The 72,089-nt window shown below is 36.6% G+C and overlaps 2 protein-coding genes across 12 annotated transcripts; both read left to right on the top strand.

Annotated features, from left to right (window-relative positions):
- Nucleotides 1-22,131: 22,131 nt before the first annotated feature.
- On the top strand, nt 22,132-42,343 carry HMGXB4 (HMG-box containing 4). Of its 8 annotated transcripts, XM_087934865.1 has the most exons (11): nt 22,132-22,306; nt 24,641-24,734; nt 25,851-25,922; nt 28,955-29,607; nt 29,875-29,942; nt 30,325-30,406; nt 31,842-31,906; nt 32,119-32,224; nt 33,365-33,534; nt 37,407-37,529; nt 37,983-42,343. In XM_087934865.1, the coding sequence occupies exons 4-11, from the start codon at nt 29,046-29,048 to the stop codon at nt 38,025-38,027; spliced, it is 1,221 nt and encodes a 406-aa protein (XP_087790991.1). In that variant the 5' UTR covers nt 22,132-22,306; nt 24,641-24,734; nt 25,851-25,922; nt 28,955-29,045; the 3' UTR covers nt 38,028-42,343. The 8 variants fall into 8 exon arrangements, with proteins under 8 accessions (XP_087790991.1, XP_087790992.1, XP_087790986.1 ...); XM_087934866.1 differs by lacking the exon at nt 24,641-24,734; XM_087934860.1 differs by having other exon boundaries at nt 28,955-29,942.
- A 631-nt stretch (nt 42,344-42,974) lies between these two features.
- On the top strand, nt 42,975-71,788 carry TOM1 (target of myb1 membrane trafficking protein). Of its 4 annotated transcripts, none has more exons than XM_087934858.1 (16): nt 43,373-43,654; nt 52,227-52,311; nt 52,960-53,038; nt 54,592-54,741; nt 55,472-55,606; nt 56,755-56,901; nt 57,765-57,881; nt 58,107-58,240; nt 58,342-58,375; nt 59,615-59,723; nt 60,104-60,224; nt 66,046-66,121; nt 67,292-67,354; nt 69,588-69,647; nt 70,124-70,163; nt 70,688-71,788. In XM_087934858.1, exons 1-16 carry the CDS (start codon nt 43,603-43,605, stop codon nt 70,837-70,839), a joined length of 1,554 nt encoding a protein of 517 aa, XP_087790984.1. In that variant the 5' UTR covers nt 43,373-43,602; the 3' UTR covers nt 70,840-71,788. The 4 variants fall into 4 exon arrangements, with proteins under 4 accessions (XP_087790985.1, XP_026551268.1, XP_087790984.1 ...); XM_026695474.2 differs by having other exon boundaries at nt 59,609-59,723; XM_087934859.1 differs by lacking the exon at nt 67,292-67,354 and having other exon boundaries at nt 42,975-43,654.
- The last annotated feature ends 301 nt before the right edge of the window (nt 71,789-72,089 follow it).

Raw genomic sequence — 72,089 nt, 5'->3', positions numbered from 1 at the left:
AAACAGAAATAGTTCTCTTCCTCATATTCTTATTTCTATTGCATTAATCTTTACATCTGTGCTTAATAGAGATTTGCACCACTGAACAGCTTACCAACTGCTTATTTTTACATTCATGAGTGAACACAGAAAATGCCTCTGTCCATGGATTAAAGTGTTATGTCACTCCCTTCTTTCAGACACCTCGATACAGTCTACTTTAAATGATAAACAATTGTGGGGTTTTAGTCTAAGCGTGTTTCTGTTTTTAAATAACAATGCAAAAATAACCCAGTGGAGATCGTGTAGGGGAGCATTAAGCAACATTTGACTCAAATTAAAAAGTTTGAATTTGATTTTCATAGTCTCTCTCTTAGTCTACAATTCAAGGTGAATTTTTAGGGGTTTGTCATAGGATAAGAATCTAAATAAGAAGGCAGAGACAGAATTAATATTTCTCCAGAATTTTGACAAATATAACTAATAAACAAAAACATCAGTCAAAGTCCATCATAAATGCTCACAAATGCCTTTGTTTCCCATTTATTTTCCTTGCAGTGTTAAAAGTGCACAGCTCTATGTCATGGTTATCCTCAAAGTATATGTCAGGATGCAATAGTCCATCATACAAAATATTTTAATTATGTAAAAGCTGCTATGAGTCCAAAGCAGCTGTTTAGTTTATGTTGCTTGTTTTTTCTCTATATGATTTGATTTGGTTAGCCTACTTTCCTTCTTTTACACAATGCAAACTATGGAATTTGCTTCCATGAGAGGTGGGAGATTTACATAGCTTTAAAAATGATCTGGACATGTAATAGCCTGAGTTAACAATAATTATTAATCTTGTTGGCTTTATACTCAGGAATCATCAGCCACATTTAAATATCAGCTATTCAGGAGCAAAAATGGAAAGCAGATATCACCCTTCTGTTCATGTTTATTAATTTCTGAATATATCTGTTTAACGCAGAGTACTCAACTTCTATAATATGTGGCGCTGCTTAAGGAATACACAATTGTGACAGCATGACTGAGTCTATAATACAGATACCAATTTGCTAAAATACATGCAGGAAGTGTAGAGCTTCCAAAAACTACATGGGAGGAAATTCTTAGGTTTTCAGAATGTACGCTTCACAGATTCCTCATCTCACCCATCTTCGCCACCAGAAAAGCTGAGATACTGAGAGGATATAGTGAAGGATAGGACCACCCATCTCTGTTGCTTGGATTCTTGGAGAAGAACTAGGCTTGAAATGAGATTCATATTCATGAATAAAATAAATCAAGCTTTGGGACTGAGGTTGAGCAATAACATAAATAACGAGAGGTAACTCCCCATTCTGCCATCTGAGCAAATTCATTCTCCTCTCAGTTTTATGCAGAGGTTTTATAAACGGTTTCTTTTTTTATGTGGCAGTAAAACTGAAGAAAGGGTAATGTTTCACAACCCAGTAATCTCTGTGACCACTTGGAGAAGAGTGAAAGAGGAACAAAGAAAGGTGAAGTGATCAAACTAAGCATCCTACAGGAGGCAAAATAAATCAGAGTCATGTCTCTCTTGACACTGTTCAGTTGACATTCCAGTCCATGCTATCATTTGCTAGGTAACTAAAAACTACCATTATGGGGTAAATTAAAAATACAGAATTTTTCTTTCATCTTTCCCCCTAAAAATATAGGTGGTCCAGTTATGACCAGTAATTTATCAACCATTTGAAATTACAACAGCTTCAAAAAAAAGGTGCTTTTTGGCCCATAAAGCATTTCTGCTGTTGTAGTACATCATGCCTATATACACACACCATGATGGACTACATTACAGGTGCTTGACAACCAACTTGCATTTACAACCAGTTGCCAAGTGCACCATGAAAATGCAATCTGCCAGCTTCCTCAGAAAGTCAATGGGGAGGATGGCAGGGAAGGTTGCAAATGGAAGGGACAGTGGGGAGCTGAAACCCTTCAGCAGGCTGCAAGGACAGAGCTGAAATCATCAGAAGGTAAGTAGAAATCCTTCTGAAGGCTGCAAATTCCATTTCTGTCACGAACTGAAGGATCTGCCCTTGTGGGCATCTTGCATAATGTCCCCTTCACTCAATGATCAAGTTTTGAGTCTCAATTGTGGTAGTAATTGAGGGCTATCTGTTCTTCCCAGACAATGTTCCAATGTGAATTTCCACAATACTGTTTTTATCTTGTCTTTACTGTGAGCATGGGGAGAGGCTGGTGGGAAGAGTGAGAGAGGATATTTTTAAAATCCAAAAGTGGGCTATAAATAACTTAATAAATAAATATTTTGAAGCAGGTCTCTGCTGAATATAAAGAAGCTGAATGTCTCTTAAAAGATTAAAAGGCAGTAGATATGAATGCATTAAAGGAAAAAATATCCATCATCCTCATCCCAAAACAGAACCAGATAAGGAAACTGACCCATTGCATAATATAGATTGCTTTTCAGTTTTTCTGCAAAAGGAGGGTAGGTAAAAGTCATGAAGTAGTTTTCAGGAAGGTCACCAGAACAGGCAGATTGAATTTGTGTAAGATAAAGAACTGTTTAACTACAAGAGTGAACAGTTCTAAGGAGTCATGGCTAAGGCACTTGAAAAGATCAAACATTTTCTGCAAAACAGATTGCTTCTCCCTATGTACTCAGCCAGACTGACAGTGCAATGGCCACTAGGTTGCAAATCAATAAAACTATAAAACTATATTTGTGGAATAGTATTAAGTTATGGAAATCCTTGCCTTTAAGAGGTCATTTAAGCAAAACTTTTATTGAAGAAGGCGGTTAATATTATAGGTTTTTTTAGTAACACTTTTACTGCAAAAGCATAAGAATAATTAAAAGGAACTTTTGAGGTCATCAAATGATTGCTTTTGAGGTTAAATAACCCATTAATTTAGCAGGCCTACTATGGATTGGTCGTCTGATTGCTTCCTATACTTCTTCTCTTTTAATAGCCTCATTCAAAGATCATTTTCCAGAGCCTAATCTCTTTCTGAAACAGTAAGAAATTTGGTTGTTGATTTCAGTGGAAAAAATCTCACCCTCAATGAATTAAAGTATAGCCCTTCAGCTAAGAAACGAGAACTAATATTAGTCACTATTTTCTAAATTTTCAGTTGTGCAAGGCAAGTTATAGGAACAATGAAGCTGCAGTCCTTAGAAACTCATCCTACAAATTTAGAAGATGTATCCACAATGGAAAACCACTTCTGAAAAAAACCTTGCAGGGGACCTGCCAAGCAGTCACCAGGAATCAAAAACTGACTTGAAGGCACACACACACACAAAATCCACAATGCACAACAAAGCAGGATATTTTCTTTTGTTTGTACTAGTGTAGCACTCCAAGGGGACAAAAATCCAGATATAATCATTCTTTTGTATCCCTTAATAAATGAGTACGGTACTAATATTTTAAAGCAGAGGTGGATGACATGACACATTTATGACCTGTAAGAGGTGGATGACATGACACATTTATGACCTGTAAAGAAATATGATTCAAGTACTAATGTTTTACAGGCTTCCCAAATTTAATCAAGGTTAAGTTTCTCTTCGGTATACTATACCGGCAATATTCTTTTTAAAAGATATGGCATTGAAGAGTGGTTTTGATGCTTGTTAAACTGGTATCTGGGCTGACTGGAGATTTTTTATTAGCTAAAGTGAAGGACAAAATTAAATTTCTTGTACAGATTCTGGTTGAATCTTACTTCAGTACAGACAAAATAAAAATCTCCCAGCAAAAGAGCTTAGAGATCAGGACTGGTCACAAGGAAAAGAAAGCTCTCCCCTTTAGCACAAAGAGACAGTTAGAGTCTTAAGATTAGGATCTCCATTGCTGTGACCTCCAGCTTCATTACCACTCTCTAATGATGGGGTTGTCCCAGTGGTGGGATTCAATTTTTTTTAAGCAAATTTTATTGATTTTAAAAACAAACAAACAAAACAAAACATCATTAGACATTGAAAACATAAAACCTCTTTCCATTATAAATCTTTACAAGGCAGGTAACACATTATTTTATATCACATAGTTGCAATTTATCCCGTTTCCATGTAGACACGTAAATTCCCTTTAACAAATTTCACATTATTTCTCTTTACTCTTATTCAATCACATTTCTTTTCTAATTTATCTGCTATTCAATCATCACATTTATATTTTCCTCTGGCTTGTTTACAATTGTTCTCATCTGGTCTTCCTCTGAGATTTTATTAATTCCCAATTAAACACACACACATAAAACACAAAAACATAAAACTTTCTTTTAGAAAGTAACTTGTCCCCAGATTACCTCTTTTTGTATGGACTTCAATTAAATTCATGCTCTTCTTATATACCATTACCTATCTTGTTTACCATTCTATATCTGCTATATAACTCCTCTCCACTTTTCCCTCTTCTTAATTCTATTTTATATATTTCATCTTGCTTTAAGACAATATTTTTATATCTTTTGTCCATTTTTCCATTTACATTTATCTCATTCCCAATATGAAAAAGGATAATTTCCCCTGAAATCACTAATCAGAGTATGATGCCTTTCTATCATTCCCTTAAATTGAAGTTTGAAATAACACCTAAATCCCAATCTGATTCTGCTTAGTACATTCTACTATTTCAAAAACAAATACTATAATAATAAGTCTATAATAATCAACATATTAGTCCATTAAACTCTATATTTAAACTAATATTTTAAACATTCCCTTTAATATTTTATTAAAACTTAAAATCATTCATTATTAAACATTTTAACATTGTACCTTAATATTTTAATCTTTTATTAAATCTTAAAGAGTTCTAATTATCTACTTGTAATACAAATACAACTGTTACAATACTATCATGTGTACTTTGCAGAATCCCTTTAAAAAAAAAAAAAACCCATACATTACCCTTTGTCCCTAAAAAAAATTTTCTTTTTCCCATCTTGTTTTATACCTTTGTAACTTTTTTTCCCCTTTTCCCTTTCTTTCTTGGCCCACCTAGACTTTTTACCCACTCCTCTCCAAACCTGTGCCTTCTTGGCTTCCCCTTTCTGTTGCATTCCTCTTTCCTTTTGCTTTCTGGCATTATATTGTTTTTGCATCTTATTTTTCTCTTTCATAAATATTTTTTTATTTCTTAAGTCCTTCCTTTTCACTCCTCTCTTTCTCCTTTCTTTCTTAATCACACCATTTAGTTCATTAAAAATGGCTTCTTCTTCCTCCACTTCTTCCAACTGTTGTTTAATTTGCTGACACATAGAAAGCACCATATCTAGAAAACAAAGGGCTTCTCCCATAACGTCCTTGCCTTCTTTCCTTATTTTTAAATATTGTTTTTTTAGTTCATCGAGAGATAGAGCCATTATAAACTTTTTCTTCTTTTTCTGTATCCTCTTCTTGTTATTAAGCCAATCAAATATTTCCAAACTTAAAACAATTCCCGAAAGTCCCAAAATCCCAAAGTCATCAAACAGTCCAGGCAAAGCACAAACTTCTTCCTTTTACAGTTTCTCTTCCAGGGGTAGAGTCAATTAGGGAAAAAAACACCCAATCTGTGTTTTAAATCTTTTTTGCAGTTAGCTTCTAATCTCTTTATCTTCAAAGCATCTCCTCCAACAAAGTCTTAAAATAATTTTTTTTCCAAGCCTCTCCCTTCCCACTTGTAACAAAGGGCTTTAAGTTTTACCTTCTATTAGAAAGCAGATTTTCCATGTCCATTTGTTAGTTCCATAAGGGAGGGAGAGTAACTTTCCCTTTTCAACACTTTCCTTCAGCACTGAAAACCTCTATTGGGAACATTGTAGCGTCCAAAAAAAAAAATAGTAATTTTCCAGGTATTAGATATGTCCTTAGGGTCCCGGTTCAGCCAAGAAAAAAATTTCATTTTAAAACTTCCTTCTTTTTCCTCCTACGCATTCTTAATTCAGTTGCCGGCTTCTTCATGGTGGCCATTTAGACCGCCGCTCCACCGCCTTGAGAAAAGGGGGTTATTGCCAGCTGGGGAGGGGGTCTGTGATACCCCTCAACCCCTGTCCGGATCCCCCCTATCTTCAGCTACCCAACAGGGCAGCCTTATCCTCCAGATCCGTCAGGATCGGAGGCACCAAGACGGCTAGCACAGCAGGGATCACGGAGAAACGCAAATCCCTGCTGTCACCGAAGCCTGGCAAACCGGAAGAGCCGGGATTCAAATTTTTTTACTACTGGTTCTCTGGGCTTGGCTTGGTGGGCGTGGCAGGGGAGGATACTGTAAAATCTCCAGTCAGAGGTGGTATTTGCCAGTTCTCTGAACTACTCAAAATTTCTGCTACCAGTTCTCCAGAACTGGTCAGAACCTGCTGAATACCAGCTCTGGGTTGTCCTTCCATCTTGTTTGTTTTGATACAAGTTTCTGTGACTGCACATTTATGGCTGATATTTTTGACATGCCTATGAGAATATGCAGCATTGTTTATCAAATTCTAAGTGACCCTGTTCCAATTATCCTTAACTTTATAAAGCTTTGATAGCTTTAGCAAAATCCATAACTGATTACCAGCAGTCATTCTATCCCAACACTGTTATGCAAGAACTTTTAGAGCAAATGGGAAATCTTGCATTTGCAGAGGATCTACTTTAAAAAAGCAGACATCCTGAAAGGAAGCAGCGCAATCAACTTCTGTACTGCTGCCAAGAAAATTACATGGATACGTTTGTAAATGAAGCTGCCAGAACTTCTGTTTGATTTGAATTAGACTTTTTATTATAGCAAGTCACACTGAAGACTAGAAAGTATCTCTATTTGTTATTTCTTATACAAAAACTCCAACACAGAAAAATGAGTACAGATTTAGAACTTATGCTCATTTTTTGAACCAAAAGCTTACTTATTTCAAATATGCATGCACACCTTCCAAAATAAAATTATAGTTGATTGGGTGGGATTTTAGTTCCAGAAGAATCAAAGCAGGAGGCCTGTATGAAATGTTCATTCTATGTGAGATATCTAAAGGACTACTATTACTATACATTTTTATATCATTCCAGAAAGCTGGAGCAATTCCACCTGTCACTTTTCTTTTTCAGACTTCTTGGTACTGTTCCACTGGAATATTATTGCTTCATCCACTTTACATGGGAACCATCTGCTCTTATGGAAGAAGGAATAGCAGAACCTAGGAGTGAAATGAAAAGGGGATGAGCCTAGGATTTCTACGTAGCCACAAGCAACGTCAAATCTCCCTTGAGTGCTGTTGACTCTTATCTAATTCTAACCAAGTGCTGATTATTGAAAAAATTCCTGTGCATAGGCTTTTAGCAATAAATCAGATTAATTTAACCTTCAAGTGTGGACCTAGTCTTTCAGACCTGACAGTTTTTCTGAAATCAACTTATATTTTGAGAATCAGACCTTCTAAGGTCACTTCATTCTGATATTTTTCTATGGGTTGCAGAAACTGCAATCTTCTTAAGCCAACCCTTCTGTCTCCATGACCTGCTTTGAGTCTCATGTACTTATTCTTTTACATATAACTATTCACACATATTCACCTGAGACTGTATGTTGCTATACAATATTATATAATGATTAGCATCAGATGGAGATGGATGGAGGAATGGATGGATGGCATATTTAATAAATATAAATGTTATAGACCTACAGATGTTTTCAGGAAGCCCATCAGAAAGCTATCTCTAGTCCTCAAAAGGAAGCTCTTATTTCCTCTCTTCTTCCCTCCTCCATCCCTCCATTTTTCCAATAATAATTTGTTTATGCAGGTGGAGAGAAATTACCTCTTCAAGTGTCCACAAGGGAATGAATATAATTATATATAAATTATCCCTACATATAACACATCAGGTATTATTTTCTCTGTCATTTCAAGTTCAATACATATTGCAATACATTTATGAATGAGTACTGATACCGATGATGTACCCTTGCCAGTATAACATACCATTACACTCTGAGATAATGGTATTGTGGAATGCTTCTGAAAATACAGTATAAATTAACAGGAAGAATGACTAAATAAAGCAAGAGGTCCTGGGTTGGTTTTGTTGCTCCATTTTTCACAGTAATATCAGGGTAACACAATACATGGCTTGTAATCATCACACTGAATTCCAGTGCTTCCTTTTTTCTATCAGCTTTAATGATGGAAGACAGTGGTAAAGAAATACAAGTGTATGATAACATTATATCATAAATCGTGTTCTGCAGGTCTGTACTTGATTTTTCAAGACAGACAAAAAGAAACAGCTCTCCGGATGTTGTTACTATCTGATTCTACTGTACAGTAGCCTTATATTGGTTGTCCCTAACTTGTTGACTTTGAGCAAGGGAAGAAAGAAAATATCTTGAAAAATTTTGTAAGTATAAAATGAAAGTCTTCAGCTTGAGGTAGCATTAGCATATTTTCTACAAAACACTGGATAGTATAGCACAGTGATATGTAATTTTGTTGAAATGCATGTTTTAAAACAAGTCAAATTAAATGCAAGGGGCATTTCATTTTTTCAGAATAAAAAAATTAGGTTAGTCACTGACTGTTCACTCAATCACTGTAAATTTACTGTAAATACCATGAGAAATTCATCCTGAACATTAGTTATGCTTTATGCATGTCATTTTAAAAATCTTCACTGCTTCTTCAAAATGCAAGATGTGAAAAGACCTCTAAAATGCTGAATGGAATAAATTAAATTCCTTGCAGAAACATATTTGGTGATCTACTTTCAGACTTGAGATCTCGTAGCTCCAGCTTTGCATGATACCCAGATCTTTTTTTATGTACATCTCAGAAAGATATAGCAGTTATATTGTTAGTGCAATAGTAGTTTATATGGGAGGTGAAATTAACAACAGGCTGCAGGCTAGTGCTTCTGTTTTCTTAGATATTCTCCAGAATATATTATAGGCAAAATCATATCCTCTCCTCCACAACAGACATTTTATGGATCACACGACTCAATTATCTTTCTATCTATAAATGAATTTAGATGAGTTGTTGGAATGTGATGAAGTTCACTAAAATGTATTTAGCCTGAATATTAGTTTGCTGTTCAAATTACTTTATCAGAAATCTATTATACACATTACCATTTTTATTTTCAGAGCAGCTAAGGTGATTTCTTTTCTTCCTGTTCTAAGCCAACATAGTTACAATCTACTTTTATAGAATAAATTGCTATAAATTAAGTTAGCAGCAGCATAACAGAGAGGTAATAGATCTCTGTCTCTATAGTAGCAACTGACAAGTTTATGCAAACTCAACTTGTCATATCTATTTTTGAGTTTATTCTGATGCTGATGAGGCTCCATTAATTTTCTCTCTCACTCACTATTTCCTCTTTTTATTCTAAAGCCTCTGGGACAGGAAATTTTTATGATGACAGATTCCTTTTGATGAATTTAGATGATAGCTCTAAAGGCTAAGCTATACAGCATATTAGGCAGGCTTATTTATTTGAACAATAAAACTTTACTTAATTATAACATAACAAAAATTTGATGGCACTCAGTGCATTTAGATCCATACCGGCTTGCTAATTTAATTTTCAAGTAATATACAATGGAAATAAAATGTTGGTTAAAGACATAAGTCTGTATGAACATTGCTATTTTCAAGCCATTAGTGAAACTTTTCAAATACGGATCTGCATGTTAAATATGGTTGAACAGAAGTTATGGTACACAGTCTAGATGTTAGAAAAAGCTTAAATTCAATTCATTAGAAAAGTATGATTGTTGGGATCCTACAATTTAGAGTTTGAGCTGAAAATATTTTTTTAAAAAAACTTTTAAAACATTTTACTTTAACAGGAAAAATGAAAAAATAGAGGAAATATGGACCTCCATTTTATAGGTTTTGCCACAGTGTCCAGAATGTCCAATCACTGGTAGCCATACTAGCTGGAAATTGTAGAAGAAGTAACCCTAATATACTTGGACATCAATAAATTGTGAAACATGAACCTAAGACACGAGTGTCAAACTCGATCGCGTTACATGGTTTATCACAACATTTTTTTGCATTTACAGAGCTGGGGTGGGTGTGGCCTGCACATGACACATCTGGCCTGCAGGCTGCCAGTTTAACACCCCTGATCTAAGAGAAGCTACCTCAGATGATTTCATATGACCTTGTGATCCCCAGTCTCTTTCAGTCAGGCATATATGAAGCAGGGTAATAAACTGCAGCACAATATGAGCTACCACATACTATTAGGATTATTCATTGTTGAATGGCATATAGGTTCTCAATTCATACACTAGGATATCTGAAAACATCTCTTTCCAATCTAAAGCCTTGCATAGCCCTGATAATAACCACAATCCTTCACAACCCTGCTAATAAAGCTTTTAATTTTAGTGCTGGCATTATTAAGTACAGTAGTGATTAGCCAAAGGACTAATTGGAAGGCAGTTGCACATTAACTCTAAGGGCCATATCTGATTATGTTCTATTCTGGGGAGAGTGAAGAGCAATAATTAGATAGTCCCAGGTTTAAGCATGATAGTCAGCACAAGGAATAAGCAAGAGAGGAAGCCAAGTTTGAGCAACAGCTGTAGCCATAGCATGATCAGGAGACGGACTTAAAGCATGTGCAGCAAATAGTTAAGTCAACAACTGTGTGGTTCTCTCTGAACACAGAATGACAAGAAAGGTATAAACTTTTAGTTGTTTGTTCAGTGAGATGTATGGCTGTTAATGCTCCACCTAGTCCAATCTACGATTGCCTGGCACATGACTAAGCATAACTGGTCCAAAGAAAAACAGATTTGCACACTCAGGCTTGTGCCATTCAACTTCCTAGCCTTCTGCACAACAGCACAGTTGTTTTATCTTGGGTTTAGGTTCTATGAAAACAGATGGAAAAGATTCTCATTTCAGCTGTCTATCAGAGTGTGAATCTCCAGATTTTCCAACCATGATTTTTAGGTATTCAGCCTCAAAATTTCCCCCTTTTCCTCTGAATTCAAGCCATTCTTTGTTAAAAAAAATAACCTTTTTACACAACTAAAGGGCCCTCTGTAACAATATTTTTCCCAAGTAGCTATGAAATACTGTGTTTTAAAAGAAAACATCTTCAAAAGAAGACATCTTAAAACTCTTTGCTGCCATCTGGTGCTCATCTGGATTTTTGTAGCCCAGTATGATATGTGTAACCCAGAGAGAGACATATGTATGTATGTATGTATGTATGTATGTATGTATGTATGTATGTATACACACCAACACCGACACAGTCAAACACAGATACACACACAATAAAAAGAACAGTTAATATATATGGGATGTAGGGATGTCAGGTAATAATATCCTATAACTTAATAAAATGATTAATCTTGAAGGTATTAAGAAGCATTTTATTTTATTTTAACAATAAAATATTATTGTTTAGATCAGATGCCCCTCTGGTAGTCAGCACCATCATTAATTTTCTTTAAATCCTATCATAAAGATTTACATCCTGGATAATAAAAATGCTGAATATTTCCAATAAATTGTCCAGAAGGGAACCAAGTAATATTGAATGGTATCATTATGTTAAGTTATAGCCCAGCTAAAGATTGCACATACCATTATTAGCATTTTCTGTCTCTTTGATATAATTGCTTCAGTTTTCTACTACAGAATCTGAAAAGTTGCTTGAAGAAAACATTTGAAGGAGAAAAACCAATCTCACAGAGACAGAGATATATGTTACATGCACCATTCTAAAGCAAAGCTGGTTTATTTTACTGCAATCTTTCAAATTTAATGCAGTACTTTAGCATTTAGAAGCCTGATCATGCTTTGCTATGATTATATGTTAGAACAACTATGGCATACTGCCATTTAGTAATTTTAATCAGAATTTCAAGCTAAAAGACAAAAAATGGAAAGCTTGGTTAATAGCACCACCAAGGGGACATCTATAGAAATAGAAATTAGAAATAGAAATAGAAATGCTTACCCTTCAACAGTGAAAAGTAGCACAAGCATAGCACTTAATTGTTTTGGGGGAGGAGGGGGGGCAGAAACAGAAGTTTTGTGGGATTTGTAATATTTTCACTTATTTACAAATCTATATATGGGAAGAGATACTTTTGGATGTCCGAATGATTAACTTTTCATTTTTGTTCCATTCTTTGTCTAAACTGAAGTCTCTGTCTTTATACATATACAGTTAGCAAATTTCTGGCCTGCCAAATTCACTGTGTGGCTGTTTGCTGAGACTCAACAATCAGCAATAATTCTGAATGAGCAAAATGATGCCAGAATTAAGGCCCAGAGTTCCCTAGCCAGGAATTTTGGGGAATCATCAATGCCTCTTTGGCTAAAAAGATGTTTGTTCACGTTTCTGGTACTGATAAGCTGATTATCATTTTTCAGAGATCTTATTTAAGGATGAGCTTTTACTCTGGTGTTTGTTAGACAAGTAAGAATCAGAAACTTTTACCAACTGATTGCACATTCAGATCAAGTATTTCTAGTGACATCAATCACATCATTTTTAATTGGGGCAGTAGGAGAAATATTGCTCTAACAAGTATTTCCTAGCTATTTTGAGGACTATTGATTAAGAACTAGTCCATCAACCTAAGTAAAGGTACTTGCTGAACTCTGTCAATTGCTTTTAAAACTGTTTGTGGTCATCCTAAATCCAGTCATACATTATTAATTTTAAAGACAAATTTACAAGAATGCTAAAATGGCATCAACACATCAGTAATTATAAGTAAGTAATTAGCAACATTATATTCATTTACCAGCCCCTGGGGAAATGACCTTTAATTACCACCATTATCCTCATGTTATTAATGTGCTTTATAACTTGTTCAGTAGTGTCCTCTTTCACTTTGAAATGTGAATCTTTCTAAATTGGAGTGGTAAATAAATCCCAGTGCGTGTGCGCGCGCACACACACACACACACACACACACACTGACCCATCAGGTAACTAAGACCTAGTTTTCTTAAAAAGACAAAACTGAGTATCATTCAAGTATCATACTTATGTAGATATTTTAAAAGGAGGCTAAGAGTTCATTATTGTAAACATTTTAAAAAGGATTTTCCCAATCATGAGTTTAAAATTTTAGTAAATGCAATGCCATGGAAGTAAATACAAAGTGATGCACATTCAAGCAAAAGAGTCAGTTTTTATATATAGTATACACTACACTAATAAAGTCTAAACTACAAATGATGGTCAAGAAAAGATCAAGAGTTATGATGTCTCAATGAAAATGTCAAACCTATTTGTAGCTGCTATATACAAAATTGATATTTGACTGCTATACATCAGCAGTAGAAGGAATGAAAATAAAGCTGTAAATTTAATCATGGCTTCAGAGGAACTCTGTGATCACACTAAAGAGTATTGCCCATAATTCAGTTTGCCATATCTCACAAAGAGTATTGCGGAATTGGACAAAGTATTAAAAGGGTAATCAAAATTACTCTGTCTGAAAGCTACAAATTTGGGACTTTCTAATTTAGGAGATTGCCAAGACGGGATATAATACGTGATATGTAATCATACCCTCTCTCACACACACAATATTAGATCTTGCTGAGGCCCTTCTGTTCTAGTTTCAATTAAACTAGCTGCCATCAGATGCAGCAGGAGAGTCCATTTATTATTAGCTATTATTAGTTTACTTTACTGGCATTGCACCTCGTACAATGAAATCAAACACCATCTTCAGTGCACATCATAACCATGACCATGAAAATAAACACAAACACATATCCTTCACCTCCACACACTGAACCGAAACCCCCCAACACTGCACCAATACTGCACTATACAGCAGAAATCAAAAGAGCTATTGTTTAGATAGTTGGAAGAGTTTCAACAACATAGTTATTTGTCTCAATGGTTCTATCTCACTCCAGAATCTAAGGCAACCTGGTTAAGTACCAACTACTAGGGAAAAATAGCTTAAAACAACTATCACCTACTTATGAGCTTTGTAAACAAGTACAATTTCATGTAACAACATCATATGAACAAGAATATATGGAATATAAATTGTTTCTTCTGTTTTCTCCAAGTTTTCTTAGTTTTCTATCCCTATTTCCTTATGAGATCATAGTGGTATCTCAAGAAAGTCCAAAATTGTAGGCCTTGGAAATTAATATAAAATACTTTTATTATGGAAGAGCATTAAAGTGTCTATTTAGTCCATGTCCACAAAGTAAAAAATCATTTGCCCTCAGGAAGTCTTGAACCAGAGTTTGAGAATTCCCACATCAATTTCAGTGTTTTAGAAATTACGGTTTTTCTACATTTATGTTGGTAGTTTAAAAACTCACAATCACCACCCCCAACATAGTTTTATACTTACGTTTTCTTGCTACACGTGTGTATGGAGTATAATATTTTACCTTCCAAATTATCTGAGGAGCAGATGCTACCTTATGACCCAAGGTTTCCTAGGTTTTCAAAGATTTTCTTTTTAATTTAGATATTTACCATTCTATCCAATAGTTGAAATGTTATGCAGTTTGGACAATTGTTTTCCTAACTACGGAATTATGTATACATGTATAATTCCATGGAGGGGGGAGAATAAAGGAACACTGTGTAGAGCACCTTGAGTTTCTGAAGAAAAAGTTAATGTGGATTTAATATTTTATGGTATTATTCCATCAATTTTAGACTATAAACTAGATAGCATTTGTATTCCTATATGTATAAGCAACACCCTCTGTGGCTACCATCTCATTTGATTATTAACTATCCGACTTAATTATACAGGGTTATGAAATAACTAATACTGTACATGGAGGTATTTCTTTTCTTCTTTCTTATATCATGGATCTTTGATTCTAAACTGGGTGGCCATAATATGCAGCTCTCCAAAACCTGGTTTGTTTTCTGTGTGATTAATGAAGTTACTATGTGATCAAGATTTTAATGTAATAAAATTTGGCCAGTCCTATCTTAAGCTGTTATTTTAATCCCATCTTCCCCAGGCACCCTATCAATATATTAGGACTACAACTCCTAGAATGTCTATCCCCTTAAGAGCTAGAAAATATAAGGAGAGTCCTAACAGATCTGAAGAATTCAGGACAAAGAAAAGCCATTTTAAACTGCAAACTGGATAATTTGAGAGAGAAATGGTACATGTAAAGGCAGGACAACAAATCAGTATGACATGAGAAAGGCAAGGAACTGGCTATTGAAGCCAATATTATCCAAGAGGTCTGTTCACGTTCTTCTATGGACAAATAAAAACTTCTGGTAATAGACTGTTTCAATTAGTGGTTGGAACTGTAATAGAAAACATGCCTCTAAATCACATAGATCTCTAAGTAGTAATAATTTTTTTCTTCTTTTTGTATATTTTTTTTGTATGTGGAACAAATAATAAATCAAAATAAAGAAACATCATGGTAATTTTATATTGCTGAGATAAAGTAGCAGGTACTGTCCTATCTTAGCATAAAAAGTAATGAAGTTATGAAGGTAACATATGTTGTAACAGAATGTTTTTCTTTCTTCATCTTCCTCCTCATCTTTTCTGTTCCCATGTTCAATTTCCTTCTTGAACCTAATTTATCTGTAATTTTCGCTACAAATATAGCTGAATTTCATGTGAAAAATGTTTTCAAATTTATTTACATTTATTACTGCAATATATGCATGCCAACAGCTGTTCGTTCTTGCTAATTTTACCAAAGCAATTTATGAGGGTGGTTAAGCATTGATCATTTACAAATCTATTAGTCATCATAATTTTTCCTTTGAGTTTCTTCAAGTAGAAACAATTAAGGAACAAAAAAACCCTCAGAAACAAGTTAGAAAGAACTAAAATAGGCTCAGTAGGAGATCTCCAAAGAAAATAAAAGTACAATTATTGTGGACTGAATAAGAAATTAATGCAACTTTTGCCATTAAAATAGGTATATTTCTCATGGTACGGAATGGAAAATGCTTTATAGTGTTATGTACATTTCAGTTAAATTAAATGGCACTTACATCTGATAATAATACCAGTATATGACCAGAGAGCTAACTTGTATTAAATCCAAATACTGTTTTCAATTGGACTAGATATCAGGTATGGAAATCCCATTCTTTCATCTGTTGAAACAACTGCTCTCAAATTCTCCAGGAGGAATTGGGCTATTGGTGGAACACACCAATTTGTTTTGTAAGCAACTAAGCCCCCTATGTTTATAGAAGACATATAACTATATGACAGAAAGTCTAAAGCAAGGATGTCAAACTCAAGGCCCACGGGCCGGATCCAGCCTGCAGGGTGTTTAAATGTGGCCCACAGGGCCAGCCTGGAAATATTGTGACCAGCCCACGGTACCTCTGGTGACTAAAACGGGCCGTATGTGTGGGCCCTGCGCCTGGTTTTCATCCTCCATGGCCTCCTGCAGCACTCTGCCAGCAGAAACCAGGCCAAAAACCGGGCCAAAAAACAGGCTGAAACAGGCCCAAAACAGGCTGAAAAATGCCCAAAAAAACAGTCCCAAAATGGGCCACACAGCCTGTTTTTGGCCAGCAGACCGCTGCAGGAGGCCATGGAGGGCAAAAATGATGGGGGTCACATGCAGACCCCCCCTGCCGTGCCCCATTTTGGCTATCAGGGTATTGCAGGAGGCATCTGTCCTTCCCCCCATGGCCATCCTGTCCCCACCTCCACAACCATCAGCCTGCAGAGGAAAACTACAATGCTGATCCAGCCCTTGAAGAAATCAAGTTTGACATCCCTGGCCTAAAGTATGCTTTAGATAAAATCTGTATATATCCTCTTTATGCCAATTCCATTTCCAGGGAAGTCCAAGTACACATAATTGATTTGAGTCTACAGATTAGCTACTGGAAGCTGTTGCTAGATAGAAGAATTCAAAGAAACTTTCTATTTTCTGGAAAATTTTAGGGCCCAGTATTCTAATTAGAAAAAGAGCTAACATCAATTTTATGAAAGAAAATTAAACTCATTTGAATTCAATAAGGAGCCCTGTTTTCAAGTTTAATCAGTCCATTGTTAACATTTATTGACAATATTAAACATCAAAGACAACAATAATAAATGCAAAATAATAATAATTTCCTTGGTAGCAGCCATATAAATAGCACTTCACAAAGAACTGATGTTATAGTCCTCTATCATCATGTGCTTTCAATTTTTAAGCAAACAAAAAAACTGGAGCAAGAGAACAGGAAATAGAACTAAACAGGACTATGTCATGTCTGGCTTAACAACAGAACAGCTTTTTTGCAATTTGGCATTTTCCAGATGCTTTGGGATTGGGAATTGCAATCCCACAACTGGATGATGCCAGACTAAAATAGAATGCAATTGTTCCAAATGCTTCATGAAAATAAATGATATTGAGCTGTACAGCAATTTGACTTTGAAGATAGCACATTTTTAAATAGCTTTCAGGGGAAATTCATTATGTGAATTCTGTATGCTTTTGGACAGGATATGGCAGCTTAAAGCAAAAGCAGTGAGTGGAGTTTTAATTAAAATACAAAACTATCAAGGAACCCAGACATTTTAAGAATGAAATGAGGTCTTTTCAACCATGTATGGAATGCAACATAGTTCCACTTCTAAATCATTGGTAAAATAACTGACCTTCAAAGGGACTACATTTATGCTTCCCATGAAATGAAACAAACACTAATCTTCCATCCTCATTTTCTAATCATACTTCTATTTTTGTCTTGACAGCTTGTTTATTAATAGACTATTAAAAAATCTTCAGCTTCTGATGCTAAAATTGCCTCCAGTGTGTTGATCTTCTTGAAGGTTTACATACAGAGTTGAGCAGTATTAGATTTGCTTATATAAAAAGTTCAAACCGGGCTTTAAAAACCAAACTCCACCAATCACTCATGTCATATCAACATCTTGCAGAAATATATAAAAGTCTGAATTAATTAGCAGTAATTAGCAACATCCTTAGAGTAATGCAACATAAGCCAAATGATGTCATTAAAACCTGATTGAATGTTATGTTCTAATTAAATGTTCTCTGAAATAAATTCTGAAATATCTTCTAATATAGTGTATAAGTAAATTTCATTATATATGCATACAGTTAAGTGATTATATACTTCAGGAGTGTCAAACTCACGTCGTCACAGCAGTGTCACATGACATATTGGGACTTTTCCCCCCTTAGTTAAACCAGGTGTGGGCGTGGCCAGCCAGTGACACATCCAGCCCAGAGGCTGGAAGTTTGACAACACTTATATACTTGGTAAGTTTTAGGATTTGCACTATACCTTTTCTTAATGGCTCCCTCGCTGTGGACCATCATTCCACAGATTAAGATTAATCCCCACCTTATTACTTTTCTGAAAGGCTCTGAAGACATGATTCCATCAGTGGGCTTGGGGACTTCCAATTATGGAGCCAATCAAGTGGCTTGTTTGACTGTGGTTGTCACTGCCATGGGAGGGGAGATCAAAGTTCAGGGTTTTTATTGCTATGTATCATCTGGCATACCATGTGTGAGCTGGGCAGCTATATAAATTTGTTTAATAAATAAATGAATCCTCTTATGTCCTGTGATCTTGAGCTTTAAGTTTAGATTTTGCTGGTTTTTAGTGCCTGGTGCAACAGTGTTATGCTTTTGTACTATTGTAGTTCACGTATTCCTACCTTTTGTTAAGGAACTCGGGTTACTTTAGACAGTACTCTTTCCCCCTGTTTTCCTGTTCAGTCCTGTGTGATTGGTTGGGCTGAGTAGAGAATACTATTGATATTAGCAGCCACATTTTTAGATCATTGTAGTCCAGCTATGATGACCCAGGGTGTGACATGAAAACAACACAACCAAAGAACAGGTTTATCTCCCTTTTATTGCGCCAACTGTGCCCCCAAACATTCCCACATTCACTACACCACATTCCACATTCCTGGAACAAAGCTCTCACAGCAACCTTCAGAAACCTCTGGCTGCGAGTAGTCCAGTAAGCAAAGTTAGCCATACAGCAACCAGGGCCAGCAGTCTAGTAAGTCAGGTTAGCCAAACAGTAACCAGAGCAAGAAATTCAGCAAAGCAGGCAAACCAGGCAAGCCCCACAAGACACAGCACAGCAATCTCTAGGTGTTGGCAAATGCACACAAGGCTCCACACATTCAATGTTTGTTCCCGACAAATGCCCCTTCCACCAGCACCTCCTTACATCTCAGTCCCCAGGTGTGCCTTGTGGTGTCCTCTCTCATAGCCAGCTCAATCTGCGTTGATCTTGCTGTCTCTCTTCCCTCCTTGCTCTCAGATCAGGAGGGAGCAGTCCTTGCTCTTCACCTGAGCTCTCCCTCTCTGTAGGCCTTACTAATTCAGAAAAGCCTTGCCTGGATGGACGAGTTTCCTCCAAGGCCAACAGAGCCGCCCTCTCAATTTGTCAGCTCTTGTTCCAGCTCATTTTCCCCCTCAGATTCAGACTCTGATGGGGGCATGACACCAGCAATGAACAACACACTTCTTCAGATGGCCTTGTGCCTGGGAGTAACACAAACTGACCCCAAAAATGCTATTATTTAAGAATTTACTCAATAGATAGATTGGAAAATCAGACTATGTGCTACCTGCCACCTAACCTATAGTAAAACTGGCTAATGGGATCACTTAAATTTCAATTGCTAACACTAGAAGCATTAAATTCCTAAAGTGTTTTTTATTTTGATTTCCAAGCAACTGTAATATCATTTTTATCTGAAGAGCCATCTCTTTCCCCGATGGGACAAGCCTGCCCTACTCACATCAGAGGCCTGCTATGGATCCCATCTGCTAGGAATTGGAACAGGCAGGATAGAGAAGAGCCTTTTTGGGTGTGGCCCATCTCTGTGGAACATTCTACCACTAGAGCGGAGAACAAACCTCACCGTTTTGGTGTTCCAGAATATCAAAACATGGCTTTGCCATGTGGCCTGTGACCACAAGGACACTCACTACCAGTGGTGGCTGATGAGGTAAGACCTCATCCCCAACACATCTGGCTCTTAGCTCTCTTAGTTTCAGTTACAGCACAATTTTTGGTACTTTAATCTGGGTAACTTTACTATATTGTTTTAATTAATATACTGCATCTTCTATAAGGACACAGACTCAATTTGTAATACCTTACCTAATAAAATATCTGGAAAATACTGATCTTTTTTATGTACAACTACTATCAGATGAGTAAAGGTGGTTTCTTTGAATGTGACTAAATTTTGCTATGTAAAATTACATACAAACTTACAAACTTTAACTGCCCACTGATAATCCACCACCAACCACAATATTAACTGCAATTTATTCTGTATGCCTTTTATTTTTATTTTTTACTATTATTGTTGTTTTTAATGCTTTTGTTTGGGGTATTGGTCCATGACCATAATAAAGACTGTTGTAATAAATAAATACACTATTGTGAAATAATTCCCATAGCCAAATTTGCTGAGCTAACATGGACTGCCACTCTACCTACTCTGGCAACTCTAGAATCAAAAGCAATGAAGACATTTCAAATTTGAAATAAAGCATGTCGCACATATCTCTACACCTAACAGTGTAATTCCTCCTCTCACCACAAAACAAGCACCTCCTGAATCATTTAAAGCAGGGGTCCCCAACCACCGGTCCCCAGACCGGTACTGGTCCGTGGAACAATTTCTACCGGGCTGCCGGTTTGCTGGGCGCCGCCATCTTGTTTTGATGAAAAAGTGCTTCCGGTGAGCTTTTCCGGGTAGAAAGCGGCGTTTGGGTGCTGAAAGAATCCTCGTGCCTTAGTTTCATCGAGGGGGGGGCAGCTTCGAACAAAACTAAGGCGTGAGGATTCTTTCAGCACGCATGGTAAGGAAAGCCGAGCAACCGTCCTGAAGCCATCGCGAAGCCCATCAACACAGGTACAAAGGAGGAGTTGAAGGTGGCGGGGAGAAGTGGGAGACGGCTGGCTGGCCGGTCGCTCGGCTCGCCTTGCCATGCGTGCTGATGCTGGTACCAGGCCGCGGATGATTTTGTGATGCCAGTACCGGGCCGTGGATGATTTTATGATGCCGGTACCGGGCCGTGGCACAAAAAAGGTTGGGGGCCACTGATTTAAAGAACTCTCAATCAGATCTTAGATGCACTCGTGCCTTTTTTAATGCAATTATTTCACCCTGCCATTTTTCCAATTTCAAACAGCTTTGAAAAGAGGCAATTTACAGTCTACTGAAGAACAGGCTAAGAGAAGCTCTTAAGCGAACTAATCCTTAAATCATGCCTTTAAAGCTAAGAGATAGGAAATCTTTCTAAAGAAAACACAAACTGTCTTAAAGAAGAAATGAGAACATCTTTCTCCCGTCCTGGCCACTTTTTACAGAGGCACAATTGAAGAGTGTTTTAACAAAGTGCATGATTTTCAGACAGAAAGTCCATACAGCATGTGTGTGGTAAGGACAGCCGAGAAGCTCGCTTCCTGTTAAGAGACCCCACACATCTACTTTACGGTCTGTTTCTGTTGCTCCCCTCTGGGAGGAGGTTTCCAAGTATGTCTAGCAGGACCACCAGATTTTGTAACAGCTTTGTTCCCTATGCCATCCATCTGGTAAAGTCGCAGGATAGTTTTTCTCACTGGTGTACATGTATACATCCAAATTAGACTGTGCCGTTTCTCTGTGTCATCTATGTGGGTATGTGCATACTATTTATTATTTATTTATGCATTTATTTATTCATTTGTCACGGGTATGCAGTGTATGCAACGAACTTTCATTTTAACGCATGACGATTAGTGTACGTTTAAAGCGACAATGAAGTTATTTTAAGTCTAAATTTGATTTGTGAAACATATATGACTATCGTTTGAAATGTCTGTCGTTCAGCAGGACTAGGAACACCGCGGGGGGGGCAGAGACTTGAAGAACGTGGAAGAACGTGGAAAGGCTTTGGTATCCGTGCTTGAAGTCGAACAGTGTCCACTTCCATCCCCAGCAGGGAAAAACACCCTGCTTTCCCACCCTTAGCCTGAATTCCAGCAGCCCCATTACGGACAACCGCCGCTGCCACTCGGCCCGCCTGATTTCAGCCGTTACCAAAACACACAAGAGACACACTTCGAAAGTCCGCATCGTCTCCCGTTGAAATCTCGCGCGATGTCTAGGACGCCGCCCCTTGCGGGATCTCGCGCCTCCCCTCCTTCTCGCGAGGGGCGGGACTCTGATCACTGTCAGAGCGGCCTCCCGGAGGCTGCGGGGTCCCGGCGGCGCCTCTGCGGGCCGGCGCGGGCTTCCTTGTTCTCGGCGCCAGCCTCTTGCCGCGGTTGGAGGGAGAAGACGCTTCCTGCCGGCTCCTTACGAGCCGTGCCTGGCTGTCTGCGCGAGACCTGATCTCTCTGACTGTAAGCACAACCGGGAGAAAAAGAGGCGCGCGTGTTGGCTCGGATGAGAGCGCGGGGCTGTTGGGCCACCTTCATTCCGTTAAACAAGCCTGTGGCTGAAGGCCAGTGGCGCCGAATGAACAGCGGGCTGCAGGAGAGATTTGTGGCGGGAGCTGTTATGACTTACCGCTTGATGGAGGGTGGTCCTGAACCTTCGGCATTTGTCTTCCAAAGCGTTATAATATAGCGCTTTCGGGAATAGAGGCTGTCTGACTGTTGAGCTTTGTGTTTCCCAGGTATACCGTGTTACTTGGAAACGAGGGAAAGTTTTTCTGTCGCGGGGAGCGCATCAGTTGTAATTTGGCTTCGTTTGGTTGTTCTTTAGAAGTGGAGGTTGAAACTTGTTTATATAGAAACAACAAATTTTTAAAAACAATTCTGGAGCTAATATTTTCTTACCTTATTGTAATGCTCAAAAACAATTTAAAAACCCTTTGAAGTGTGCTCTGGGCGAAACTCGTGCAGATGTCATTCTGAAAGGGCAGAAGGGAAGGCTTCAGTAACAAAGGTAACAGCAGCTGCCCTTCGCACCTGAATTGTTATTCTTGAGCCAAGATGATGAACCTCTGAACAACCGGGGTCACAAGAAGCTAGAAATGCTGCAGAGGCCCAGGGAAAGTTTTCCTTTTTCCTATCTTCTTTCTTTTTATTTATTAGAATATACAATACAAAGGTAAATGAAAATAATGGGAAAGTAAGGGAGAGAAAAGACAAGAGAGGAAAATGTAGGGGGGAAATGAAGAAAGGCATTGACGTCTGACTTTTTAGCACAGTAGAATAACATAGTCTCAACTTTTTATTTTTACATAGTAGTATATACTAACCATTTCTACAACAACAAACTTACCTCATCAGCAAAACCCAAAGTCACTGTTTCATTCCCCGCCCCCTCTCTGTAATAAAGCCCAAAAGCGGTTTCCAAGTGGATTATTCTATTTATGTCTTGACATAGTCAAAAACTATCTTGGTGGCAATTCTATTTGATATTCTCATTCTATATAGCCTTTACTTAAAATACACGGAATTAAATACAGCTCTCTGTTTGAAAGGCCATATTGTGAAAGCCATTTCAAGAAAATTTGGAACATAGCATCCAACTACTTGAAATGAATAGTAGCTATCATCTTTTCTGCCTAATGATAAAGACATTGGATACATGAATTCCTTGTTAAAATTATATCCTTTCTCTGTGCTTTGATCTCTTTGAAAGATAAAGATAATAAGTTGTAGATAGTAGTATCTCTTCATTCTTCTTTTCATTCTTTCAAATATTTAGTCCCTTTCTACATTATGATTCCCACTTTATAGGAGGGTTATTCTTATTCTCTATTTCTTATACCTTATCCTGTAGTTGGGAACAGGAAGGACATGGCAACACATTCCCAGATCCCTGCAGGAGAGCCATGGCTTATGATGACTCCAAGATAAAAAAAAAGCTAGGATTGTTTCATAATCTAAGCAATGTTGCAAAAAGTATACTAGATTACCCATGTCTAGGGGAAAAAATCCAGTGCCTTGCATGGATTGGGTGTTTTTCATATCCTTTCCCCTTATTCTCAAATTTGAGGGAATCAGGACTGGAACAAGAATGTCACAAAGAATAGTGTAGAATGTTGACAGGGTAGAATTTTGTCTTAATTCTATCAGCTCCAAAGAATAATAATTCAATTTAGAGATTGAATGCATAACTTCTGCATGGCAGAATACTAATATCTATGTCCTTGATTATATGAGCAGCCTTTTCAATTCTTATCATAGGGAAGGAATTGAGTAAAGAAAACATACTTACAACTTAGAGCCACTGATGTTTAAGTGTGAATGGGTGTCTTCCTCTCTTGTATGCTTTCTTTTCTGCACCATTTATTTGGAGCCATAATGTGGTATCTTATAATGAAATTATAAGATTGAATTACTTTCTTGGGTAATAACTAAATAGATGATGTGGGATTAGCAACTAGCAGAACCACAAAATAAAATAAACATTTCTGTAAGGATCTACTTCCAGAAAAGAAAAAGACAGCTGCTAAAGTCAGGGGGAATACAGAAAATAGAGGTGAGAGAACTGAGAGAGAATGAGACATTTTTTTACTCTGATTTTGTTAAAGTGCTAACAGTTGAATTAGGAGTGAATTGACAGGAGTTTATTGTTCAGTGCCATTTTTTCATTAACTGAAATACAAGTTTCAGTATCTAAAAGAATAATTATGAATGTTTATTGTTATTACCATTGCTACTAATATTACTATTTCATTTTATATTCCATTTTTCTGCCCATGGGAAATCCATTCTGAAAAGTGGCAAGAATGGGGACCAGGTGTAGCTCCTGAGGGACTATCCATGGATTGAGAACAAGAGAAACTACCGTGATCCAGCAAAAAGACCTTGAAAAGTAAAGGCAACTTCAAGAGAGTTTCTTTTGCATTTTGTAGCAAAAGTTCTATTGGATAGGATAGTTCTAAGACTTTGGATGTTAAAACAAGAGTGTTAACCTGTTTTACAGAATAATTGGCAATAAGTGCTGAACTTTTTAACACAAGTATGTGTTAAACATCCAGTATCATGCATGCTCTGCTTCCTTTTTCACTAATTGAAATTTCCAGAATATTCAAAAATTCTAGAATACATAAGCATCATGTAAAATACATTGCTGTGATCAGTTTGGGATGTAGCCCAGACCTGTATAAATGTATGTATTTATTATTAAATGATGTTGGACCCAATTAGATGTAACTTTCACCAGTATGAATGTTAAAAACGGCTGAAAAGCACTCCCAGCTATTGCAGACCTATTCTTTGAAGTAGTGTTTTACTATCCAGAATAAGGTAAACCCCAATCCTGATCCAGGTTTCCTGTAGCCCAGCAGCACTTTTCACATGTTTGAATTTAATTTCAGCTTTTTAACTTTGACCATTGTTGAAGTTAAGTAAACGTCTAAGAACTCAAGAAGTTCTTATTGTTATTATGTAAAATACTGTGAAATACCTGAAAAAATGACAATAACAATAAAAATACTTTTGCTGAATTCATCCATTCAGTGAAGCATTCTGTTTCCAAAGCTGGTTAGTGGGATTTGAATTATAAACAGATCATTATGAAGGTCATAATTTCTGTTCCCTTCCTCTATTGTTCAGATATGCTACTTTAAATATAAAAGATTTAATGTAAGCATATGGGGAGGGGAGGAATAGGGAATAATTTCTGGGAAAGGTTCAGTTTTTCTTTAAAACAATAATTCATTTTTTCATGATTTTTGGTTTTCTAATGGGAAAGCACATTTTTTTTAAAAAAAATGTATCCAGCTTTCTCTTGAGGGATAATTTTTCAAATCAGAATGGTTCCAATCTACTTCCATTTTGTAATCACAAGATACCATGTGATAAAATGAAGTACGCTAAGTATATACAGCTTCCAGTATTAACTATATCAGAATCAAGATCTCTGATTCTGTTTTTCTCAAACAGATATCTAATTTTATTACTTAAATGAAAACTCTTTTCTTTGCAGGAGAGCAACTTCTTGCTGGGGACAGAGTCAGATAAAAGAGGAAGTACTCTTCTAACAAAAATTGTTATAGAGGTTGGTTGGCAATAAAACTCAGGATATGATGAAGGAAAACATTTACACCTCTAAATACCTAATCATACTTTAGAAAATATTAAAATGTATGATTATATTTCTTGAAGACAGCATAAGGGATAGGGCCATTTTGTTCTACACGCGTCATCTAAAACCTGATAGAAGATTAAATTTAAAAGAATTCACATGATATCTTTCTTCAGTTATCAAAATAATTATAAAATTGTGATGGTAGTAATTTGGCATTAATTAAAAATATAGACAGCCAAAAGATGATCTAGGCAATAAAAGAACATTTCAATAACAGAATGGGAAAGATACAGACGAGAAACAGTATTCCTGATAATTGAAGTCAAACTGTTTGGAAAAATATAGGAAATTTGTGGACGTTAAAAATAACAAGAAATAATACCATTCAAAGAAAAATGTATATAATAACTAATATTTAACTCAAATCTTCCCAGTCTTGCACAGTTCACAATCCTTAGTGCCTCAGTAATTTTTACACAGCTAAAAGAAATAGCCAAGTTCTGTTTATTAAATCATTAGGTTGAAACAACATATTATATCCTAACTATTTAGTAATCAATTGACAAAAATAATTAACATAAATTGAAAGAAAATATATGTTTACTTCATTCTTAAATAACCATGCTTACTAATAGATTTTGTTCCATTCTTGGGCACTGCACAGTTTCTTAAAGTTTGGTATCAGATTGGACACCATCATCCTCATTTGCTGCTCCACATTGATTTTTGTATGTTATTTGCTTTTTATCACAGCCACCACCAGAAACCCAGCTTTGCAAATGAACATCACAAAAATATAAAATATTCCATGGCATCACTGTGACTCCAAGAAATTACAACCATCATAAATATATGCTGGTTGCCAAGCAACCAAATTTGATCACATGATTATGAGAATGTTATTTCTCATGATCTGATGATCATAACCTGAAAACTACCTGTACTTTCACTAGCTAAATTTACAGGATTTTCCAAGCATCCCAAGCACTGTTCTTCAGGATTTCAAGCTACTGGATGTGACTTTCTGTTCAGCTGAATTAATCAACATGTGTTCTTTCTGGTCACTTTCTCACTTTTTGGTCATTTCCCCCTTCTTCAGCTAATTCCTTGCTATTGGTAAAGTTTATATGTATGATAGCAGGCTTTCTTGTTCCCTCTTCCATGTTCTGACAAAGTTGTTAACAGGAAAGCCGTTAACAAGAAAGGAGGTTGTGACATCTCTAATGCTGGGTAGAGTTTGAATTTCCAACCTGGGTCAGGATAGATAAAAGCACTTATTGTTGCTATCATGTGGCTCTTGTAAGCTTGTATATCTGACCACAACAATTTCATCCCTATCTATGTTGTCTATCAAGCAATCTATAATAATGATATTTTGTTATGAATTTCTGTACAGATATACATTTTCTTTATGTACAGTGCAATACAACCTCTCTTTTTATTGTTACAATAAAATGATTTAATAAGATACAACTAGAGCTATGTGTCCATCATGTGTCACTAAGTTCAGTAACGCCTATGAAATATTTGATATCTTGTATGAAGTGTTTCAGGTAATATAATTGATCCATACATGAATCACCTTCCACATGTTAGACCTCTGCTACGTTGGTTCTGCAAAGAATCGCCAATCACCACTTCTTCCTTATTTGGTTTCTTTGACCTATTGGGTCCTGAATCTCTTCCACCTTATTCCAAGAAATCAGAGTTAGCATGCTTTATTAGGGTAACCATGAATTGTCTTCTAGAACAAAACCAGCTGCCAAATTCTCTTGCTTTTAGGGGCATCACATTTTTCTGCTTGTCTTTCCCTTCTCTTTTGTTCACTTTTCTGTTTCTCTCCTGAGGAGTTTCATCTGTCTTGTCCAGGAACTTCTCACATTTCCAGGTGTGGTAAAACCATGCTCCAGTGTAGCACTCAGTAATTAACTACAATCAACAGTGCAATCAAAAATTCAGCAATCAATAGATGTTAGGAACCAGTAGTAATCATTGAGCAACCTTCTCAACCTTCTTGCTCTCTTATCTCTTTTCTCTCAAATGGCTTCTAAAAATACCTAAATTGGTTTCTAGTCTATCTGATTAATGTTGCATTAATTTAATCACAATTTATGATGTCAGCCTTTAAAAGTAATCAGGTGGATCAAAATATTGCTACTAGTGTAATTTGTATTGGACATCATGAGTATATTAAGAGTATTCCATCATGTTCACCAAGTGCCATTATATTTTTGAGTCTACATCAAAGTATTGCTTTTGATCTCTAAAAACTTTCTGGTTCTTGATATTTGAAGAGCTTACACACACACACACACACACCTTAATCAAGATCCAAACATATTTATCTAAGAAAGGCAAAAGCGCAGATGAACATTCTCTTAGGAGTTCCATGAGGAAGAAGTGTCAAAACAGTAAAGATGGCAGGTGTGATTGTACAATTGAAGCCCTGCTCCTTTTTTAATGGTTGTAATGTCTATTTAAAACAGTGCAGGGGTCTAATATTACCTATCTTGAGGGTATTCAGTTAGTTGTGGAAATCCCTGTTGCAAAAAGTCGGCCAGGTACCTGTTTAATATATTTCTGGCCCTAGACAAAAACTTCTCAGTTGTTTTAGATATTTTATGTTTTAGTTTTTGCTTCTTCAACCCTTTCCTCTGACTTTTGATTTCTTACTCTAAATACTGTTTTCTGTTCCCTACATAATATAATTTTGGATATTGATAATATATTATATTTTGCAATTTTCCTTTCTTGCAAATCCAGGAAGTGAGGTATAAGATGTTCAATAAATTGTTGCATTATTTATAGAATTCACTAAAAGAGAATATAATATTGTGAATATAAAATTAATAATATCTGGGGCCAAATCCTGGGTAAGAACAGCAACTGAAGTTTTCCATCTGGATAGCTGAATAATCTGATGTTAGTTTGTAAATAAAGATACAGTTGATTTTGACATCCTGTGCATGTACTTATTTTTACCTCTTTTCTCTGTATTCTAGACTTTTGTCCTTTTGAACTTTCCCTGCCTTTGGACTCATCATGAAAGAATAGAAAAAAAAATATTTTTTTCCATTCTCTGCTAACATTGCCATGGATTTGCTTAAAGCCATCAACACTCCTTTAGCCACCAGCTCCAAATCATCTAAAAGGACTTTGGAAAAATCATCTCATTCTTCATTCAGTGCTCCCAGTTATTTGGAGGGTAAGAAGGAACATCACAAGAAGAAGCTGAGTGGAAGCAGCGATCCATCCTTGGATGATGGTACTTCCCACAAGTCCAAAAAAATAAAACAACCATATGTTAACACTGAAATGCTGACCTTACGTGAGCCTGATGGCTTAAAAATGAAGCTAATCCTCTCACCAAAAGAGAAAGGGGGTACCATAACAGAAGATCCCTTTCCACATTCTGGAGCTACAAAAAAGACCTCTAAGAAATCTGTTCGGGATGAACAAAGCTCACAGCCCTCAAGCCATGATACACACAGCTTCTTGAAATCCCGTAAGAAGCACAAGCCACCTACAGATCCCCATCACCTTTCTCCTGCTGAGGGATTCAGCTCAGACACATCCCTCTTCCCTGAAGGCCAAAGCAGTGATTTTGAGCTTTCAAACTTGGAACCACAAATGGAATCTGGATCATCATCTGGAGGTGAGTTGGAAGCTGGTGAACTAGTCATTGATGATTCATATCGGGAGATAAAAAAGAAAAAGAAATCAAAGAAGAGTAAAAAGAAGAAAGACAAGGAGAAACACAAGGAGAAAAAACACTCTAAATTGAAGAAGAGTTCTGGACTCTCTTCATCACCAGCAGCAGTGGAAATAACACCACAACTGCCTGTTTCTCCAGCTAGCATCCAGTTTGTTCTACATGCCCCTCCTCCTTCTCCCTCACCACTACCACCTGTTTTCTGTACAGATAGCCTGAATGAGAAGAAGAAGAAGAAAGAAGAAAAAGAGAAGATTGAGAAAATAGAAAAAGAAAAGGTAAAACTGCATAGCAAGTGAGTACTATAAGTTATGATTGATTCTTGTAATAACGAATTCAAAATGTTTTTTGTAACTCCAGATTTGAAGCCATAATCTATTAAATCTAGAGTTTTTGTGTTGGAAAATGTTTTAGGTTCTGTCTTTTTTCATTATCATTATGAACTTAAGGCATTAAGAAATACTGCATTTTCCCCTCCAACTATAAAACTATGGTTTGCTTTAAAAAATATACTACATAACAAAAACTTCAGCTCAGATACTAATGTATAAAGATGTGAACTATGAGATGGTTTTTCAGGTATTTCAGTAAGCATTAGAAACAAATTGAAACTAGTACATACTGTAAAATATTACCTCCCTCCCCCTTTTTTCTAATTAGCCAAAGAAGAAAAATATGTCTGCCTACCAAGTATTCTGTAAGGAATATCGTGTGAACATTGTGGCTGAGCATCCAGGAATAGGTAAAATAACAGCCCTGTAAGGGTTGAGTTTTTGTTGTTTGCTTAAAATTCAACCTCTCTTATATTTTCTTTAATTTATTTGCATAAAGGTTAAAATACTCATTTGAGCAGTAAGTGAGGAGATTATGCCCATGCTTATAGAGGCACATTTTTAAAATATGCACTTTCAGGAAGAGATACTTTCTCATAAATCTCACAATGAGAAAGTACATTTTTAGTGATACCATCTGCATTTCATATTCAAACATAAAAAGACATTTTAGCTGGTTGCCGAAAAATACAAAACTCATCATTACATGAATCGTCCTGATGGGAAGATTCCAGATTCGAGATGTCACCTCTAAATTTCCAATTAGTCTTTTCCTCGCTATTAATAACATTAGAACCCAGAGAAGAATATTTGATACTTACTGTAATAACTTGTCTGGCTATCTTTAAATTAGAATTATAAAGAATCAATTTTAAAGATATTTCCCAATTCTATTCTAGTACTTGTGGTTTAAAACAGTTGCAGTTTGTTGTAAGGGCAGGCCCACATAAAACATACTACAATAATTTATATTTTGGCATAAAACAGGGCAAACTGCTTTTAAATTCTCAAGACAACATGGCCAATCGTAATTTGGGTTCCCTTTGTCTTGCTACACAGTTTTTGAATTAAGCAAGTTGTCAGACAGTGTAGCTAGGTGCAAATGTTGAAACCATCTTTAATATTTTTACAATGTAGGGAACTTTTTGCATAAGGAAAAAAATAAAAGTAAATATTAAGTTTTTATACAAGACAATTCAGTACTCACTACCTCTTAGTTCAGGTAAGTACATGTACTGTAGGATTACTATTTATCATTGTAAAATAATTACTTCAGCAGATGCTCTTTTAATACTTAGTAAAACTAAATAGTTTGGTTAAAGTATAAATTGATTTCCTCTCGGCTCAGTTAAATGCTGATGACTTTTATATCATAAATTTAAAACATGGTTGCCATTGTAGCTATAATCAAATATGTTAGTAATTACATTTGCAGTACAAAAGACAAGCATACTAATTTTTGTTAAATATCTAAATAAATTAATAGTACATTCACACTTATCAGTAAGAATTTGTTTTACTGATCCCCTAATAAAATCAGGATAACTAAATATCTATTATTTTGTTCTTTTAGATGCACCAGTTCCTTTCATACAATTTTTTTTTAGAAGTGCTTGCAGTCTTATGGTAGTAATTTCTATAGCCGAAATATATAAAATCATTCATTTTGGGATGCTGTTGCTTTCTACATTTAATATAAAATCTGACATTGTTACATGTGTTGTCAATATGTCTTATAATGGATTTGGTGATTAACTAAATGTTAATCTGAATCAGATTCCCTATTAAAATTAGAAACTAACTGCTCTTATTCTGAACTGTTCACCTTCTCTGATTTCTTGCTAGATTTTGGTGAGCTGAGCAAAAAGCTAGCAGAGGTTTGGAAACAGCTTCCAGAGAAAGATAAGCTGGTAAATATTTGAGAAGAAATTTAAAAAAGAAATCTGAGTTGGGCTTACGCCCGGGATGATGCCACCATGGTGCTTGCATTAATTTACTCCCCAGGGTAGTTTATGTAAAGCAGTCCCCATCACATTTAATAATTATGAAATGCTTGGGATCTAAGTGTTGTATTCTAAACAATGCAGTTTTCATTTCGGTTTTGTTTTCCCTATTTCTCTAGGTTTGGAAGCAGAAGGCTCAATATTTGCAACATAAGCAGAATAAAGCAGAAGCGACAACAGTGAAGAGGAAAGCAATGTCATCAGAAGGTTCCCCAAAATTGAAAGGTAGTTTCCACATTCCATTACATGCATATGTTTTCGTCTCAAGATAATTCTTATCATTATAACTAAATATATTGGGATATTTTCCTATTTTATCAAACTGTTCCAAGATTCCACACATGAATTTTATCATTAACAGATGATAAGATGATCTGGTGAGAAATTGGCAGATACTGGCTTTGGTTTTCTCCCAGAGCTCAGAATTCAAATATGAAATTCTGAGAAGTATCAGAAAAGCTGCTTTAGGCCAGGATTGCTATTAGTCAGACTATCTAGATAGAATAAGTCTACATAGATTAGAACAATGAATTAAATACCAAAACATCATAGGCACCAAAAATGTAAATTTGTTTCATTTTTTGATAATTGTGTATTAAACTGATTTGACTTTTAGATAATTACCAGCTGCCTTTTTGAAATAAAGCAATAGCTGGAAAAGTATGAGAGATCTAGGAAAGCATTGGTTGAGGAGTTGAGTGAGAAGAGCACAGTCCAAACAGTATATTCAAAGAGACTCCACTTAAATTAATTCATCGTGACCAAAGTTGAGAATTTACTTTTGCTGTTGTCGATTTTATTTTAATCCAGACTTAATGATATTTTCTTGAACTCTGTATTATTCTTGCTTTTATCACCTAAGTAGAGTTTGAACTAAGGACAAAAGATTCTTATTCAGTCGAAACCTTTAACTCCCTGAATTGAACAATTAATACAAAATATTCACAATGTGAAATAGGCACAAATATGAAAAGAAGGAACTTTGGTGGAGCAGTGATTGGAGAGCCGTCTTTCCCAATCTGATGCTGTCCATGTATGTTAGTCTTGATGCCCCACAACTACCTGGAAATTGTGAAAATTCAAATACAACATAACAGAAGATTAACAGTTTAGGGAAAGCTTTGGACAGAGTCAACGAAGCATGAGTTATTTGATTTGTGAGGGAATTTGATAATAATTATTAAACCTCTATGTTTATCTATCTATGTTTAACCTCTATGGATCTCTGGGCAGCTTTTCCAGCTCTTCTTTTTCCAAAAGGCATGAATTAGACATGTTCATGTTTATGAGATATTTTCCTGTTTTAAATTTTTTGTATATTGTATAAGGTGTACAATTTTAAAACTATTTTATTGTCTTTTTCAGCTTCTCTAACAAGCGTGCCTTCACCCCATAAAAAATCCCCAACTAGCACGATGGTGTTATCCTCTTCACCAGTGAAGTTTCCTGAGACAGATCCCATTGATGTAGCTGCACATCTGCAATTACTGGGAGAGTCTCTGAGTCTTATTGGCCACAGACTGCAGGAGACTGAAGTAAGTACAATAGCTATCATGCAGTTTCATTCCAGTTTAATATTTGTAGCAAATAAAGAATACAAGATCTTTTATTAGGCAATAGTGAGTGGAAACACATTTTAAGTCTACAACAAACAGATATTTTGAAGCAGTTCAGATAGGCATCTCCCTAATTCAGGCTTATAACGAGGAAGAAGCACAATCGGACTTGCATGATGTTATTATTATAGCCAATCTTAATAAAAGTAGTATTACCCTTCCTGTGTAGTTGATTTCTTGGTCTAGTCTACCTAGTAGGGTTGACAATATTGTTCTTCAGTCAGATCACATGGGGCCTTCAGTTCTAGTTTTCAGCATCCTAAGATTATTTTGCAGATGTCTACTTTTGGTAATGAGTTTTCATTTTAAAAAACAAACCATTGAAATAAATCTAACTCACCTACAAAAATTGGAGTTGAAAATTCCAGCTCCAAATCCTGTAGTAAATAGTTACGGTTAATGGCAATCGCAATCCTGAAAAAATCTGGAGTATGCTATATTGTAGAAGATTGTACTGTAATCTGCAAAATTCAGTAGATTATATATTGATAAACATATTCCATATATTTATTGTATTTACCTCTTAAACATAAAGGAAGAGAGCAGTGCCAAGAAATAACAATTCTGTATTTTATTCAGTTTTCTACATTTTGACATCTCTTTTTAGTGAACAGCATGATTACAGGTTCCACATATACATGCAAATATGACCATAATTGCATATTCAATTTTTGTATTTAATTTCTAGTCTTAATAATATTTTTATGCATTTTCTATTTTATTATATTATTCAAAGTGCTTTTTTCATAATTTAATTCACATATATTAACTTCATAGTTATTGAACTGTAATACTTTTAATTGTCACATTTGTATAATCCTCTTAAGTTCTAATTAGTAACACTTCTTTAAATTGTTTTTCCCCCTTTAATATCAATTTAAGTGCGCCACCTCAAAGTTACATATTCATTAATTATTACCCCTTTTAAATCACATTGAATATTTAGCATTTTATTACCTACAACTTTAAAATTACTAATCCCCTCTAAAATTACATAACATATAAATCAGATTCTGCATGGTTTCCCCTTCTTAATTCCATAAAATTTATCTACAATTTCAGAGAAGAAAAAGGACATATTTACTCATTTAATCCTAAACCCTAATGCCATTTCATTTCAGCTCTCCTCCTATATCATTTCATTTATTTCAATCTATTTATTACACATATTAATTATTCCATTCATATTTAAACCCAAAGAAATAAAAATGAAAATCAGCATTCCAATCCTCAAAATATTTCAATATATTTGATAAACATATTCCATATATTTATTGTATTTACCTCTTAAACATAAAGGAAGAGAGCAATGCCAAAAAATAACAATTCTATTATCCATCTTATATGTCCCCATTTCACAACTGCAAATTTATCTATATTATTCCCCAGCACCTTGCAGAATCCCCTCTTCCAGTATCATTCAACCATTATCTCTGTGTAAGAAATTTAGCCCCATTTTTTAAAGTTCCCATATTCCTTTGTTCCCAAATCCTGTTTCTTTTCCCTTCTTTCCCCTAACATTTCCCCCTTCGTTATTTCACTCCAGTTTTTGATCCCCTCTCTATTTTTAGCTACCTTCCACCCTTCGAATTTCTACTAATTCTTTTCCCCTTTTATTCTTTTCCGGATATTTCCCTCTTTATTCAATTTCCCAAACCTCCAATATTTATTCCCAATTCTTTTTCTCTTTACTTCTGGATTCCTTTGTTCTCGATAGTGATTAAAGATGGCCTCTTCTGAAATTTGCTGCACCTCTTCTTCTGTACTTCTTCTTAGTTGTTCATACTCTGCAATCGCCTCTTCAAAAAATTTAAAAACGAAGCCCAAAGTTTCACCTCTTTTTTGTAAAGTTTCCTTAATGTTTCCAAGTTTCATTTTTAGTGCCTGAAAGGATATCGCCATTTTACGATTTTCTATTTAATCCAGTTAATGACTTTGAAGTTGATTTCCAACAGTCCGCTTTTGTTTCTTTCCTGTCAACTTTTAGTCCTCAGCTGGTCCAATACCAAGTCCATAACAGAATCAACAATTAATCCAAGGGCAGTACCTTCCTATGTCTTTCTTTACTTCAGTATTTCAATTTTCCAAAACTCTTTATTTTATTGTATCAATTTTCCTTATATTTTTAAGAAACAGAATCTTTTTTAAAAAAAAAAAAAAAGTCAAGTTGAATTTAACTCAGGTGGCACTCTTTGTTCTAACAAATCCACACCTCCTCTTTTCTTTTCCTTCCCAATTATTCAGAGCTTTTCAAACCACAATCTTCCAAAAAGATAAGTTTCCTCTTTAGCGATCTATAGTTCAGCTTGAATTAGTGCTTATATAAAATCAAGATACACTCATCCAAGTTAGTTGTGTAATTCCTTCTGCAGCTTCTACCTCTCTTGGCTTGAAGCCCCATCACTGTCAAAAGCAATTCACACCTTTTTTTAAACTTCTTTCAATTCGCCGCTTGAGTCCTTTCTTAAAGATACTTCGTAATGTTAATCCAGAGGTTAATTTCCATTTAATTATATCATCCTGTTCCTCCTGCTGTTCGCTTCTTCCACTCTCTCCTGCCCAATACTTTTTCCAGTCTAATCCTCCCCTTCAGGGTGGCCATTTTAGACCACCACTTCAGGCGTCTTTGGGAAGGAGCTTTGCCAAACCAGGGAGGGGATTTGCGGCTCCCCTCTACCCGGCTGATGGTCTCCCCTTCCTCTGCTGCCCATATGAAGCAGCTTCTGCCCCAAATCTAAAAGATCGGGGCTCTCTGACTCTGAAGCACGAACCAAAGCCACGCGCGATCGCAGTCAGCAGTCCGTCTTCGGGGAGGCTCAAAACCGGAAGCCCAAAATTCGGTATTATTGTAATAGGGTTGATATAATGCTACTTCTGCTTCTTATAAATCATGAAGTTTCTAACCTATAGTACATTGTTCAGAGTTGCCATTGATTGTTTAAAAACTGAAATTACTTTAAAAAGAAGAAAACAAAGAAGGAATAATTATTATTATTTAGCATGAAAAATTACCTCATCCAAAGATCTGAACTTATCTGGTAGAGGCAATCGGAAGGTGAATTAGAATAGACCAAAGAAAATATTTGCAATACATCAGCTAATTAAACTCTGGCTCATATTCACATGATATGACACTGGATACCAATGGATACAAACAAAAATCAATGAAGAACAGATTGTATCAAAAGCTGTTAACCTTGGAGATGGAAAGTAATTTCCAATCTCCAAATATCGAATTGGTAGGGGAAATATTGGAAGTAGGCTATTTCTCCACTTCCTGCTGAGAGCATCTCAGAAGCACCTGGTTGTCTAAGAAACAAAATGCTAGAGGAAAATGGAACTTCTGACCTACCATAATCTTCTAACCTATTTATGGCATTACGAACTACCCTGTAGAACAGACTACTAAGAAGCTGCCTAAAGGGGAAGGAAGTACGAAAGCTCTCCATATTAGATTTATTTTTTTTAGCCTGCTAAAATACAGTGCACTTAATTTGCTAACTGCACACCCAGTGAATATTTGGATTGAAAATCTACTTTGCTTGTGTATTTTATTAAGTGTTACATTTTGTGTATGCTATCTTATACATGTGTGGTACAGAATGTAGCCTTTCTTGCTTTCAGCAGAATTCATGTTCATTTCTCTTTGTGTGATTTCTCTGTAAAAGCTCTTTCACAGAGCAGAATAGAGCTGCTGGGTTTGATAAAATCATGGTGGACTTAAAATAGGAAGGATACATTGATACTGATATTACATTCATAACTTTTCACATTCCTTTTTGACCTCCCAGGGAATGGTAGCCGTATCAGGAAGTTTATCAGTACTCCTGGATTCAATTATTTGTGCTCTGGGCCCTTTGACTTGTCTCACATCCCAGTTACCTGAGCTAAATGGCTGCCCCAAACATGTTTTGGTAAGTTACACTTAATTACCAAGCTGTCTTATTATGCCTTAAAATTTAGTTGTGCAGGGCGTAAACAGAGATCCCATTCAGTAGAGTAATTGCATTCAGTGCTGCAGATGCAGGGGCAATGGACAGGGCTGGGTCATGGGAATAGCAGGTGACAGAAGGTTGGCAGGCAGTCAAAAGGGCAGAGACAGTGGGAGAGATAGGCCGGTGAGTATTATATGAAATGGGAAATTGTCACTTCTATTTCAGCCATTGTTGTTTTAAAACAAAGTAAATAGGAAAAATTATACTGAACCAAAAATTGAAGATTTGTTGTCAATTTGGGCAATGCAGAAGTGGGGCTGGGAAGCCACAAGTTGCCTTTGGTGAGGCTTTCCTTAAATATTCTATTCAAGCAAAAAGTGTTTCACATTGTAATATACATATTGAATTAATTTAATGTTTCTGTCTTTTCAGTCTAACACATTAGATAATATTGCCTACATAATGCCCGGTCTTTGACAAAAAAAGTGAATATGGAAAATAATCTGCTGTGCTACTGGTTTGTACACATATATATTGCATTCTTCAAGTCTCAACCTACAGAATTTTAAAGTCTTTTGTCAATAATTGTTTAACTTGATTTTATGAAAAAAGTCCGGAACTTAAATTTACAAGAATTGGAGGATGTTTTAAGTCTGTGTGTTTCTACGTAACTAGAGTTTAGTAATTTTTTTATATATCAGCCTTAATATAAAAGGAAAAAAAAATATTGAATTATTTTAATTAGAAATGTCAAGCAAGTTTGGGGCAAACAAGCACCATGGACCCATTACCACTAATATTTTAACTATAAAACAGAGCCCTGGTGGTGCAGTGATTAAAGAGCAGTGTTGCAGGCAAACTCTGCCCAGAGCCTTGAGTTTGATCCTGACAGGGCTCAAAGTTGACTCATCTTTCCATCCTCTCAAGAACGGTAAAATGAGGGCCCAGCCCTAGACTGTTGGAGCAATATGCAAATAATGCTTCAACACTGTAAACCGTCTAGAGAGTGGTGTAAGCACTATGGGGCAGTATAGAAGCCTAAATGTTATTGCTACTGCTATAAAATAGTATTACTTTAAGTGGAGACAATGGAATGGAGAAAAATAATACACATGGTGTTCAAATTAATGATGAGAAGAAATTGTCCTATCCCTAAAGAACTGTTCTGACATTAGGAATTCTTATTAAGTGTTGCATTCATTGATTGTCAGGGCTACATGCAAATGTGAGAGTGAATGAAATCAAATCGTTAAAATGGTTACTATTTTAATGTGACTGCTTAAAGCAGCTATATTTTTCTCCACACACACACTTGTTTTAATAAGTAGCTAATTCATGTTTGTTCAAGTTTTGAAGCAATTCTTCCAAATCATTTTCAAACCAAATGTAGCACTAGTAATTACAATATAGAAATGTAATATTCTACACAATGTTCAGATTTTGAGAGAAAAGGAAGCCTACAATTCCAAGCTCCAAATTCTTCACATTTAGATAGTGACTTCTGAAACAGTAGCTAAAACTATTGTCATAGAAGGCAAGAGCATTCCCCCAATTACACAAATTCCAATTTAGCATTCTTATTACCAGCAAATTGACTTCTTTCTCTTATGGTGCTAATATTCATGTACAGGCAGTTAGAGAGGTGATATTGAACAATTTATTAATAAGAGGAAGAGAAATCTAATGCCTCAGCACAGGCTTTAGTGCTCTAAAATTCTTCTCTGGAAAAGCACTTCCATAGGATTAAGTATGGCATTCTTAATATAGGTGTTTACATTTTTGGATATGTATTTTTGTATATAGTTCTAATTAGAACACAAAATGTTCCTTCTATTACTATTGTTCAGAAAATATGTACAGGTAGTCCTAAATCTATGGCCAAAATTGAGCCCAACATTTATGTTGCTAAATGAGACAGTTGTTAAGTGATGTTTGCCTTTCTTGCCACAGTTAAGTGAATCACTGTAACTGTTAAGTTAGTAATGCTGTTGTTAAGTGAATCTATCTTCCCCATTGACTTTACTTGTCAGGTCACAAAAGGTGATCACATAATCTTGGGACGCTGCAGCGGTCATAAATGAGTCAGTTGTCAAGCATCCAAATTTTGACCACACGATCAGAGGTTGCTGCAATAGTTATAAGCGTGAAAAATGGTCATAAGTCACTTTTTTCAGTGTAGTAACGTCAAATGGTCATTAAACAAATGATTGTAAGTCAAGGATTATCTGAATTGGCTTTATGCTCTATACATAATTGAATGTCTTGTTATAAGCACTGATTCAAAGGAGATTTTGAATTTTTAAAAAAGTATTCATATGACACTAGCAATAGTCCACAACTTACAACCATTCATTTATAAAATGTTCAAAGTTACAACAGGGTGAAAAAGTGATGTATGGTCCTCACACTTAAGACCATTGTAGAGTTCTCATGATCATGATTGGATTCTTTGTGACTGGCATATGTCTATGAGGATTGCAGCATCCCAGGGTAATGTGATCGACATTTGTGATCTGCCCAGCAGGCTTCTGACAAGCAAAGTCAATGGGGGAAGTCAGATTCACTTATAACCATATAACTTATGTCATATAACCTTATCACATAGGATTTAAAAATCTTAAAAACAAGAAATGAAATAATTTTGAATCCAAGATTAAATGTACATCACTTTTCTCGGCTCTTAAAGTAGTTATTTTTCTAATTGATAGACTATTAAATTGACTGATTTTCTATCATTTCATCTTAAACTTCCTCTAAATAATGAAGCATCTGTCCCCATTCCTACCCCTAGTTCAGAGGTGACAAACTAGTTCAGCAGCGTCACAGTGGCATCATGTGATATATGACCTTTTTCCTTTTGCCAAACTGGACGTGGCCAGCATGTGACGCATCCGGGCCGCAAGTTTGACAGCCCTGCCCTAGTTAAACTTGATGATTAAAGTACTACGTACTAAAGGCTAGAGACTTGAGGTTTTAAAAACTTACTCAGATTTGATGTTATTTGAACATCAAAAATATACAAAAAATATAAAAACCAATTGAGGTAGTGATTAAGGTATCAGGCTAGAAACCAGGAAAACACAGAAGCCAGCTGGTGACCTTAGGCCAGTCATTTTTCTCTCAGCCCGAGGAAACAGGCAATGGCAAACTACTTCTAAAAATCTTGCTATGAATCACTGACTCAAGAGTTGTGCAGATATACAGGCAGTATATGAGCTATAAAAATATCAATCTTTAGAGCTGGACATTTAGCAGAATCATTTAATTGCATTTACACTATTATCTCTGCTTTTGGAAAGTTAAGTTTTTAGTATTGAGTGGAAAGTCTTTAAATTAGGAGTTTGGTAGCACCTTTTCCAACTAAGAAATGTAATTAAAAAGCATAACCAGTGTGACCAAATGAGCTACATCTTACAAAAACTTATTCCATTTAATACAATTCGTTAGTTGGTTCTATCAGACAACTGATTTTTTTTGCCAGCCTAGACTAACACAGCTCTCTTATAAATGAAGAAAGGCCATTTTTACTTATGTCCTCCTGTCCTGTGTTACCCCACCTACAGATATATCACAAAAGCTAGAAAAACAGAAGGTGAGCACAGGCGAGTCAGAAATAATTGCCTTCTTCCAATGTCAATCACAAAGGCTTTAATTCATAGACAGTCATAATATGTAGCTTAAATTTTCAGTATCTTGGATTAAATAGAAGATCTACTTCACATTTACCATTTGCAATGTGGTAGAGTTGATGTTTTTAAACACACAAATGTACTTGATGTACCTTTATTTAAAATTTGTACATATTTGTATAATACATATCTTGTCATATTTGATAGTGAAAAGTTTTGAACCCAAATACTTTCGTTTTTTATATATTTGTTAGTTTCTGCATTTAACCTTCTTGCTATTGTACATAAATGTTTTTATACCTAGAAATTTCATTTTGATTCATTTCTGTTTCCTCCCATTAATTCATGTACAGGTTTTTCAGTATCAGAAAATTTTCTATCCCTCTGCCATCAGTATGACACTATCCTTGTATGATAATCACCTATATATGTCCTGTAGGACTCTGTATTCTATGCCATTTTTTATTTTGCCTGAACGTTATTACAGTTTGAAATTCAGTCAGTATGTCTACCAGGAACAGTTGTTATAAATTTTTCAGTTGTAAATGAGTTTGTCATAATTTTCATGTGAGGTTTGCTGGCATTTATAACAGTCTGGATCCTGAAGTGGAAAAGCATAGTACAGGTAATCCTCAACTTACATCAGTTCATTTAGTGACTGTTCAAAGTTACAAAGGCACTGAAAAAATGACTTATGACCATTTTTCACACATGACATTTGAAGCACTCCTATGATCATGTGAACAAAATTCAGATGCTTGGCAACTGTTTCATACTTATGACCATTGCTGTGTCCCGAGATCATCTTTTGCAACCTTTTCATAAGCAAAATTAATGGGGAAGCCTGATTCACTTAACAACCATATTAGTAACTTAACTGAAGTGATTCACTTAACAACTGTGGCCAGAAAGATTGTAAAATGGAGCAAAACTCACTTAACAAATGTCTCTTTTAACAACAAATGCTGGGCTCAATTGTGGTCATAAGTTGAGGACTACCTGCACTGTATTTACTTAAAATAATAAGAACTGGAGCCTGAAACATCAACATGTAGATATATTCTTACATTGTTTTTAACACAAGCTTGATTGTTTTAAAATGGAGACATTTGTCCCCATATGCATTAGTATATCAAGCATTTTTTTGCTATTAAAATTATTAGCAAGATGTTTTGCTTTTGAGGTGTTATTTCTATTTCCACATTAAATGACAACTAGGCAATAAAATACTGAAATATAAGTACTTTGCTCATGATGCAAAATACCTTCAAATAATCAGTAATCCAATATTGCTGTACTGTTAGATTTAAAATTACTATAAAATTAGATTTAAAATTTCAGTTGGTTGCATTTTGCATATGTATACTGTACCTGTAACTTTTCTAATAAAAATTCAAACAAGTTACTTTCCAGTATTCCAGTAGATTTAGAGTATGAATAATAGCTTTGCATTTATGGCTGGAGGTTGCAAATGTAGTTTTAAAATTTATAATCTTAAATTCATTTGAATCAGGATGAGAATCCAGACATTTTCTCAGTGCTTTACTGAGTCAACTCAAGAGTGTTTCTTTCCTGCCTTGAATTGATAGAAGTATTTAGTTTAATGTAGAAAGCTACAAATAACTTCCTGAACATACGGATTTGAATGGGAAAAACAGTCCGGTCACTTTGGCATCTATAATTATTTAAACCGGAGGTCCTCAAACTTGGCTACTGTAAGACTTGTGGACTTCAACTCCCAGAATTCCTCAGCATAGCTGGCTGAGGAATTCTGGGAGTTGAAATCCACAAGTCTTAGTTGCCAAGTTTGAGGACCCCTGATCTAAATGTTGCTATTGAAAAAGAACTGAAAGACATTGGGGAATGGAGGATACCTCAGCTCGGCCTTAGTGGCAGCAAAGCGCCTTTTTATTGATAGGTTTATAACTTCATACGGCCTTGATCGCGGCAGAGCGAAATCGAGTCCGTTGAAGCCGCTTTCTCCCGAGCAGGCCCTCGGCGGAAGCCACCAATATGCGAGGACTGGGAGTTGCTTGGGTCCCAATTTGCGACCTATAATTATGGCATCATCCAATCGTCGCCGCTCGCTGTCACCAGGTAACAAACCCTTCCCTACAGCAAGAGCCTTGGAGAAAAGACTACAACTCCCAAGTGTGCTTGCAAAGGAAATGCCTGCCCCGGAATTAGAAAATCTTATTGCGGGCGAAGATGTTTAGGAGCGGGCTGTGCCCACATCCCGCCAACCCGCTTCGCCCATCAGATTTCCGCGTTAAACTCCGCTCGTCAAGGAGGCGCTTAGGCTGCGGGGTGTGTCGCAAGAGCGAAGAACCAAGCACGGCCCCTGCAACTCAGAGCGGTCACGTGACCCACTCGTGGCCCTGTCACCTGATCTCTGCTAAGCCGTGGCGGTCGTCTAGTTGGTGATGGAGTTTCTTCTCGGCAATCCTTTTAGCTCTCCGGTCGGACAGCGCATTGGTAAGTGGCCGCCTGATTCTTGCCTTACGCTTCTACAATGCCCCCCACCCCACCCCACGTGTCTCCCGACTTCGACCACTCGCGTGACCGTAGCTTTAAACTCCGGATTTTACCTCAAGTCAGTGTTTAACTGCGGGAGGGGCGGAGCTTATAAACCACAAAGGCGGGGTTTTGATTTTTTTTTCTTCTGGCCGATGGGGATAGGACAGTTCTTCTGACGGACAGTTCATACTGATCAATGGGCTATGACCGAGGAGGCAGGTTCTTGGGGGAAGGCCTTGTAAGCCAATCCTGTCACAGTAAGAGTATGGAGCGGGGTCTCGAAGAAGGGATAAAGTTTGCTTATTTAAAGGGGACGAGCCTCTGGTGCGAACGTCACGCCCCTGGAAGGCTGGTCGCTGCCTGCAAACAGTTGAGATAATTATAAAAAGATCTTCGAAGCCTGCCCTTCAGTTGCTTTCAAGTTTGAGGAAATGGTTCATGTCGCAAAAGCAGGAATTGGCAAACTCTGAATGGGCGGAAGCCTACATGCTTGCTTCCTCTGGTCTTCCCGATGACCGTCCACAAGAAGCAGACTACAAATTCCATCTCGGTGCACGGAATTTTTCAGTCTGTCCCATGGGGATGGCACTCAATAGGGGGACAAAATGAGAAATAGTTGGCTGTTCGGAGCTCTAAACCAATTAAAGTCCAGTCCTAAAGTGTCCTAAGCAGCATTTAAGTCACTGATGACAACAGCCTTACTGCTGTTGCTGAATCGCACCTTTGAAGCCTTGCTCATCTTTCACCATACAAGCTGGGGCTCTTGGGAAGTGTAGTTCTCAAATGTTTACAGACTTACGTGTTCTCTTACATGCTGGCTTGAGAATTCACAAAATTGTCCTTAGCTGTGCCTGGGTAGCTAGGTTTAATCTTTGTTAATGTTTAACACAACACTTAATGGTCTAATAATGAGCTTTTTTTCTTATTTTTATGAATATGTTCTAAATTAAGGATCTTAGGACAGGTTTCAGCAATGGATCCTATACTCAAGGGGTGTCAAACTTGCAGCCTACAGGCCATGCCTACCCCCGGTTTAGCAAAAGGGGAAAAAGTTGTGATATGTCACATGATGCCATGTCATCACAACTTTGACACAAGTTTAACACCCCTGCTATATGCGCAAAATGTAAAATCACCAAACCGGTAGTTATACCGGCTGGAACCCACCCCTGCATGATCCGTTTCATTCACAAAAATCCCATGTGACTTAACTAAAATATACTTTTGATTTAAATCTGAAGTTAAACTTGCTAAATAAGTTCTTTGCCTAAATTCATATGCACGTACCAGTATATGCTATTCATAATGCTGGGTAAAATCTAGATATTAAAGACATTAAAATCAACTGAAACCAAATATGATATAAATCTGTTTCACTGATTTCTGTGCGTTGCTTCATTTTATTCAACTCTTTTCACCCAATATAATTGTATGTTTAAAATATAATTTAAACTCTGTATTTTGGAATGTGCTTGGATGGTAATAAATGTTAAAAACATTAACAAATCCCCTTCTGTCTTTAGTGGATAAAAATACATAATAGTTTTTGATGATATCTGAGTCCTTGGACTCTAAAACCTTCATAACCGGTAATTCTTAACACTTTAGTAATGTGTCATAAATTGCCAAATCACCACACCCTGACAGCAGGCTAACATAGAACTTGCTGAGTTTACTGCCTATAAGAACTGAGGCAATACTCACACATATTACTTGTTTGGAATATCACATTATGCTGGCACATTTATTTTTGTGGTCTTCCAACTAGAATTCCAACTAGGTGAGATTTAAACTGCTTTGTTCATTCCATATAGAAGCTGTATGGCCTGAGTTAGACTTCTAGTTGTTGATGGTTCTAGTTACAGTTCCGGAGCTAAATTTAGCATCTATCATTCACATCACTATCGAGGGCCTTGTGTCTTAGAAAAGCTTCATAAAAGGAATAACATTCAGTTTTCCTTGGTTTTCCCCACTTCAAATGCAAAAAAATATGAAATGTTATAACTCAAAATCTATTTTATTGATATATGAGAGGAAAAATGTGTTTATTTGATAGGATGAGGCTTTTTTATGAGGTCTCAATCTAAAGAGGTATTCAACAGAATGTTCAGCACAGCCATGCTTGAGAACTGTGGAATTAGTTGTCGCACTAAGTGCAATTTTCTTGTGTTTCAAGGGCAGATTGACAACACTATGCTATAATCTAGATTGGAGTTTAGCAATTAAGAGACCATTAGAGACAGGCCAGGCCGGGCCAGAAAGTGTTGCAACCAGGCATACTTGGTCAGCTATAGGCCTAATAGTACATATGTGGGGCATGAGTAAAGAAGGTGATCTTTTAAACTTCAATAAAAATACAGTTAATAAAAAAGAAAATGACTTTAATGAGCAGAGGAAAGCTCCACTACTAGGACAATAAGGAGATAAATATTACTGAAGCCCAGATGATGGGGAAGTGTTAAGAAAACTTATCAGACAGATGTCCCCCTAATTTACCTTAATAGAAAAAAATGGAGAAGCACATTCAGATTTGTTATATTCTGTCTTGATACCCATCTTAAGATACCAGTCTTAATTTAAAAAAAAAATAGCTTTAGATACACATGGTATCTGTTTCTTAGTCTGGACTACTTTATACTGCTGACAGTGAGCAAGAGGAGCACAAGTAAGTTGTACTCCTAATTTTTTCAAAGCTCCATCAAGTACAGTCTTCCTCAGCCTATTTATCCTGCAGGACTTGCAGATCTCGGGAAACTCCTATGTAAAAATTATGCCTACAGTTAGTATTGTTTGATATATGAAGATTTTTTTTTCAGTCAAACTCATCACCCCTAGCAAGTTCATTCGAATTGTGCAATATTTGATTCCAAAATAGAAAAGATGGTTTAGATTCAGTATGGGCAATATATCTTTTTCTACAGTGTGAATCTAGTCATGCAGGCTCAGGAAAATATTGAGTTCAGGATGTACTACAGAAGTAGTGGCAGAGTGCAGCTACATGTTGCCAACTCCTTACTGCCTCTATAACATCTCTGAAATCAAGTACTTTCCTTAGCCTGCACATCTCTGGAGATGGCAACTATTGAATAGACTATTATAACCAAAAGCTGGATAAGCAAACAAAGCAAAATATCAAAGGGTTTTCAGCAATAGGCCGCATGACTAATGACTGGGATGGAGGAACACAGTCGCCTTAATAATGTATGGTCAAGGTTTAATTATTAGAGTTGATGTTTTGTTGTATGTAATTGTTCAAATACGCATAGCTTTTTCTGTTCATTTATTTGTTTTGATTAGATTTTTTGTTGTATCACTTAATCTATTTGGGTTTTTTTCTTTTGTTATAGTTAAAAAGCATTTTTAAAGAGTTACCGCATGACTAAAGACTGATAGCAAAACACATAGTGACTGTTTCATGGGAGTAAGCAAAAGGATTACTAGGCACCCTAACTGACTGGCTTGGTCCCTGCTGTATATCCTAAGGAGAATGGGCCCTACAGCTAGAGATATTTTTTTTCAAGAGATATTCCATCTTTAATTTTGTACAAGATCATGCTTCATTATACTGAACTGGTTTACTCTGAAAGGGTCCTTTATGATTCCCAGCTCCTATTTGAGGAGCAAGTAAAGCTGTATATGAGATCTAAGCCAACTCACCATAGCCAACTACCTCTGGACAAGAACACTAATATCAGAGAAATGGTGGAATAGAATCATTAAAAGAAAGGATGCAAAAGGGAGACAAAATGAAATGTGAACGACAAAAATTAAAATGTTTTCATTATTTTAAATAATTAAGTTGAATTGGCCACAGTGTGTTTGGCTCATTCCACTCTGGGTTGAGCAGCTCCAATTAATGCACTAACTGCAAACTTTCCCAGAACAAAAGATTTTATAGCCATTCACTCTTTTGTTAATTTATTCCATTGCAACACCATGTACACTGTGCTATTGTTGAAGACCATTAGAAAGTTATCATTAGCCCAGAATGGAGCAGTTCAAATAGTTATGGATGTTTCTGTACATTGAGAACTGCACTGGTGATCAGTTGACTTTTGTGTTAATTTGAGATGATGATTGTCACCCTTAAAGCCCTGTATGATTCATATTTATTTAACAGATAAATGTCTTGAGGACTGCCTCCCGGTTGTATTTGTCTATTCAATACCATCAGAAAGAGTAGACTTCAGGAATCCCGTCAGAAAGGACTGAGAAAGTATACTTTCCCAGCTGTTCCTCCTCTTACCTGAAATATTTTTCCTAAACTCTGAGTGGCCTCAATCTTGCTAAGATTCAAGAAACCAATCAAAATCTGGCTCTATTAGCAGACCTTAGATCTGCTTTGAGAATTTATTTTATTTATTTATTTTATTTATTTGTCAATTGTTTACGAGATAAGTAAAAGTGTATACATAATTATGAATACATGAAATGAGTACATATAAGAAAAATAAAAGAAAAATAAAAGAAACAATAGGACAGGGACGGTAGGCACGTTGGTGCGCTTATGCACGCCCCCTACAGACCTCTTAGGAAAGGGGTGAGGTCAATAGTAGACAGTCTAAGGTTAAAGTTTTTGGGGTTTGGGGAAGAAACTACAGAGTCGGGTAGAGTATTCCAGACATTGACCACTCTGTTGCTAAAGTCGTATTTCCTGCAGTCAAGCTTGGTGCGGTTAACCTTGAGTTTGTATCTGTTGTGTGTTCTTGTGTTGTTATGGTTGAAGCTGAAGTATTCATTGACAGGTAGGACATTGCAATGTATGATTTTATATACCATGCTTAAATCAGACCGAAGACAGCGTAATTCAAGGTTTTCTAGTTCTAGAATTTCAAGTCTGGTGGCATAAGGTATTCTACAACGAGTAGAGGAGTGGAGAACTCTTCTTGTGAAATATTTCTGGACTTTCTCAATTGTGCTAATATCAGATACGTAATGTGGGTTCCAGACTGATGAGCTGTATTCGAGTATTGGTCTAGCAAATGTTTTGTATGCTCTAGTTAGTAGTGTGATATTACCAGAGAAAAAGCTACGTAAGATTAGGTTAACAACTCTTAATGCCTTTTTGGCTATGTAGTTGCAGTGGGCACTAGCACTTAGATCATTAGAGGTGAGTATTCCAAGGTCCTTTACAGAGCTTGGATCATCAACAAGATCTTGACTATTCAGCTTGTATTTTATTTTCGGATTTTTTTGCCAATATGTAAGACAGAGCATTTTTTTGTTGAGATTTGAAGTTGCCATTTGTTTGACCATTCTGATACATAGTCAAGATCTTCTTGAAGGGTAGCAGTATTGTCTGTGGTATTGAACAGCTTTACATCATCAGCGAAAAGAACGCAGTTGCTCTTAATATGATCACAGAGGTCATTTATGTAGAGTATGAAGAGAGTTGGTCCTAGAACACTGCCTTGGGGGACACCACTATTGACAGGTACAGAATTTGATAGGACACTCCCAATTTTGACCATTTGTTGTCTGTTTGACAGGAATGCTTCTATCCAGTTATGCAGTTGTCCAGAGATACCATAGGATTTTATTTTTAGTAGTAGTTTGTCATGTACCACTGAATCAAAGGCTTTACAGAAGTCTATGTATATTGCATCTATTGTTTTGCCCTGATCAAGTTGTGTAGTCCATATGTTTTTGCAGTGTAAGAGTTGCAGATTACAGGATAGCTTTTTTCTGAAACCAAATTGTTTATTGGAGAGTAGGTTGTTTGTCTCTAAGTGGAGGATGATGGATTGGTTAATAATTGATTCCATGACTTTACAGGTGACGCAGCATAAGGAGATTGGTCTGTAATTTTCAACTAGGCAAGGGTCTCCTTTTGAAGATGGGGATGACTGTGGCTTGTGACCATAGGTTAGGCAAGGAACTGGTCCTGAAAGATTTTTCAAAGATTATGCTTAGAGGTTCGGCTATGGCAGTGGATAACTTTTTTAAGAGATAGGCACATATTCCATCCGGTCCAATAGATAGGGATGGTTTTAGATTGCGTAGTGCTTTTTCAACATTGTCTTCTGTAAAATCGATATGTATTAGATCACTGTAGTTATCTGTGGTTCGGCTAGGAAATGCTGGGCATGATCCATTGCTGTTTACAAATACTGAGCCAAAAAATGTGTTAAAGATGTTGGCTTTAATGGTGTCATCGTTGCAGTCTTTACCATTAGGTCCTATCAGGGGTGGGATGGACCTTGAATCTTTTAGTTTGTTGTTTACAAAATTGTAAAAAGCATTGGTGGAATTGGTGCTTAGAAGGTTTTCCTCTTGTTTAATATGATAATTGGTGCATTCGGTCTTTATTTGGTGGCATAAATTTTTGTATCGGCTTTTGAAATTGGCAACGTGACCAGATTTGTTTTTCCGCCAGAGTGATCTCTTTTTGGATTGAAGTTTCCTTATTGTTATGGGCAATCTGTTTTTTTGTTTTGTTTTGGGAGTAGTTGTTGGTACATATAGTTTGATGACTCTTTTGACTTCAAGTAAAAATATGTTGTAATGGTCTTCAACAGTATTGCATCCATTGAATAGAGATTGCCAATCAAGGGATGAGAGATCGTTGTTTATAAGATCATAGTTGCCTTTTTTGAAATTATAATTGGGGATCACATCATTGTGGTGTTTTTTGTGTGGACGTATGTTGAGACAAAAGTCAATCATATTGTGGTCACTGCTGGAAAAGGGTTCTTTAGTTTGTATTCCATAAATTAAATTCAAACTATTGCAGAAGATGAGATCGAGGCAGTTGTTTAGTCTAGTGTTGTTGGATACTAGCTGTTCCAGTCCCAGATTTGTAACAGCATTGTAAAAGGTTGCATGTATGGTTTCAGTTGTACATTCACTTAGGGTCCAGTCAATATGAGGCAGATTGAAATCACCAAGAAAGATAAAAGGGTATGGGCAGGATGCTGCCCATGTTAGTAGTGTATTTAGCTTGTTTACATGTTCAATGTCATAATCAGGTGCTCTGTAACATAGTAAGAATCGAATTGTGATATTTAAGGATAGTTCACAGATAATGGTCTCAGGAAGAGTAAGCTCCTGGGTAACTTGGATATTTTTTAGATGTAAGGACTTTTTGTAGAAGATAGCAACACCACCTCCTCTACGATTTTCACGATCTGATCGGTAAACATGATAGTCTCTTACTGTGGTAATGGAGTCGGGGAGAGATGCATTGAGCCATGTTTCACAGACAAATATAATGTCGAATTTAGCCATATTTAGTAGGAGGAAAAATTCAGGTATTTTATTTACAAGGCTTCTTGCATTGAGTAGCTTGCATTTAAGGCCAGCAGTAGTTGGAGTTGAGGTAGTTAGGGGCGTGCATGCCTAGTCTTGGGTGATGGTGGATTGGTTGAGGTAGGGTTGTGGTTGAAGGTTAAAGCTGAGTTGTGGGATGTGTGACTTACTTTTGATACAGTCAGCATGGTAGTCAATGTACAGGTCCTTCTCCCCATTGTCGAGACGTTTTTGAGTTCAGTGCGGAGTACACGGGAGCGGGCACGTTGCTGTATGGTTAGGTCAGGGCGACAACGGAGGTTCTTATGGTTGGTGTTGGTTTTGGCGAGTGAATTTATAGTGTAAATGAATTTGCGTTTGCTTGATTCATTTTTGCAAATGACCCTGCAGAAGCGTGGGGTCACAGAGCCGTCACTGTTTTTGAGCTCTCGGCCAATGCGGGAAATGTCAAGTATTTCATCAGGGAGATGGTTGATGCTTGATAATCACTGATGATGTTTCGGACAGTTGTGATGTCATCATTATCATTGATGCCCTCTAGACCAAATAAGATGGCGTTTGGACGTTTCCGTTCACGCTCAACAGCCTCTCTGATGAGGATTGGGATATCAATATTTGTCTGGGTTATGTTTTTTGTGGATTGGGTTGTGGATTGGGTTGTGGTTGTTGAGTAGAGATGTGGTTTGTAGCTATTGGGTGTTCAGGTTTTTGCATTGTGTCTTTTTTTTTGAGGTTGGATAATCTTTCTATTAAGGCGTCCAGGGATGCTACTTTGGTGTCAAGGGATGTTAATCGTGTTTCAATGGTATCGACTCTTTCCAACAGATCCAGTATGGGTCTGCATGAATTGCAGAGAAATGGAAACTCATTGGATGATTTTAGGTATTGAATCAATTGCTTGGGTAATCCCAAGCAGTCATGATGAGCGTATTTGTTACACAGAGAACATTTGATGGAGTTTTCATTATCCTTTAGAGTTTTGTAGCATTTAAGGCATGTGCAGGAGTCTTGTGGTTCATTGTTGGGGATTAAATTCTCTTTAGGTTGTGGTTTGGCATTGGATTTTTTTCTTGGCATGTGTTCATTTAATTGAATTATATTTATTCTCTGGTGCACTGTGAATGTTATCAGTTGTAATGATCTTGTTATACTGTTGTTGTTTTTTTCAAACAAGTTTATGTGTATTTGATTTATAAACCTCTCAGAGTCAGCAATGGCTAAAGCTGTATATAAGCCTAGTAAATTGAATAGTAGAGGTTGCTATTTTTTTCTATTTCCACAGAGAAAGCTACTGATGGCTCCTTACAGAATGAAGATTGGGCTCTTAACATGGAAATCTGTGACATCATTAATGAGACAGAAGAAGGGTAAGGAAATAAGTGCTGAAATCAATAGCCATTTTCTGGATAGGTTCACTGATGATTTTGCATTAGCCTGCGCATTTTCTGAGATCCTTGAAGACACACCCAGCTCAGGAAAGTGATACATGTAACAGGGAGCATTGATATAAAACATAAAAGCTCAACACTGAGTCTTGTGATGATTTTCAAAAAGGAGCATACTCCTCAAACACTCTTTTTGTTATCGATGCCAAAAATTCCATTACTAAGTCGTAATACTTTGCACAAGGATAAACTCAATCTTACAGACATTTCATGAAATCTTAGAAAATAAAAATATTCTTAATTCTCTCGTTAATATATTTTTCTTTAGGTCTGTTAATGTTTATTGTTAATTCTTTAATTCAAATTATTTCCTTTCGCGTTTTAGTGCCTCATCTTCATTAAGTTTAGGAGTCTTGGTTCTTTTAATTCATGTGAACAAAAATGTGGGGGACAGAATCGTTTAATGTAGAGGAGAGTTGCTCTTTGTGCTTTTTGTGCTTTGGTGATTTCAGTGTCTAACTGAAGAAGAACAAACCTGATTCTGACTCTTATTGCTGGCAAATTGCAAGCATATATTTTGTTTGTTTTTCAATGTTAATACTTCTATTATCTGACCTTTGCTATTGTTAGGCCCAAAGATGCTTTTCGAGCCATAAAGAAAAGGGTTGTTGGAAATAAGAATTTCCATGAAGTGATGTTGGCTTTGACGGTGAGTATGGTGCAGATTTCTCAGTTACAGTGGATATAGAAAATATATCCACCCTTTAAAATGCCAAGTTTTTGAGATGAAAAAAAGAATCAGATGAAGGTAGTTCATTTCAGAATTTTTTCCATTTTTAATATATAAGCTATAAAATTCAATTGAAAAACAAACTGAAAATGTTGAGGGAAAAATAATAAGAAACCAGAATAATGTAGCTGAATAAGTGTGCACATCTTTAAACTAATACTTTGTTGAAGTACCTTTTGATTTTATGTCAACATTCAGTCGTTTCCCACATGCTTTTGTCAGACCTGCTATAGGTTTTTGCAAAATGTAGCTGGGCTTGGATGCTTTTCTTTGTGACAAAAGTCTCTTTTGTGCCATTTACCCCACAGCCAAGGCAAATGATTAATTGGGAGATAGTTGTCAAATGTAGTACACAACTTGCTCAAAATTCCTGCAGCTCCTTTAATGTTGCCATAGGCCTTTTAGCAGCCTCTTGGACCACTTTTTATCTTGTTATCTGGTTTTAGGTGATGTTATTGTTGTGTCATATTTTCTCCATTTTTTGATAACTGGCTTCACTGTGTTCCATGGTATATCCAATGCCCTACAAATTTTTTGTACCCTACTTCTGACTGATATCTTCCAACAATGAGATCCCTTTGATGCTTTCTAAGCTCTTTGCAGACCGTGGCTTTTGCTGTAAAAGGTAACTGAGTACATGTCAGAAAAATCCTACTAAAATAGCTGAACTTTAATTGATGGCACGTGTGTACTGACTACTATTTACCATCATTTTGAACATGAATAATTCTGAACACAGCCACATCCCTGGTTATAAGAGGGTCTGCATACTTATGCAGCCACATTATTTTAGTTTTTTATTATTGTGTTTCTGCATAAAAAAATTCAGTTTTTCAATTGAATTCTATAGCTTATACTTTGTATTAAAAGTGGAGGAAATTCTGAAGGGATTTTCCAATATTTGAGGGGCTCATACAAAGATGAAGGGGTTAAACTATTTTCCAAAGCACCCAAAGGCAAGAGAAGAAACAATGGATGGAAACGAACTAAGGAGAGAACTAAAGAGAAAATCCCGAATGGTAAGAGCAATCAGCCAGTGGAATAGCTCACCTTCAGAAGTTGTGGTTGCTCCATCTTTTGTCTGATGAACTGAGTGAGAGGCAGTTGTGCCTCATTAGGAGGGTGCTAGCAAGGGGGAAAGCTGTTGTAGTTGCTTTACCTTAAGGATATACCTGGAAAAGAGGAGTGACCTCTAACCTAGAATACTAATTTTTCATGTAAGTAATAAGCATAAGTTTTTTTAAAAAAGGTATAATGTGAAGATTGTATGAATTAATTGAAAGGCAGGGCAAATACATTTGCCTGTAAAAGAATATTTTTTAATTGGCTTAACATGGAACAATCATACCTTTCTACTTGCCTGTGAACACTAAGGTTAGTTTTTGCAACTTTTTAAAGCGATAGCTGTAATGTGATCAGAAAATGCAAGTAAACCAGAAGTAATTTCCAATACATCTTGTTTGACTTTGCAGGTCCTTGAGACATGTGTCAAAAACTGTGGCCATCGCTTTCACATATTGGTTGCTAGCCAGGATTTTGTAGAAGGTGTATTAGTACGAACCATCCTTCCCAAAAACAATCCTCCAGCCATTGTACATGATAAGGTGCTGACCCTCATCCAAGTAAGTGCATCCCTGTCAATCTTTCTGTCTTTCAGAGAGACCTCCATGTATAAGAACAGACCCACAGTTATTTTGCCTAAACCACAAGCCAGATTTTTTTCATGGCAGTATGTAATATATGCTTATTAAATAGAAGTAAACTTTCTATCCATACTTGTATAGTTATTCCAGAGGATAACTGAAATCTGAAACGTTTATGTACCTTGTAGATTATTTAATTTACATAGTATCATATCATATCTTGTATAAAATAATAAATATAAATAATATCATACATTATTTTGTATAAATTATGTTACTGTTCATGGAAAGAGGCAAAACACAGGCAACAGTCTGAAGCTATCTTTTTAACTCATTAAACCTACTGTTTCTTTTAGATCTCAGCTAGAGTAGCTTACAAGTTACTAGCCTACATCACAGGGGCTAGAAACTTAACATTGTGGGTGGTGGACAAATTTGATAAACATTTTTGAAAAATTAAAATCAGGTTTTCTAACAGCCGTTTATGCTGCTTGTGTGACCATATATCTAGTATTCATCAGATCATTCCAGCAGTTAGACTCTGACCAGCCCATGCAGTCAAACACCTTTAAAAATGTTCAAATCTGATAACCGTTCTCTGCTTTTGATGCACACTCTGCTTTTCTAACAAAATCATAAATGTTCATGCTTTTTTAAAAAATTAGGAGTTTAAAAATCAAAAATTGTAATGATTTCCCTGTCTTTCTAGTCCTGGGCTGATGCCTTTCGTAGTACACCGGACCTGACTGGGGTTGTGACTGTTTATGAGGACCTGAGGAGGAAAGGCCTGGAGTTTCCCATGACAGATCTAGATATGCTATCACCCATCCATACACCACAGAGGGTAAATGTTTAATGCACAATAATTCTTTATTTGCATTACAAAATATTATATGAATAATATATGAAATATATCTTGGAGGTATTTAGAAATAGTGGTGTTGATTTGCTCCATTTTTTCTCTTTTCAAATTGATGCATGTTATGAAAAAAAGTGAAAGAGCTGGATGCCAAGTTGAGGTAATTCCCCGTTAGGAGAATGAGTGCAAACACTGAGACGTAGTGAGAGTGGTGAGGAATAACACACAACCAGCACACAGATATACTGGATAGTAAAATGTAGGTTTTTACTTCTAGTAAACGGTTAAGCAAATTCCAACAAGCAGTCCAAGTCATACACGGTTAAAGCAGTCAGTTTTTCAGTCCAGGGATAATCCAAATATCAAAGTCCAGTATCATAAACAGTTCAGTAACAGACTTATAGCAATCCAAGAAGAACGACAATTAGCAACAGTAAATAGGGAAAAATTCAGGAACCAAAACAGCGAACATCAGAACATAGACCAACTAGCAACTAGCAACAACAGGACTAAACAACCCAGGTTTCTGGCTCCATCTTATGGCTGTTTGAGGAACCACACCCAATTACAATTTTAGCATTCCCTTAAAGAGACAATATTAAATGTCTATCCTGGTTTATATATTTCCAACCCAACTGTTAGGTGACTATCAATTCCTAACACCAAAATACATCAAGTGTAGTGAAAGTAAGCAGATCCTTTGTATTCAAAGGGGAATGTATTGCTATCATAATCAAAGTCTAAGAACTATATAGAATTTAAGAAACACGCTTCATAAACACTGTAAGACATAGTTGAGCATTCTGAACACAAACTGCCTATGCAGTTTTGGACATTTCTCCGAAAGCACACAATCTAGTTGAAAATCTGCTTTGCAACATATTTCATCCTATCTGCTGCTTGCTACTCATGCAGAGAAACGGAAAGAACCAGGCTGAAGTGACCGCTTTGGAAGCCCCAGAGAAATAGTAAGAAGAATGGGAAACACTTCGGGCTGCAGGACTGGCTCGTTACTTAGATAAAAAGAAAACACCATAATTATGGGTAAAAAAACAGCATATAATATACTGGGCTGATTTTTTTTGTAGAAATAACTGAACTGTTCTTTCTCTCCTTTATGGGTTTCTCTTTAGACTGTATACACTCCACCAGATTCCCAGCCAGGAGTTATTTCATCAGCAGATTCTCCTCAACCAATAGATTCAATCCTGCACCCTGTATCTTTACCACAAGTTCCAGAAATTGCAGCTGATGCCTCTATCACACCTACAGCAGACCAGGTAAGAGCCACACGAACCTCTCCCTTCTATCCCTATAAGAGAGTTTCTTGTTGAAGGACATCCTTTTTTTTTTTCTTATGCGAGTTTCTGAAAAATGGAATCCACACACTTAGGGACCAGTGTCAAAGGACATGTTTATCTGAAAGAGCAAGCAGCGCATGTAACAATATCATGCAGATGATTTAGACAGGACATAAGGATTCCTCTCTTTCCTGGGCTGATGGTAAATTGTCCGCAGTCCTATTACCATTTGTCATATAGAGAGGATAGTTTGTCTTTTTTTGTATTCCCAATGTTCAGTATAAAAACAGTGCTTCTGAGCAAAAGCCAAGGGAGAAGGAGAATAGCCAGGCTTCCATGTATTATTCACAAATAAGGCCACATCCATTAGTACATAAGTCACACCTTTTGTCATTTATTCATAATTATCTGCAAAGTTGGAAGTGATGCTTCTTAGCTTCCACTTTTAGCTGTTAGACTTTAGGTTATTCTGACTGTAATGACATAACACTGGGGACAAAATTCTAGTTATTTATTATAGCAGGTAGGACACACTCAGCTCCTGTAGCTATTTGCAACTGTCTAATCATAGAGTTGAAGAATTCAAGCTAAAAGAGGAGTATGGGTTGTTAACTCAAAATCTAAAAATTAATTCAAGGAGATTCCTGAAAATATCTAGGAAGGGAGTAGGAAAATACTAGGCTTATTTGTGCTTAAATTATCACACCTAACAAAACAGAGAAAACTTTATAGGCAAGAGCAACCAGACTATACTTGCCGGATAAAGTATTGGTTTGACAAATTAAGGCAACATATTCACCAGTAATGGAATGCTTTAAAAATGCCTCTATTGTTGTTTTCAGATTGGAAAATTACGCAGTGAATTGGAAGTGGTGAATGGAAATGTAAAAGTAATGTCTGAGATGTTAACAGAATTAGTGCCAGGACAAACTGAACCTTCTGACCTTGAACTGCTCCAGGTAGGAAGTGCTGAAATGTAACATTTATTATTGTTGCTGTGTATATAAGGACTTCATTTAGCAATCACTGAGATGAGCCTTAACCCAACTCCAAAAAACTATTTTTTGGATTCATGACCTGGATGAGTAAACATAGATTTTTAACTGATTAGTTATTAGCAGCTGCTTCTTAAACTAGCTTCTTTGATTCTGTTCTCATAACTTGTATCTTCTTTCTGTGGGTAGGAATTGAATCGGACGTGTAAAGCAATGCAGCAGCGTATATTGGAGCTGATTCCCCGCATCCTTAATGAACAGTTAACTGAGGAGCTGCTCATTGTCAATGACAACCTCAACAATATTTTCCTGCGCCATGAACGGTATTTATGAGAACATCTTTCTCTTTCTCATGTTCTTTCTCTTTTTATAAGTAAAGCAGCCTTGCTGTTTTCCATTGAAACTATTTCATTGCTTCTCATAGGTTTGAACGGCTCCGATCTGGCCAGCCTGCAAAGGTATTTCAGCATTTACTTAGTTTGTTTGAGTGATAGCCCACCCTTTTTCCAAAACCTCAGTGGAGCATACATGGCACTCCTTTTACCAATCTGTAGCCTCAGAGCCACCCAAAGAGGTAGTTTCGGTTTGAAGAGCATGTGGCCTAAAATTATCTATACATTTCCTTGGTTGAGATTGGACTTGATCCTGGAATCCTGAGTCCTAGTGCAATTCTTTGGCCACTGAACCACTCTGTCAGTCCTTCCAAAGCATGCTCGTAAGGTCATATTATTGATATTGCTAGAGAATAAAATAAAATATATAGTGGCTGCAGCAGCATACTTGAATTTATTTGGTATAGTCCTTCCTGGCTTTACATATTTGTACTTGGGCTTTTTCCATCTAAAAGTGATGTTAAAAGTTCTAGTGGCATTTTGCTGGTTTGGTTGTGCCAAAATTTTTCCAATACAGGATGTGTATTAGTTTATGATTCAGGATGCATGTCAGTTATGATACATAAAATTTAAGTTTTGCATTGACTAGATGCAGAGAACAATTCTAGAAGGATTGCTCATTGGTATACCTTGTTGTTTGACTAATCCTAAACTAGGACAATAGCTATGATTCAGGGGGAAAAGTTTGTGTACTCTGTGCCAAAGATCCTAAATTCAGATCCTGGCTTTTCCAGATAGTAATGGGCAAGAACAACCAGTCAATATAAAGAATAGTTTGAGACGGTGAATAATACTTTCATCTCATCCTAGAAACATTTTTCTTCATTTGTGTACATTAGACTTGTAATTTTTATCATATACTTTCATAACCATCCTTGGCATAAACTTCAACTCCAGGGAGCCTGCAGACTTTTACTGATTGCATGGTAGAACCTATATTGGCAGCATGAAGTCTGTCATGTACAGAAGTCTTAAGATGCTCCAGGAAATGCTTGTGTGAGAGTTCCTTTGAACATTGGATGGCATTTTCTTTATTTTTTTCCTTGTTAAAATAGTAATCCTAACACCCTTATTTAACTGGTTGTTTCATGTAACAATAAGAGTTGGAAGGGACCTTGTGTAGCAACTTTTAATTCATATCACCTTTTTTTTTTTGGCTTCCATATCCTTGGTTGGATTTCCCTGAAAAATCAGAACACATGATCAGTGAATTGGGAGGCATGTTTTGGAAGAAATGCTATAGTCTTTCACAGTAATCCAATATTAGCAAAATGCATTTTTCTTTTCTTTTTTTCCAAGCAACAGAATGACACAGAGAATGAAAACAGTATGCTTGACATGGGGCCTAGTATCACACCAGCACAAAAAGTTCCTGTAACTGCCAGTACACTTTCATCTCAACTTGCAGGAATTGGTAAGTATCTTTGTTGGATTTGTAAAGCTATAAAATTCTTTTTCCCATTCACATTCATAATTCTGGCCATTTGGCGAGCTCTCTCTAGTTTATATACAATTTCCCTACTTTTTAAATAAACAACATTATCTGAAGTAGGCCAACACAAGCAGATAATAAGCAGATTTATTGAGAAATTATTGAAAACCTGAATAGACATATTTTCCCAAATGCATGCTGTTTAGAAGTCACAATAGATCTTTCTAATACTTTCTTCATCTGGAAAATTTGCCCACTCCATGTAAGAAAGCTTGATGTTTCTTTTTCAGATAGATAGATTCATTACATCCTCATATATTTTTAACATTCTAGATGATACCTTGCTGTCCTTTGCCTTGTAGATCTTGGTTCTAATAGTGTCAGTTCAGGTTTGCAATCCCTCAACAATTCCAGCAAACTGGAAGAAGAGTTTGATATGTTTGCACTGACCCGTGGCAGTTCCTTAGCTGAACAACGCAAAGAGTAAGTGAATATACCCATTATATTAATATGGGCAAAAATAATGAATACCGTAAAGCAAACTTTTCAAACAAAGAGATTTGAATGCCCATTTTGGTAAATTAATGTATGTTTTGATTTAATTTTATGCAAAATTGATTTTATTTTTTAAATGTAGACATAATTTCAAAAGTTTCCAGCTATCTGCCCTTCCATATTTTTCATGTAGAGAAGGAAGTTGTAAATCCAAAATTCTTAAGTCCTGCAAGGAGAAAAGAAAAATGGGCAAACCAAGAGACTGAAATCAAGGCTGCCAATATTATGAAGAATAAGTTTTGAAAGTTATGTCACTTGACTCATGTAGCATCAGTCTTGCCATGTTGTATGTGATGTTGAAAATCCTAGTTACCATTCAGAATGGGATTTCCTTTTTGACAATAGACTACAGAATTTCTGGTATTGACTCCTTAAATTTTTAATACAGTGATACTAACAAAACATATTTTGTGTCTTATGCCCCAACAATAATGCTAGTGTGTATTTGGGAATTAGATTGTTGAGATTTCAAAAGACTGTTTGTTGTTCTACTCCAAAGAACTAGGACAAACCTGAGCTGTAATTAGCACATTCCTCTTTTCCACTCCCTGTCCCCCTTGGCATTTCCTCAACCTCTAGTGGTTTATGTGAATTGCAGCTGCAATAAAATAGAAGGTTTACTGTTAATAGCATGGACCAAATGAAGAACAGATTTATGAATTAGAGCAGTCTAGCAATGTAACTATCAATTAAGACTAATGCTTTAGTTACTGTTATGCACCTCCTCTGCTCACTCTGGCTGTAATGGGTTTTCAGAGCCTCTCCCACCCTCAAGGCACTCTTTGCACAGCTTCCTGCCCCACTGGGCTCCACATCCTTGCGTCTCCTGCCCATCATGCCTTGCTACACTGATTTCTTCTGACCTCCAAGAGTGCCCAGTCAATGCGACATTCTGCAGTCTTCTTGTAGAAACAGCCTTGTATGTTCTGGAGTGGGCACTATTTGTACAATCTCTCAGAGAGTCGTGATTTTCCATATCATGCAGTTTGGAAAATTGTGTCCTTCTGAGAGATTGCAAGAATGGCAGCCATTTCCAGAATGGTGGAAGGCAGCCTCTGGAAAAGCCTGTGTGGCACATTGGCTGGACACTCTTGTTGGAAAAGTGATCTTTTGAGATCTCCTTTCCGAAAGAGAGTCAGCTGATGTGCCACGCAGCAGCCTTCCTATATAGAAGCTGCTTAGTGCCATCTTGGAAGCAGGTGCCATTTTGGAAATGACTGCTATTCTTGAATTGTGAGGATTGCGAACTGCTTCTAAAATAGTACATGCTTCCAGCATGGCACCAGTTAGTTTCTGTATAGGAACGCCACAGAGCACATAGGCTGATTCTCTTTTGGAAAGGCAGTCTTTGGAAGAGATACTGTAAGTGGAACAAGGCCCATCAGGACTGGCCCAAGTAAATGGGAATCAGAGGGACAGGGAACAGGCCAAGGTCTGTAGAGGCCGTGCCAAGTGAAAAGTAGGCCCAAGTAGGACAGGACTGAGTGGAGGAGATAGGCTGGTGGGGGCAGTTGTAGCATCCCCGAGATTGGTTGTAAGGATGGCAAATTGTAAATGCTCCTGAATTGTGATCATGTGAGCACAGGGTTGTTACGGCAGTCAGAACTTTGAGTACAATGTTTAAGTCCCTTCGTTCAGCATGATTGTAATTTCAAACAGTTGCTTAATAGATGGTCAGCAATTGAGGACTATCTGCACCTTATTTGTTTATCTAGGGGTGGTAGTGCAGACTTTCTGCAAGCTGTTACAAAAACTAAAAGCATGAGCTGTTGCCACAGTGAATGGCAGAGTTAGCATTTCTCTGAGGAAACTGTTCTGCTTGTTTATCAGAAACTTCTTTGATTTTAATTTTCTCACGTATCCTTAATTATCTAGTTATTTGAGAGATAAACTTCTTAAAAATTGACACAGCTCTTCACTCTATAAAGCAACAGACATTTCCTACAACAGGACAGGCTGTTTTAACATACTCTACTGACACGTTCCTGGTGGTGCAAAACCATCCATTCATCAATAGCTTTAAGATAACCATAATTTTCTTAGACATCGCACCTTCCCTTTCTTCCAAGATTTGCTTAATGGGAATAATGGCAGAGCTGATCCACTCTGCAGAATAGCTGTGAAAATTGCACAAGGCATTTTGTATAGCAAAAAAATATGACACGAATTTTAAGTACTATTTATCTGGATTTAATCTTGCAATGATACATGGCTAATTCTGAGGGTCTTGCCCAACTCGGTAGTTCCCAGAAAAACAGAGCTGTATCCTGGCATATTTTTCAGACTTGATGGCATAAGATTAAAGCAAGCCTTTGAGTGGCATTGGTGCTAATAGAAACAGATGTTTTTTTACGGCCATGTGCACTTATACCCCCTCCAACACTTAGCAAAATAGGCTATGTGCCAGTAGGCTTCTAGGCACCACTGATTCAGCTCTTGGAGCCACTGGAGAGCTTATAATGCCTGCTGCAAAGCTCGCCTTTTCAGAGACTCTGCCTGGTTCAAAGATGAAGGGAAGCCATACCATACCAGAGGAATATGGACACCCCGCGCATATACCAGGCTACAGGAAGACTATTCTTGGCCTGCTTGCTGTTAAATGGAATATGAAATAGAATTGGGAACTATATGGAAAGAAAGCAGAGAGAGTGAACCAGCACTAGAAGCAGCTGAAACCTAATCTCTTGACATCCACTCTGGCTGATCTTTTCCTACTCTGGATAATTGCATATTTTCTCCAGCACTACTTGATCCTCTTAAGATTAAGATAAATACAATCTTTCCGATGAAGGGACACTTTCAGTTTATTTTGCTATCTCACGTTGGACTGGTTGCCTCCTATTTTAATTTTTTGGCCAGAAACCAGATTGGGATTATCTATTTTGCAGCTTGCCTCTATTTCCGTATATGTTTGTGCTTTTTTTTCCTGTACTTTGATGGTCAAATCAGGATAACTTTATTGGAGTTGGGCTTGGGTATCTTTCCAAAACATCATGAACATCATGCAGAAGTTCTGGCAACACTTCAAGCCATTCCTGCCTTTCTGCCTTATTGCTGGTATGGTGGTGGTACTCTGCTTCATCCTTGATGCTATTGTGCACAGTGGGCCCTTCACTGACAAGCATTTCTTTGAAAAGTTCGAGCAGAGGTGGCCCAACCCCCTGGCTGCAAGAAGGAACATGTCTCAGTGATTATGGGTGGGATAGAAATATGGACTGGGGGAGCTCATTTCTGGTGCAACATCATCCAAGGCTGCATTGGCCCTGTGTAGGAAAGAATGTATTTAGGTAGAGTGTAGACAGAAGGCAGATCTGGGTATACTTTAGAGTAAATAACAAACATGAGTTATTTTTTCAAAAGCGTGTAACACTATGAAATAGTTTCTATGAGATGATGTTTAGCATCGCAATAGCTGTATGCATTAATTAATCTGAAAAAGGTTATGCCTAATTTTACCTGCAAAACAGAGCATGTAATGTGTGTGTTAAGTTCATGCATTAAAGTGAAATAGAGTTACAAAACTATATGCATGTGCAGTTCTATAATGAGTGCCTATAAAACCATATTTACATGAAAGTACCTTATTCCCTCTTCCTGTGGAGGTATACTTAAATAATGTTTGCAAAAATCTCAATAAGCAAGCAGACAGACTGCTAGGGGCAGGGCACAGCAGATTAGTACCTATTATAATTCTATAACCTTCCCCATAACTACCAACATCGGAATACCTTCTGTAAAATATCAAACGATAGCATAGAAGAGTGCTTTGTTTGTTTAGTGTATGCAGGCTGCAAAGCTACATTTTTCTCAAAATATGATATAGATTTGATTAGAGGATCAGGTTAGATTCTCAAACAAACTGGGTTTTTAAAGTTTAGTTTTTAAGATATCGGGCTGAGAAGACTCAGAATCATTGGGTGACTTACAGCCTTTCATCTATTCTCAACCAACACATTTTAGTACTCTTACAATAAAATTACTTTTTCTAAAATTACTTATTCTGAATCTCAGTTTAGCAGCAAACAGATTGGTTCTCCATATGAACTATTATACCAAAATAAAGTTGAAGTTGACTAGGAATGTATTTTTATGCAGAATGACTAGGCGCTCCATTTAATTCTGATATTTGACAGATATACGAACTCAGAATTCCTTAATTCTAGTCAAAAACAAAACAGATTCTGCAGATATGCAATCTGACTTTCTGTGCTTTATCACATTGGGAAAACACAGTAAAATTCAGTGAAACTATAATTGAATATTAATTTTAGAATGAAACACTTGCAACTGTTTCACCTGGTATATATGCATGCAAATCAATATGCAATAGAGAAAGATCTAGATATCAAAGACTTGGACTTAAAATCTTGGTTGCATCTTAACTGTGCTCACTTTCTTCTTGCACATCAGTACTTAAAATGATTTACAACCATTCTAATCTATAGCAGCTACAAAAACAAAATATTCTCAGTCCGCTAAAAATAATAAATAATTCACACCAGTAGCATCATCCAATTATAACTACAGTGGCAAAACATTTTTCACATGCCTCCTTAAAAGAGATTAAGTAGCTAAGAAGGAGATTTCATAACAGCAGTACTACAGATTTCATAACAGCAGTACTACAGCAGTGGAAATCGTACAGAGATGGAATGTGGAGTAAGGACTTTTCTACAGTTTTCACATGGCCTTCTCAACATACAAAGTAAGCCATTTTTTAAAGTGTGAAAGATTCTACAAACCTGGGATTGATGGGTGGTTAAAGGATATATTACAAAGTATGCTCAGGAATTTAGGAATATTGATACCAGTGCTTCTGTGCTGCCAGTGTCTTATCAATCTTATTAATGCTATCCAAATGTATTTCAACAACTACAGATAATTACATTTAAGAAATTATTTACAAACTCTAGGAGTTAGCAGTTTTGTCATGGAATTTGGGCAGAGGTTGAATATAGTCTTTCAATCACTCATAAATATACAGAAGAGCCCGCAGGTTCACACATTCTGAGAATGTTCAGCAAAATTGTGAACATACATTGTAAATAATTCATCTGAGAGATCTACTGATTACCAATTATGATATAATTGTTTTCCTAATTATTATTTTATTTCTAAATGTGAATCCTAACTTTGTATGCAACTATCTGAAGCTACCTTTTCCAATCTCCAATGCAGTTGAATTTGCTGTTTTATTTCATTCTCAGACAAGTAATCAATATAATAAATTAAATCTAATGTCTGATGTCACCATCTATTCCTCAAAAATTCTTTAATATTGTATGAGGCTATATAAAAAGACAATTGAAGGGGAGTTTATTAATTTTGACATTAAAATTTTCTCTAAATCCTTTCACCTTTTTTTTAAAATTTGGTTTTACAGTCAGCCTAAGTACATGTACGTGCCAGTGTTTACCAAATTATGGGCAAGGTAGGCAGGCAGGCAGGCAGAGTCTTATAAGTCAATCACAGTATTATTTTTTTTCTTCAGAGAAAATGTAGTTTACTTAAACACGTTCAACTGTTATGCATCAAATAATAAAGTTTAAAAGAAAATGACAAATCAAACATCTAATGTAATTTATATAATACATTTCTATTGGGCCTCACTATTGGTATTTCTATGTGGTGTATGTGTGTGTGTGTGTAAAGTACTCCCAACCTCATCCCAGAAATATGGAACATAATCTGTGCTTTAGATAAAATGCCCAAAGCCATATCTACTGGCTAACTTGATTTCCTCTTTCAGGGTGAAGTATGAAGATCCTTTAGCAACAAAAGGTCTAGCTGGAGCCTTGGATGCCAGACAACAGAATACAGGAGCAGTGAGTAGCTGTCTATCAAACTGTTAGACAGTTGCATATATAACTACATAACCATATAACTGAAGAGGCATATCCTGCCTATTCAAGGCCTCCCCATATGTACCACTGACCTCCAGCCAGCACAATCAGTTATTTTGCTGAGACAATGTGAAGTGTAATTCAAAATAATTGAAGGATGCTGAATTTGGGGAGATTGTAGTAATTATCTCTCTTGATAATACAGCTTTCTATGTTTTCATGTATAATTTGTATATGAATATATCTACCACTCCAAAGTCAGACTACATCTACCCATAGTGAGGGTTAAATACTGTAAAGTAATTCTAAGAGGAGGCAAAATGACTTCAGATTTCAATTCATTTTCAAGCAAATTTTTCATGATATAGTTCCCACAACAGTTCATAATAAATCACAATAGACTACTTATATACGTTCAGCAATAATGCAAACCAAAGATCCATCATAATGCACTGCATTATGTCCAATAATTCATTAAAATTAAATCTAATTGGAAAAACAACCCAAATATTTAAAAGATATTTCCACAAAGTTCTGAAATATATAACATTTTAATCATCATAATACTTCGATTCCATAATACAGTAATCTTGGAATTATTATACTCAACCGTAAGAAAAGATGCTAATTAAAAATGCAATATGTATCATCAAAATGCTTCAATTAACAGCCATCAAGCTCCAAAAATACAATACTAAAAAAAAAAAATCTGCAAAAGAGAATGAGTGCTGTGCATTCATCTTGGGGTAAATACAGTCAAAAAGATGAGCAGTTCTCTAAATATATCTTCTTCCTGTGTTGAATCCACTTTATAATAACACAATTTTCAAACATAGTCCATCTGAATCGAGCTTCTTTCGTAGTCTGAGTTAGCCCCCTAAATAACTGTCTTCCTTTTATTCAGTCCTTAAGAGCAAAAGGCACTGTTTCTCCATTCAGTTTCTTATTTTTCTATAGATAATTCAACCTTCTCTTACGGACTTGGGACGTAAGTTCCTTCAATTTCATTAAAAAGAATGACAGGCAGGAGAGAAGTCCCCCATGATCTTTTAGATAGAGAGGGGATAGTTCCCCTACTGAGAACATTGCTCCCTGCTCTCCTCATCACCCATATTTTCAATCTTCTTTGAAAACAAATTTTCTCTTAACTAGCTGGAGCCAGGTGGTTCTACTGACGAGGCCCCGATTACAAACTGGATGATGCGCCAAGGAATGGTGAGAATGTATCACTGCTGGGGAAGATTTTAAAAAGCGCTTGAAGAATATTGAGCATATTGTGGTACGGACTGAACACTGTGTGGGGACAACAACAGACAAAGTGATATGATTAGGTTTGAAGCCAAGAAACCTCTTCTTCAAAATGCTACATTCCAGATTCTACCTGTTAGAGGAAACATTTTTACAAAAGTTTTTACAATAGCCAAAATAGAATCTTCTACAGCTTTTTAATTTATTCCCATGTTTGTAACATAATGTCTATAACTCTAAATGCAGTTGCATTGTATCACAGTCCAAAAATTATGTAAGAAAGATCCATTATTTCTTTCTGACTATCTGCGTGAAAGACTAAAAATGATCTCCTTATTTCAGGAGAAAGTGACGAGAAAGTGTCATAAAGGATTATGAAGTGAACATAACCTATAAGGTTCCATATAGGTTGTAGAGAGGGCTATAAAGCACTATAAAGCAGTATATAAGTCTAAATGCTATTGCTATATCAAGCAAGGATTTGTACTTTCACATAGTGCACATACAGTTATCTAGTGGCAAGTTCTGTCTTGCCTCTTCTTTGACTTTTTTCACTTTGGGGAGAAATATATGCACAAACACTACGATCAATATCTGGCTGCCTAACATTTTGATCTTGAAATTCCAAGATTATGCATGCCACAATAATATCAACCTAGGATTGGAATTGTACTGCTTTGTCCAAGCTGAACCCAAACACTGTTCTGGATTACTTTAGCAGCTCTTATTTCCATCTGTTCTAGAAAGTTCTTCTGGGGATAAAATTCTGACCACATTTTTCTTAATGCCTCTCTTCCCCAAATTTTTAACTGAGTTTGATTTGAACAGAAGAAGAAGAAAAGAGCTTTATCTTGGCAGACAGAAGAGAATGAGATAAAAATAGATCGTAGTCTGGTAGTGGCTTTGGAACTGGTTGCATGATTTCTTCCCTCGGGCTAGTTGGCTTCTATTCTCTTTGTTTTCCAGTGGTTTTGTAAACAAAAGCTCAGTACTTTTTCTGCCTTAATGGTATTTGTGCTTTAACTTTGAAGATTTCTTTCTTAACTTATAAATCTGTCTATTGAGACCACACCTGCTTGCTTTTGAATACTGAAAGCCAAAATAAACGTATATTCCTTCTTTTGCACATCATGGCTTATCAAGATAAGCTTACTTGGCTTAAGATAGGAACATGAACTTAAAAATGAAGAAGTGAGGAAGTAAGAAGTGGAGTTTCATCATTACATTTGAAATTACAATATAATTCCCCAGGCAAGTTTTCATTTTTGGTTTATAAGGGAAACAAAACCCTTTGTATCAAGCTATAGGTTTAATAGCAATAAGTAAAAATGGCTGACCTAATACATTGTTTATATAAGAAACCCTATTTCCTTTAAATTTTAAGAATACTTCAAACGTATTTTGCTAAACACAGGAAATGGGCAAAATACGAGAATCTTATTTAAAAATTTTCTTGGATTTACATCCCACCTTTCACTCAGGAACTCCAAGCAACTTATATGTTACTCTCTCCTCCACTTGTCCCCCCAAAAACCAAGTGTAGGAAGAAGATGAGTGTAAGGGATAATAATTAGCCAAAAGAGATGAAAGTGTAGAGGAAAGAAGTGAAGCTTTGAGAGATCTTATTTGTCAGATTGGACAAAACTCAGCAGGACTTTTTCGTGCAGCTGTTGATAAAAATAGGTTCACCAACATAATTGCCAACATCCGATGACGGATATGGCACAAAAAGAAGAAGAATTTGTCAGATCTTGTGTATAATTTTTGCGCCAGAGTGGCCTTTATATTAGAAGATGGGAACAAAGCAGAAGCCCACAGAAGCACATTTGCTAGATATAAATTACCTGATTTTGTTTTGCAAAATGTTGTTCCTTAGCCTTGTTATATACAATGATATGATCTAACATAAACTAAAACACAGAATATTTTTATGCTTTGCTAGATAAAAATAAAACAAAGCCTTCTAATTAATGATGTCTCTCCATATACATTGCTGTTATCCATAAAATCTGTACCTGCAAAGTAGGGCCCAAGCTATGTGAGAAAGATTTCAAGCCATTCTTCATTGATGCTAAGAAATGCTGAACCAAGAATTGCACTGATTTAAATCATGGCTTTTTAACCCTGAGGGTTGAGGATATTTTTTTACAAACGTGGATATGCAAGGTCTATTTGGTCTTTTTCTCACTTTCCTTATCAGATTCCTGTATCCCAAGCTACTTTCATGGAGGAAATTGAGCAGTGGATCTCCACTGAAGAGGTATGTAATAAAGATGAAATGCTTGTGTATAAGGAGTTAATTACTGGCACATCCTACCAACTGTCTTGTGAGGAGGAACATAACTAGGTGGTATATCCTGGAGGGTGGGGGGAATCCTAGATTCTGTCTCTAGCTTATAGATATAATAAGTATTAACTATTAAACCTGACTTCCTCTCTTGCATTGAGAGGGAGTCTCCTTGAGTTTTTTCTGAAAATGAAAATGAAATGTCTACTCTTCCTTTCTTATGGCCAGGTCTGTTGGTCACTGACATATCAGCATTAAAAACAGAAATTTGATAGCAGTGTCCCAAATTCAACTGCTCCTTGAAACACTTATCTACTCTGTAGATGTGATGGGCGAACATATACCAAATCTTAGTATCTTAGTATAGTAGAAAATTCTGTTCCAAGTGACCCTTGCAAGCTTCCACTTAATCTTATTTTATTTCCATATTACCTTTTTGTTCTCCTCAGGGAAACAAGACAGTGGATCCAAAGGGTGTCACCAGTGAAGGCAAGTTATACCCAATTATATATCCTGTCCTTTATGACTGATATTCTCCAGCTACTAGGCCTGAAATGTTCTTCATCTATTAATCTCATGAAAAAATCAAACCATCATATATTAACAACACACACACATGATTTCTTAGCATACCTGTACTGTTTGTAACCCCCTAATAAGTACCAGGATTTGTTTCCTCTTGTACCTATGTATTCAGAACTGTCCTGATGAAAGCAATTGTTTGTCACCGATTATTATCACCAGCAATATGGTCTGTTTAATTCCAGATAGGTGTTTCACCAATAGAAGAGAATATTTGTAACTCAGACTTGAAATGAGGGGACCTTGGTACTCTCTGGGCTTGGTTATTTTCTTTCCAACATTTCATTATCTGTTTGGGTAATGAAGGCCTGCAAGAAAACAACCAAGTTCAGAGAGCATCAAGAACCCCTCATAGATATTTCAGCTGTAATTCCCTTCCAGCCTTGTTAATTCTTCCCCTTTTAAAATTATCCCTAATTCTTTCTTGCCAGAGTTTGACAGATTCCTTGAGGAGCGTGCAAAGGTGGCAGATCGACTTCCTACCCTTCCCAGTGCCCCCACAGGGGCTCCTTCCACAACATCCACTAACTCTGGTCCTCAGCGAAAGAAAGACAAAGATGAAGATGCAATGTTTGCTTTATGAGCCATTCTGCGGCTTGGTGTGCCGTGGTTACAAGAGGACCTGTGTGTTCTGCGCTGCACTTCTTGAGGGAGAGAGGGGAATCCAAAGGAGACAAGATCGGAAAAGTTTCCTCTTTCCTTCTTCCTGCCTTCTTTCCAGACTGCTTCGGGTTAGGTTAATCATTGCTGCAATAGGGAACACTAAAGCAAAGCAAGCAGTAGGAAGATGTTGCAGAGCTATCAAATGTATTTGCCAGATGAATTGGGATTTCTCCTGGGAGATCTAGGCAGTCTTGGGTGTTCTTCATTGTTTTGCTGTGCATATCTTTCTCCAATGATGATGACTCTTAAAAGTCGTGCTGAAAGTGAGTAGTAGGATTTGTCAGTTTTTCCCAATCCCACAGGCAGTTGCACAAAATGGTCAAATTGGGCAGCTTCTTTCAATCTTTAAGCTGGCTTTTCTGTATTTTTCTTCTCCTCTAGCAATAAGGGAACTACAGATCCAGTTTGCTGTGGGGGGAAAAAAGAGTACTGTTTGTGGTCTTTTTTCACACACACATGTAACACTGTGTTACATACCAATATTTCTGCATGACAAATTCTGCTCGCAAGCCAAGCACATTCTCTCTTCAGTCCAGATACCAGCTGCACAGTGCGTAATTCTGAGCAGTATCAATTTCTTCCAAGGCTGCCTTCTTTCAGTTTTCAAAGCTAGAATGTCCAGGAGGCACAGACTTTTCGGGGGGGGGGAGGGGTGTCAGGGGTGTGGAAATTGAATCTGATGAAACCCACAATCACCATAATATTCCCTTAGATTACGTTTCACTATCATTCTCAGAAAGAACTGCAAATAACATTCACCAGGTTTATGGTTAAAGAACGGTTTTGGGGGGAGGCAATATTGAATTATGCCATATCATTGGGAGACTTGCTTTGTATATGCCATATTAAAGAAATGACTTCACTACAAATATGTGCTTTCTGTCAAATTTGGGCTTGGCTTACAGTATAATACACTTTCTAATCAAATGTGGAGAAAGAGTACAAGGAGAAGCAGTCAAGAGGTTTCTCAGTGAGTATAGCTCCTTGCAGAAAAGCAAAGCAAGGAAGAAACTCCTAACTGAAGTTTGTCTCTATTAATTTAACCTTAAAAAAAGAATGTGAACATTTGCTGAGTAGATGCCACTTGTACATACCCAATGGAACATGGTTGCTCATATACCAGGCCCATAAAACCCAAGCTGTATAGCACTGAAATAGGACATAAGCACT

The sequence above is a fragment of the Pseudonaja textilis genome, chromosome 5 (assembly GCF_049901715.1).
Source record: "Pseudonaja textilis isolate UNSWEBS1 chromosome 5, rPseTex1.2, whole genome shotgun sequence".
NCBI lineage: Eukaryota > Metazoa > Chordata > Lepidosauria > Squamata > Elapidae > Pseudonaja > Pseudonaja textilis.
The sequence above is the reverse complement of the archived record's forward strand: the minus strand, read 5'-3'. Positions and strand labels throughout refer to the sequence as shown.

Excerpts from the sequence above, each read along its gene's own strand:
- HMGXB4 (XM_087934864.1), top strand. The coding sequence starts at position 29,046 with ATGGATTTGCTTAAAGCCATCAACACTCCTTTAGCCACCAGCTCCAAA. Across the intron at positions 32,225-33,364 it reads AGGTTCCCCAAAATTGAAAG|CTTCTCTAACAAGCGTGCCT; the intron begins GTAGTTTCCACA and ends TGTCTTTTTCAG. Across the intron at positions 37,530-37,982 it reads GCTGCCCCAAACATGTTTTG|TCTAACACATTAGATAATAT; the intron begins GTAAGTTACACT and ends CTGTCTTTTCAG.
- TOM1 (XM_026695474.2), top strand. The coding sequence starts at position 43,603 with ATGGAGTTTCTTCTCGGCAATCCTTTTAGCTCTCCGGTCGGACAGCGC. Across the intron at positions 53,039-54,591 it reads AAGTGATGTTGGCTTTGACG|GTCCTTGAGACATGTGTCAA; the intron begins GTGAGTATGGTG and ends TTGACTTTGCAG. Across the intron at positions 70,164-70,687 it reads AAAGGGTGTCACCAGTGAAG|AGTTTGACAGATTCCTTGAG; the intron begins GCAAGTTATACC and ends CTTTCTTGCCAG.